The sequence below is a fragment of the Stegodyphus dumicola genome, chromosome 2 (genome assembly GCF_044657685.1).
Source record: "Stegodyphus dumicola isolate Sdum_Otavi_A_Nest chromosome 2, ASM4465768v1".
Taxonomy (NCBI): Eukaryota; Metazoa; Arthropoda; class Arachnida; order Araneae; family Eresidae; genus Stegodyphus; species Stegodyphus dumicola.
In genome coordinates, this window is record NC_140769.1 from 118,647,086 (window position 1) to 118,719,174 (window position 72,089).

Below are 72,089 nucleotides of genomic sequence, written 5' to 3' on the forward strand. Positions count from 1 at the left end.
AACATTATAAACGCACATGCGATGCTGCAGGAAACTGCGTTTATCAATCCACGGTACCCGTTGAAGAAATTCTTAAAAAGTTGTTTCCATGCCTCTGTTTGTGCTTAGCTGAAATACCTACAATGGCTTTTATTCTAGCAGCTACGTTAATGTCAATACCAGGACTGTAAGAACAACGTTCTTATATATAGTCAGTGAGAAGAGAAAGAATGACTCGAAGCTGGCTGAGAAAAAAAAAAAAAAAAAAAAAAAAAAAAACTTTTTTGTTAATTTTTATCATGTCTTTAGACATAATAAAAATTAACTCTACCCCCCTTTTTTCTTTTTGTTGTGAATGATGTCTCACCCTTTCTAAAACTAGATTTCTAAACAAAAGAATGAGTCATATCGTTCTTGGAAATTTATTTTAGAAACATGTTGACACCTGATTCAAACCAAAATAGGGGTGAGGGGTGGTAAAGTTAATTTTTATCATGTCTAAAGACATGATAAAAATTAACAAAAAGGTTTTTTTTTTTTTTTTTTTTTTTTTTTTAAATCTTTAGAATTTTTTCTCAGCTGTTAAGAAATTTTTCCAACCCGACTCGATCGACCGGACATCACCATGTTTTAAGAATGGACTCTCACTTATATATTTCAGCATTGCGAGTTTCACTTCACATGATTCTGTGTTTTTGAAGAAGAAACATCTTGAAATCTGGCTTTCTTCAGTCAACTTTTGTTTTTTCCAAGTCATTACACAATGAAATGTTGGGAACCTACCTCATGCATATGTAAAAAGGTTAGTAATTCTTGTCTTTTTTCAGATTTTTGATGATAACATTATCGTAATAAATAACTTGTCTTTTATGCTCAGGCAGATCAATGGGTTCATCGTCCACTTTTAAATGTTTCGTGGTTGAGTGTTCTCCCTCTTCGTCGTCATGCTTTCGTTTGAGAGACGAATTCAATTCGGCATTTTCAAACTGAAGGGGTTCTACTATATCCAAAGACGAGGAAATATTATTTTCGGCTGAAAAGGAACTGAAATCCATTTCGGTCCGTTTCAAATGTCCAAATTCATCATTGAAACGCATAATGAGTTCCGTTTCGTGGATGGAGGTGTCGCGCATCGTTTTCAAAAATTGTCGAATGGCCGATTTCAGTTCGTTAAAGGTCGTAACAGAACCGGGAATGATTTGTACATCGGCATACTGTTTGAATTGTGTAAAAATATCGGTCGAAGATAGAAATTCTTTTTTGAATTCTACTAATATTTCAGGTTCGGAACATTAACGGATCATGCCGTCCTCCATGTTAATATTGTGGGCCAGATGCAGATAAATCATTAAAAAGAAACCTTTATAGGAATCTTCGACGATAGAATCTTTGGTTTCGAGTAAATATTGATCCTGCATCACTTGTTCTGAGGTGAGGGATGGAGCATTTTTCGTAAACACGGCGTCAAAAGGAATTGCTACCACGCGATCATTAAATGCCTCTGTGGCCGTACACACTGGGAACGTATTGGTAGAAGCCATGAGTTTGGCACTGGGAATCGCTCCTACATTTTGCTCGTATAAATTCCGAAAACTGGTGGTCGAATTACCCGTGATTTCTTTCACGAGGTTTTCGTTTAATTTTCCCGACATTTCTTCAACAGTCACTACTCGACAACAAAATAACGAAGAGGCCAGTTCGGGTTGGGCTGATAGTCCTTGACCACTCGTCGTTTGTAAATTGACGGCTCGAATACCATGACTATAGCCTCCAAAGACCTTCGAAATCATTTGAAAGAATTTACTTTTTCCATTGCGTGTGTTGCCTTTCAAAATAAAAAATTTGCGACCGTAATTGGTCGCAAAGAGAAGACTGGCCAGGACATCTAAAAGGTACATGAACAGATCGTATTCGAAACGCGTATATTTACACATGTGCACATAAAAATGAAGCATGCTTTGAATGAGCGGGTTGGTTTCTAGTTTGTCATGAAACTCGCGCACTTTTTCCCGCAGCGTATCCAGTAAATCGTCTGTGAGGTCGAGAAAACAGCTTTTCAGGTATTGTAGAAAAAATTTCCGGTCGGTTAATAAACGATAGATGGCTATCAAATCCGGATCGTGACGAAATTGCATCAACTCGTGTCGACTAAAATTGATGCCCAGACGTCGATCCGATAGGTAAAATTCCGGAACCGTCCCTCCTACATGACCCGTCAAGAGATTCAGAACCCCATCGTGGGTTCGAATATGCCATTTATGTCGATCCATTTGAATGATTTTACGATCAATGTTGGTTCGACTCAGAATGGACGAGACCACATAATTAATGTTGACCTGTTTCATAATGTCTGTGAAAGGACACATGTTTTTAGTTTTATCGGCAAACTGATTCCGAGCATAGGCCTGAATGGAGGACCAGATGGCATTCATCAGGTTTAGAATTTCTATCTGGTGGGGCACTTCTTGCCAGTACTCGTGGATATTATTCCACATATAGCGTTGAGGTTTCTTGCAGGAATTGTGCATGGTAATGACGAGAATCGGAAAATATCGCTCTTGAATTCGATGAATTTGTTCCACGAGCTGATCTCCAGACACCGAATATAAAATAATGCCTTTCATGGTTTTGATAATAGCTTCCAGTTTATCTTTAAATTTGTAAATTTTAGGATTGAGATTCGAACCACAAAAGAGGATCGTGTCGAGAGTAAAATCTTGGGAAATGATATCTATAATTTTACTGTTGATTTTTTCTACAGAATCTATGAGTTCGTGAGATTCTAATATCGTACGCAAATGGGATGCGAGTGTATGGGAGGACATTCGTAAATGTTGACACAAGGCACAAAAGACAGGTAAAAAATAGTAACCTTGATTGTACTGCATAATCGTACGAAGGGGATTGGGATCGGAATGCAAACTAGGATTGTCTAACTTGAGAGCTTGATTCACCGTCTGGAATACATCGTTTTCGATGACGATAGAATTTTGACTTTCCCGGTACCATCGTTTTAGAGCCCGGTTATTTGATTCAAAGTCTGAAATCACAAACCCGTTAAACTTGATAAAGTAAAACGTTTTTAACCAATGATGACCTTCGGTTCCAAAATCCTTCCCTTTGTAAATATACATCGGGGTTTTTAGTTTATACACAAATGTAGCCACTTTTTCATCGTCGGGTCCAGCTTCCTCATCTTTGCTAATAAGCGTGGGATACGATACTCGATACAAAGGATCGTACAGTGTCACCACAGGCATCATATATTCATAAAGTTGTTTTTGAATATCCATTGGCTGGAGGTGGAGCAGTTTACGAAAAAAGGAATTGGTATTATCCTTGTACGTTTAAATTTTGATTGAATGCCTAACAATCGCATGCTGAAAGCATTGGGATTGGTCAAATCTAAACGCCAGGTGGTTTGTTCGTCTACATAAATAATCAGCATGGGTTCGTATTTATTCGTATAGGGCTTGGAGGAATTCACAAGCGTCGCATTCGCTAAAACGTCCAACTGGAAAATAAATTCAGATGTTTCGTGATAGAACCGGGGTTGAAGTTGGCTGCAGAATTGAATATAATCATCATGAGCGATCGAGATTTCCGGCAAATGGACATGAATACCACCTCCTGGACGAACAGCCACAATAAAAGTAAAATGCTTAAGGGATAAAAAGTAAAATTTTAAGGTTGAGAGAATAACAGAATCTACATAATCGTAGAGCATAGATGAAGGAAGGGATGCATCGCATTCGGTTTTAATATCAATATCTAGGATAAGGGAATGATGAGTCGTCGAGCAAAGATCCATCGTTAAAAAAAGATTTTCGGCAGACGTTCGAGTATAAAATCGAGAAAATTGTGCGTAGTCTTTTCGGTTACAGTAAAAGATTCCTCCCGACATCTGGTAGAAAATGTAAGCATCGTTGGGCGCATCTCCAACCGAATTAATCCTTGTTAAATAATGGAGGCTCTGCGACATGATTATATATCTTTAACTTGATTAATATTTCTTAAAAAAATACAAGCAATGCTTTGTAAGTAAATATCCTATAAAATCTCCACGTGCTCCTCTAAATAATAAATAAACTGAGCACTTTTACCTTCATAAAGTCTGTTCCTATATACTGTTGAATTCACGGCACAGAATGATTTAGAATGAAATTCGTTTCGCACATCTTAAATAGATAAACCAGAGTTCTTTCTAGCGAGAACTCAGAAAAAAATTCTAAAGTGGATATTAAAAAAAAAAAAAAAAAACTTTTTGTTAATTTTTATCATGTCTTTAGACATGATAAAAATTAACTACCTTCCCCTTTTGTCTGGGAATGTTGTCTCACACTTTTGGAAAATAGAACATGACTCATCCTTTCTAAAAATAGAACTCCAATAAAAGAATGGGTCAAGGTCTATTTTTTAGAGAGTGAGACATCCTTCCCTGACAAAAAGAGGGGACAGTTAATTTTTATCATGTCTAAAAGACATGATAAAAATTAACAAAAAGATTTTTTTTTTTTTTTTTTTTTTTTTTTAAATATACATTTCAGAGAGAAATTTTTCCCAGCCAGCTTTTACTTTTCTAGACATAAACGTCCATGTTTATGTCCTTGAATGACGTCATTTCTCATGTATATATAAAGCGTGTAAGTTGGCTCTGTAGACTTATTCCTTTCGAGGAAGAAGGCGAGATAAAGTAAGCTCTGTCATGGATAATGAAAAGTACTACAATGTTTCGGATCATGTGGAAGCGTATGGAAATGTTTATAGACAATATTATTTTATAACTGTTCGTTTCAAACTACCCATCTTCCATGTCGATACTTTGAAACATTTTAGCCCGGGTCTCGTTCGAGCACCTTGCATTCTCGTGGTCAGTGAAAATCGACTCATTTTCCAAGGAGAAAATTTAGACAAAGACTATCCGTTTCCTCATGGGTCTTTAGTCTTTTGCGTGCATGGAACAAAAGAGGATCCTCGTTGGATTAACGTCTCTAGAGATACGACCGATCAGTTTTTACAAAGTTTATTTCCCTCTCGAGATTTTATCAAGGTCTCCTATGAAAATAATACCTTATTTGTTTGTTCGACCACCAATCCGTTTTCCTTGTTCTGTAAAGTACTTCCTCGCAATATGGCTTTTCGCGCCTTAAGCGATCTGACGATGACCTACATAAAAAGAGAACCTTTCCAGTTAGAGCATTGCATGCGCCTCCGATTTTTCAAACGAAATACGCACGTCTGGGAATCGTGGTCCAACTGGTATCACTATTTACATCCCATGCTCATCCTCCACTTCATACATTTAACGGGACAAGCTGCGAGTGCTCAATTGGCTGCCAAACTTCATAAATTGTTTAAACGCTCCCTTCCACCTTACCTGCATACGGATTCTATTCCATCGGACTTTTATACTTGTGAAATTACTTTTGACGACACGAAATTAACCGGTGTTTGGTTTGTCGTTTTGAATAAGTCTTTAGTGATGTATGTTTCGCCCATGATTGCGTCATTCCATCATGAAACGTTCCTCGACGTGAATCGTGAACAATGTAATTATTGGCTACCGTTTTACCGAAATAATGAATTATGGACCCGAGAAGGATTTAAAATATACGTTTCCCACTTTAGAAAGAATCGTCGCTACTTGAAAGAATGCATGATTTGGTTATCGTCCCGCTCCGAAGAAAAATATCAATATATGTTGCTCGATTTGAACAAAGTAGCCTACCTTTTAATGATTTAAAAAAAAGCAAAAAGAAAAGAATGTTACGAGAACTGGTTCGATGTCTTATTCAATACCAGTCCGACCCCACTTTTATATCTTTAAATGTCGTTGATGGTCTCAAACAAAATCTTCGAGACGACGTGATCGATGCTTTTCTCCTGAGTCGACCTTTACTCCATCTCTATCCTCAACTGTATAAAAAGAGTTCGAGCATCATCGATTTCTTGTTTCGCATTTCGGGCTTGCATTTGGAAGAGATTATTCCGATGGAATCGCAGGACCTGGAAAACAAAATCGCTTCTTTGTAAACTCAATTGGAGGCAGATCGGAAAGCTTTTGAGAAACAAATCGAGACGCTCCAACAAGAGCACAGGAACGAAATGCGTTATTTTCTAGCGGAAAAAGAACAATATGTGAATACCGCTCGATTCGGAAAAGAGCATTCAGTCGTGGATTTGCAACGACAATGGAACGCCTTACATGGGAGAAAGAAACCCTGCAGACTGAGTTGGAGCAGCTGAAACGGAATCACGAAACCTTACAAACTCAGTGGGAGCAATTGAAACGAGATCACGAAACCTTACAGACACAAATTCGAACGCACGAGTCTGAAAAAATACAATGGCAGAGGCAAATAGTAGAACAACAACAACAACAACAACAACAACAATTGAATAATAATAATAATAATAATAATAATAATAATAATAATAATAATATCGAGTTTCCAAACCGTTTGATGAACGAATGGCAAATGCTCCACCAACGCTACGAAACGGGACTTGAAGAATGGATGCAACGAACGGAAAGTTTAATCCGCCCTTTGCAAATGGCTTTACAAGAAACGATCGAGCAACTGAAACTTCCTCCTTCTTCTACGACTACGGTCATTGAAACTTTACCGCTCGAATCGCCTCCTTCTCAGCAGCTCATGATCGAGTCGTCGCGATCTAAATTAGAGCAATTACAAGAAACCCTCGACCAGTTTTTAACATCGTATCAATCGGAACAAAAACAGCACGTCCAGCAATTGAACGAGGAACTGAAAGGACAATTGACCCTTTGTCAAAACGAAAAACGGATGTTGGAAAAGCAGTTGGAGCAGGGTCAGAAAGAACGAACCGACCTCCTGCAAAAATGGAAAATCGAGTCCGAAACACATTTCCAGGAAGGTATTCAACGCGTTCTTGACACGCTGCAAAAGAAAAATCCTCATATCGAGACGATTCTTCGAGACGAAATGGCTAAACAAATGAAGGAGTTCCACGAAACGCAGTTTATGACGTTTTTACAGACGATCCTTCCCCCCTCATTTTGGAAACCTTTAGGTGCGAACCAAGATTGGAAAACGTTTTTCTTCCAGCAAATTCAAACGTATATCCAGTATTTACAAAATTGGCAAACCCAGCTTTTGAACCAATTAACACTTCTCGGGAATGCTTTAAATCAATCGCTAACGCCCGACAATTTAGCTCATACCATTCTTCACAGTCTCCCTTCTTCCTCTAAAAGCATGATGGAAGACACGACCCTCTTGCAACGATTGCACGATCTTCAACAATCGATTGAGAACCAGAACGAAGCGAAGGAGGTCCTACAACAAATCCAAGCTCAACTCCATCGGGATCGTAGCCAAGAACATAAAAAATTACAGCAGAGTCTAGAACATGAAAAACGGCAACGCGTCGCTTTGGAAAAGAAACTGGAGGTCCTGAAAACGAATTTGGTAACTCTGATACGGACTAAATGGAATGCGTATTTTGGGGCCACGGATTACGATCAGATTCTCGCGGAACTCGAAAAAGTATTCCAATTCAAAGAAAATCTAGAGAGGACCCTCGAAACGCAATTGGCGCAACTGAAAGGTCATTTTCCCGAAATACCGGTCGTTCAATTCGATAATTTGGCGTCGAGCATGATCGAATGGGCTCGACAGGTCGAGAATCACAACGATTGTGAAGTCGAGCTCCGTAAAACCAAAGAACAACTTTTCGAATTGAAACAGAAACTCGATCAAGTCGAAAGTAATTATACGAAATGTAATGAGTACCTCCTCTACGCCAAAACGAAATTAACCACGTTCCTAAAAACGATCCTTCAGAATGACCCTAGTGATCAGAGGGAAGATTGGCCGCAAGCTGTTGTCCATCAACTCCAAAACGTGATTCACGAGCATCGACAATTTCAAGATCTCGTTTATAAACAAATTGTCACGCTTCGAGCCCAGTTTCCGAACATACCGGATCCCATTGAAGAATTGGCGAATTCGGTGATTTTATATTTCGAGCAGGAACGAGACCTATACCGACGGCAGTTAGAGGAACGTCCTCACATTACCGAAGTGAAAGAACCCACTACTGTACCGGCCATTACGTATCCTACGGATCAAGTGGAGGAATTACAGCGGGAAGTGAAAGATTTACAAAACCAACTGGAAGTGTCTCGGTCTCGAAACCAAACTTTAGAAAACCAACTGGCTAAAGCTCTCGTAGCTCCGCAGGATGTAGAAATGTCCGATACTTCGAAATATAAACGAAAGCACGTATCGACGGTCGACGAAGACTATGTAAGAGGTCTGTCATTGGATTTACAAGAGGCCAAACACGCTTTAGATCGATGTCTGGATGAAAAAGCCCACTTGCAAAAGGAATTGGAACACATTAAAACCGAACTAACCCCTTCTCCCTCCGTATCGTCCGATTTCAAAATGCTCAGAGACCTGTTTTATCAATTATATGTGTCCTATTTTCGATTACGATTTGATGTCGTGTACGGAAAAACCGTTTTTTCGTCGGAGGAATATATTAGATCCGTGCTGAATAAATTGGATTTCGTGGATCGAAGCATTCGATCCAATATGACTGTGAAAGAATGGACCGATGTTTTATTGCAATACATCAAATGGGACGTACAAACTCTGACAGGAGGGTTAGATTGGCAGGGGTCGCATACAGCCTACATTAAAGATGAATTCTTAACCTATTGCATGAATCAAACGATTGAAATCATTGACCGGTACGCGAAAGAATTGAGGAAACAGACCGAGATGTTTAGAAGTCCATAAAATAATAATAAAGGGGAACTATGGAATATTCAGAGTTAATCGATCGTATTCTTGCGCACCCGATTTTAAAAGCGGGGATTGACGAAATCGTTCAAAATAACCCGAGAACGTTAAACCTCGTGAGCCGAGAATGGAAAAATATATTAGCCAACAATCCTCAGTTTCAAGATTTTCAAGCTAAAGCGATCCCGTTCCAGCATCCCGTAGAAAAAGGTTATATTCAGATTGAAAATATTAAAGATTTCAATCATCATTATAATATTCTCGTAGCGGGGTATTGGGTTCTCTGCGCTACTAATTATAAGAGGAATCTGAATGCCCATTCTTTCATATGTAAACTCTGTCCTCCTCTGGTGGACATTACCAAAGCCGTGGCTGCCGATCATTCCCAAATGCTGATTTCAGAACAATGTCGGTTCTTCATTGAAAAATGTAGACCTTCTCTCTGTAAAGCGTGTCGGCAAATGAGTCAACGAAATGATCTGAATTCTCAGATGTCTCAAAATCAATGGTGTTTACGCAAAACCAAAGTGTTTGATGGAACGACCCTTTTAAACGTGTTTCAAGAAACCCTGGACCAAGAATTTGTGAATAACGATATGTTTATTGGTATTTTAAATATTAAAATTAATTCGCGGTACTTTTACGAAACGGACGCTTTGTATTGTAGAGTAGGAGGCATTTGTAGAGATATGATTCTCTTTCAAGAAGATGCTCTGAATATGATCGAAAAACCCGTGTTTCAGTTAAATATTTTAGAACCTTCTTCGAGAAATATTATTAACGAAACCATTTCCACTACCTTCGATAAAGAGAAAATCAAAACTGAAAAGGTGGATCCAGACCAGGTTCCCATCAAAAGCAAGATCAATCCAGATCTGTGCAAACCATTCAAGAAAGAGAAGAGAGAAAGAGAAGGAGGCTGAGGATGTAAAAGGCAATGAGGATCCAGTCTATTTAGGTGAGGTTTCTGCCAGTTCTATGAAGAACAAGTTTAGTAAATTTGCGTATAAACCGTACGCTCTCAGGTCTCGTCGTGATCTGGATGATCTGGATTAGAAGTTAAAAAAAAAAAAAAAAAAAAAAAAACTTTTTGTTAATTTTTATCATGTCTTTAGACATGATAAAAAATTAATTACCCTCCCCTTTTTCTCTGGGAATGTTGTCTCACTCTTTCGAAAAATAAACCGTGACTCATTCTTGGAATGATTGCCATTAGAAAGGATGAGTTATGGTCTATTTTTAGAAAGTGTGAGACAACATTCCCAGACAAAAAGGGAAGGGGGTTGTTAATTTTTATCATGTCTAAAGACATGATAAAAATTAACAAAAAGTTTTTTTTTTTTTTTTTTAGTCCAAAGGGGCATTGTCCCCGAAGGACTATTAGTTTCGTTTGGGCGTTTTGCGTCGGAAACCGTAAGAAGGCTGTATCACTTTTTAAAATAACGCACTTACCCTGAACCACTCTCACCTCCTCTTCGCTCTTTTATCTTTATACACTCTCTCCTCCTCCTCGCTCTCTTATCCTCCTCCTCTCTCTTATCCTCCTCGCTCTCCCATCCTCCTCCACTCTCTCATCCTCCTCGCTCTCCCATCCTCCTCGCTTTCCCATCCTCCTCCAATCTGTAATCCTCCTCCTCTCTCTACTCATCCACACTCTCTCATTCTCCTCTCTCTTGTCCTCCATTTCCATATAGTTACCATTTCCCGTTGTATGAAACAATAGAATAGTAATCATTCTCAATAAAACGGTAGTCAAGCAACCGCAGTAAGAGGAAACTATTGTAATAGACCTTAGTAAAAAAAAAAACTATTGTAAAAATCATTTGTATTGAAAAACAATTATCATATCATTAACGACAATCAAAGTCCTTCGGGGACAATGCCCCTTTGGACGTAATCTAAAATCTGAATCCTTTCAGATTTTTTTTTTTTCCAGCTGACTCGATCAACAAGACCATCATTTTTTTTCAAGAGTGTGTTCTCACTTATCTATTTAAGCCATTCAAGTTTCATTTCAGATCGTTTGATGCTGTGGCCTGTGTACAAGCTTCTACATGATGAAAACAGATTCTGTGTCAAGGTATATTACCATTTTTTTTTCCTTTTTACATAATAGAAATTTTTCTGTACTGACTTTTTAACCCCCCCTCCCAACCAAATCAATTTTTTTCTCCAAACCTTTTCGCATTTAGCAAGTTAGGAACCGCGTGTCAGAAAACTGCAGGGCATTTTTCATAATGAGATTATCGGGCAAATCCTTTCTCGTCAATTGTTTATTTAAAGCCGTTTCTTTGGGATACGTGATGCATTTGGATTGATAGAGATACGAAGATCCTGTTTCTTCTCCCATCACAACAATCGGTTCAGGGTGACAAATATCTTCTAACGTATAAAACCCAACCCCTTTCTTGTACGCGACATTCGAAATGACGGTTTCGGGAACGAGGTCTAAATTGGGTAGTTTATGAAAATCGAATAAACAATGCGCCAGCAGGAAATTGTAAAAAGGAGAGAATTCCGTTTTAGGGTCAACAAAGAGACCTCCATTCGCCATGTCGCATACCTTTATCTTGTCGAAAAGCGTCGCTACATTTGAATTATTAATATAGTGGTATAAACCGCAAAGACGTTGCTGAAGCGTGCTCTTGAAATGCACCATCATTTCTTCTTGCATCTTCGTGGTATTGTTCACGCCTAAACCAATTTCGTTCGTGTTGCCAACACTTAAATTCCGTAGCAGTTCATAATGGAAACGCCGATCAAACACATCCATGGCGTTATTGCGTTTCAAGTCGGTCGGGTCTTGAGAATACAGGTGGTTGATATAGTGCTCGATGCACGGGTTGAGTTTAAATGTGAGATCGTCCAACTGGATGTCGTGTAAATCGGGTCGGAAATGTTTATCCAGGAACTCGCGTGTCGGTAAAATGACAGTATTTTTCGGAAACGAGAAATTTTCCTTCACAATCAGGAAAGGTCCAACAACCTTGGTATGCGATTCCGATTCCATTCGATGATAATAAATTTGCAGTCCATAAGGATTTCGAAGATGGTTCAGGCAGAGAATATTCCGAAACGCCGAAATATTGTCCGACCCGCAAGGAATTTTTCGATTACTAAAAATACAATTGGATTCGTTCATTGTCTTGGTTTCTGAAAATCCGGCAAGGGTCAAGAGACATGCGATTTTTTAACAAGTCTGGAGGCAAAGTCGCTAAACAATTTAAACGATTCGACATTCCTGTCAAACGAGCATGGGAGGTCGCTAAAGTCGTCGCGAAGAATAAACCCCTTCAAAAAGCTTTTGATAAAGTGTTTAGTAAGAAAGCTCTTCTGACCGCAGGAGGGGTGACGGCCGTCGCGCTCGGTTCTCAATATGTCAACCAATACATTCGGGACAATTCGGGCTGTTTTCTCTACAACGGAGGGGACATGGTTTGTAAACTTAAAGAATTGAGTTGTTGTCAACCCGAACCTGTTCACGGGATCGAATCGTGCACGGGATTTCCTATTCAGCAATGGAATGCGTGTGAAGGGTACGACAACGAGAAAGAGGATACGTGTTGTCGATTATGTGATTGTCAATATCACGATTGTACACCGACGCAAGAATTGAAATGCCGTCGACCCACGATCGGAGAAGCTTTAACGCATTTCAGTCAAGACGTGACGGGTTCCATCACGAGTGGTATTTTAGATGTTTTGGGTAATATACCGTACCTAAAACCAATCTTGTTGGGAATCGTTCTTGTCATCATCGGCCTTATTATTTGGAAATTCGTATAAGAAAAGATGGATATCGTTACACTTCAATCCTTAAAAACTCCTATTGATCACCTTCTTCATCATAAATATCGTCCTCGACTGAATACCGTGGTACCTCAATATATCAAATTTCATAAATTTCCGCCCTTCACGAGCCTCGTCACGCTCGAACTGGTGCGCGATCCAGAAGTACGGGAAGCGGTGCGAGACTATATTCAAACGCTGTTTCGAGAAAAAGAGAAATACGGCTATTTGTATTTTTTGAGTGAACAAAACCTCGTACTTCCATTTACAATTCAATGGAATACAGAATTGGTCGTGGATCCATTGAACGTTTTTACTATCATTACGGAAATAGATCAGATAGCCGACCAGTTCGCTCAACGGGGAGATATGACGTACGAAATAACTCGCGTTGAAATACTCTATTTTTTAGTGTTGATTGTGAATATTCAACTCAATTGGATCACGGTCGATTATTTGCTACGATGTAATCAGATGTATGATTACTTGATTGCTGCTCCTAATCGAATCTTAACCAATTCCGAAATGGAAAAGAATACAATATGATCTCCAAGTTACGAAATGCTTCTTCTTCAACCCTCCTGAGCGATCTGAAGTAAAACTTGAAATGTTTAAATAGATAAGCGAGAGTTCATTCTAGAAAGAATTTTGAGATGTCTTGCCAATCGAGTCGGCTAGGAAAAATTTCTGAGAGCCCAGAAAAATTTCTGTAGATGAAAAAAAAAAAAAAACTTTTTGTTAATTTTTATCATGTCTTAAGACATGATAAAAATTAACTCTCTCTTCTTTTTGTCTGGGAAGGATGTCTCACCGTTTGAAAAAAACAAATCATAACTCATCCTTTCTCATGGCAATCATTGCAAGAATGAGTCACGGTTTGTTTTTCGAAACGGTGAGACATCCTTCCCAGCCAAAAAGAAGAGAGAGTTAATTTTTATCATGTCTTAAAGACATGATAAAAATTAACAAAAAGTTTTTTTTTTCCAGCCGACTCGATTCACAAGACATTTCAAGATGACGTCATCGTTTCAAGAATTGTGTATATCAGTGGATAACTTTCGAACTTTCGCACTTCTTGTGAGTTGAGTTCCTAGCTGAGCTAAGGGAATCACCATCTCTCAATCTACAGATATTTGCTTCGTTTTTTTTCTCTTTACAACAGAACACATGGAGAGGAAACTGGTCGTTCCATAAATTCAATTCTTAACCGGACAATATCGAGAAATTTTCGAGCTTCCCGACTTAGGCGAATGACGATCGGGGACGATGAATTTCTTGGTACAATGATACCTTCTTCTTCTTCGGTTTCGACCGTTTCGGCCGAAAAGCATATTTTATGTCGAGCCAAAGTTAGAGCCAATTGAAAGAGTTTCAGATTGCCGTACCTGATTTCTGGATCCGTGGAACGATTCTGATGATAAAACTCCAGCCATGATTGAACCAGGTAAGGTAGATGAGCATAGGGTTTAGCAAGTGGAACTGGTTTTTCTTCTTCGATTTTGGTCAGACACCATAAATCATGAGGAATGGAAGCATATCGAACTCGGTGAAGCGCATGCTGACAATCGTATTCGTAACTCTCGAGAAACGTCAATTCGCTCACATCTGTGACGGGATGGAACAGACACGCACGCCGTGTTTCTATTAGCAGGTTGTTTCGGATGAGATTCGAGCATGACATAACTTAAACATAAGAAAGCCTTTTTGTATTCAAACCCGATGATCGTCGAACAGAGTACGACCGGTTGAAGTGGATACGTGGTTTCTGGTTCGTAAAGAATAGGAATCCAGTGCACGGTCGTGGGGATGGCTTGATATTCCATGTACCGCTGATACGGTGATCGAACATATAAAATCGTTTCCGGTTCAGAACCGTTGACGACGAGTCCAATGCATTTCCCGTTAGGATTCGATCGAGTAGCATTTTCGAACCCGATTTGAAACGGGTATTCGATCAAGAGTCCGACCTTCTCAAGCGAATTTCTCTGATCGTACGTATTCAAAATATCTTGGACAATATATTGAGGATGGTGCTGATACGTCCATTGTTTTTGAATGAGCGCCGTACTCTTATTGTACTCAATGGGAAACGGGATGGGTTTCTCAGGATTCACGGACGGTAAAAATTCAATAAAGGAAGACGGAAAAGCCGTTCGCGTTTTCAGAGGATCGTAATAAACGTCCGGTCGATCTTTCCATTCGTTGATGAAATTATGGACGAGGTCATTCTCGTGATGGACCTGGTTGGACAAAAAACAAAGACGATACCTTTTCCCTCCGTCACCTTCTGGTAAATGTAATCTGGGCCCGTTATTGTCATCAAAGTAATGTCCTCCTGGATACGGTATATCCCATTCGTCTAAATATAGAATTGTATGATTATTTTGGGAGCGGTACACGTTTTCGAACACGGGATTTTGTAAATACCGTTCGATCGTTTTAGGATCTTTCACAAAAAATGGTGTAGCGAAAAGTTTGAAAAGATTGTGGGAGGATTCCGATGAATTCGGGATCGTGGGGAAAATGACCCGTTCGTTTTCTAAAAGAAGGGTCCATGATGCATTGCGTTGAAGAAAAACGGTACACGACAAGTCCGACATTTTACAATAGGCGGCTAGGGCGAGAACGAGTGGTTTCTGACTCGGGACGACTTTATCGAAATTAGCGAGTTTTCGAATCACAGAAGGTTGAAGCCGCGTATGGGCTAAGGGAAAAAAAATCGTATCTTGAATCACATTGAATCCTCCTAAATGCAAGCCATGAAATTGGCTGTAAAGTGTAGCGTATTTATGAATATTCATTTTCCTTTGTTTTTGAGAGGGTCGGATTAAAAAAAGAAGAAAATAGACATCTGAGAAAGTATCCGCAAGTGGAAAAGCTTACGATGAGCCGATTTTATAGTTGGCGTAGTATCCGAACTGACATTCGCTAAGGGGTCTAATAAAATCTAAAATCCATGGCTAGAGAATAGATGGGAAAATCTTTTATGCTTCTGATAAAAACCGCTCGTTGTAAATCCAGAATCCATTGGTTAGAACAGATGCGGGATATGTATTTGGAATTCTAATAAACAGACCAAACTGCCTTGAGTATCTGCAAGTAAAAAAATCTTACGATGAGTCAATTTTATAGTTGAAGTAGAATCTTGGATCCATTAAGGTGTAAGGATCTTAAGTTTTACTAACGTTTGTTTTATTTTAAATCTTTACTATCACTTCTTATTTTCTACTTCCGGCCAGAATTATAAGCGTGAAGGATTTTATGCAAAGTTGTCTGGCGAACGCCAAGTATTTAAGTGTGGCCTTTTTGCCAAGCAGGAGAGAGGAAGCAGTGAGTTCGAAGCAGGCCGCTTACCTTAGAAGTTACGCAGTTGCTATTTGCCTTCCAGGCCAGGGGTTTTAATCCTCTTGATAAATTAAACGTATTGTAGTGTTCACAGTCTCTGTGCTACATACGCTTCCTGTTATTATAAGGCCAATCTTATTCTAAAGTTAAATTAGAGTTTAGTTTTATTTTTATACCTTTTACGTTAGACCCCGAGTGGAGGGTCATTGTATTCCGAAGTACGGAAGTCATTGTATATAAAGAAAAATAAAGGGTCTTGTATACCCTTCGTCTGTATCCTGTCTACTTACTACAATTAGTGAACATAGCTTTAGTAAGCTCTCTGTTCCTAGTCAGGTCATTGTATGTTTCCGAAGAAGGTTAGAAGAAACATTGAACCTGATAGTGGCGCCCGACGAAGAATAACCATGGCCGAATTTCAAGAAGAACCTGTGCTGCCTGCAGAAACGGCTCAGAATCCAGAAATGCCAGCTGCCGCTCTGGAAGGATTTGGGTACATCGTCCAGACCATGCGCGCTTCGATGAAACCAGAAACAACGTTTAATTGAAACTCACAGGTAACCAGTTTTTTGGAAAAATTGGATGACCACTTCATGCTCTACCCCGTGCACGAGTTTCAAAAAGTTACCTTAGCTACCAGCGCTTTGAGGGGCCAAGCGCTTAACTGGTTCAAATGTATCGGCAGAAGTCTCTTGGGTCAAGCAGGAAGTCCCACCTATACTTACGAAAATTTCAAGACTGCCCTACTAAAAGCCTTCCCTGTTGTAAGGGATCGTGCGAAATTAGAAACAGAACTTTTCAGTATATATCAACAAAGAATGGAAAACCTCTCGAGCTTTATTTTAAGAAAAATTCACGTTTTCAAGCTCTTGTATGGAAACCGTCCGGATCCTGAAATAATTCAAGTGATTTTGCCGAGGTTACTACCCCAAGTGCAAGACTTTATTGAATTACGAAATCCGACTACACTGGAAAAGTTATTTGAGCTAGCAATGCAGTTTGAAAGTAGAAGAACGGCGGACGTCGAAAGAAGACGCCAATATCAACAGCGAAACCAATTTGGTACGCCAAGACTACAGCAAACTCAAGCACATGGCTACGGAGAAAAAGCGAATCAGTGGGCAAGGAAACCCGAGCATTCAAAAACAGCCGGCGAACGTCGACAGTTCAATAGCAACCCAGGAAAAAAGTCTCAAGGCCAGTGGAGAAAGAAGGAAAGCACCGAAAGGAAAAATAATTTAAACTAAAACGGATTTCTGCTGACGAGAGGGTGCGGAAATCCGAAGGCCACGAAAACCCCTCTTCCTACAAGTTAAATACAGTAATGGTGAAAAATTTAACTCTTCCGAAGATTGAAGTCTTGGTAAATAATATCCCGGCCACCGCACTCCTGGATACCGGCGCGCAGTGTTCCTGTGTGGCAGAAGTCTTTTTTAGAAAGTATTTTCGCAAATACCGCATATATAATGCGGATAATACAACAGTATTAGCGGCGCAAGGAGAACAATGTAAGTGCGTAGGTAAAGTACCTTCGTACATCCGTATCAAGGACGAACAAGTAAAGGTGATGTTTTTTATAGTAAAGAATTTGCAAGCAAATTTAATCCTAGGAATAGACTTTCTTTCAGACGCACAAGCTACACTGGATTTTAATGCAGCGTCCCTTAAGCTGACGATGAAACCAGTGCGTGTAGAAAAGGTTGAACCGCCAAGGTTAAATCTTGACCACCTGCCTAATGACGAGCAAGATAGAATCCGACAAGTGGTAAGTGAATTTGCTTCCTTATTTAGTGATATTCCAGGATTTACTTAGGTTACTAACCATAGTATTGACACCGGAGATTCATTGCCGGTTCGTCAAAAACCATACCGGTATGATAAGAATAAGGAAAAAATTATAGAATGGCATATTACCGATATGCTACGTAAAAAGATCATAACGCCTATCTCAAGTAGTTATGCTAGTCCGGTGGTTTTATGTAAGAAAAATAATGATTATCCTTTGGAGCATCCAAAAAGGTGGAGATTCGCTATTGATTACCGTAAATTAAATTCCATAACGAAATATCCGGTATATCCGTTACCGATCATAGAAGAAATTTTAAGGAACATAAAATCAACTAAATTTATGACGACTTTAGACTTAACGAATGGTCATTTTCAAATAGGGGTCAGGCCTGAGGACGTGCCTAAGACTGCTTTTATAACCAAGTCTGGCACTTATGCATTTTTGCGTATGCCGTTTGGCCTTTCAGGCGCCCCAGCAACATTTCAGCGATGCATGGACATTGTGTTAAGACCTGTTCTTGGAAAGTCCACATTTATCTATTTAGACGATATCATTATTACTAGTGATAATCTCGACCAACATATACAGGATTTAAGACAGGTGTTTTCTTTATTAAATGAGGCCGGTCTAAAAGTTAATGTCGAAAAGTGCAAATTTGCAGCCCCTGAATTAAAATATTTAGGTTACAAAATATCGCAAAAAGGGATCGAGACAGATGAATCAAAAATAATCCCTGTACAAAAGTATCCCACTCCAAACACGGCAAAGAAGCTCTCTTCTTTTCTAGGACTTTGTTCATATTATAGGTCCTTTGTAAAAGATTTTGCGGCTATCGCTGAGCCATTGTTAAAATTAAAAAGGAAAAAGGCAAGATTCTCGTGGACGGCTGAAGCCAATAGTGCTTTCGAAAAATTAAAACAAGCATTAACGCAAGCCCCTGTGTTGAAATTTCCTGAAAAGGATGAAAATTTAGAAATTTCAGCGGATGCTTCGGATTATGCGGTAGGAGCGGTACTTTCGCAAAATCAGCAGCCCGTGGCATTTTTTAGCCGAACTTTAAATCAAACACAAAGAAACTATTCCGCGACCGAGAGAGAGGCACTTGCAGTTCTGTTAGCTGTGCAAAAGTTCCGAGTCTATTTTGGAAAGGCGCCGATAACAGTATATTCTGATCATGCGGCGGTAACTAGATTGTACTCAGGGAAAAATTTATCCCCAAGGTTAATAAGATGGGCACTCAAGCTGCAAGAATATAATCTGGTAATCAAGCATACCCCCGGAAAGGAAAATATCGTAGCAGATGCCCTATCAAGAATTAAAATAGATGAACAAGGTAATACCGTAAAGGTGGCAATGCTCACAGCATGTACAATAAATTCCCGAGAAACTGTAATAACCGAACTGGTTAAGGATCCTGAGTTTGGAAGTATTTATGAGTATTTGAAGGATCCTGAAAATTTTAGCCACCAAGATATTGTGGCGATAAGAAATAGGGCGGCCCATTACGAACTAATAGATGGTCTATTATTCTACACAAAAACTACGAATTCCAACAACGAATTTCGACCTGTTATCCCAGCTAGTCTTAGATTAAATATCCTGCAAGAGCTCCATGACAGCCCTTTAGCTTCTCATGCTGGTATTCGAAAAACTATCCAACGCGTACGCGAGGCAGTCTACTTTCCTGAACTGCAAAAGTTAACAAGGGCGTATGTCCAGTCCTGCCCAACATGTCAAGCCGTTAATTATATTAATTTCCGCCCGGCCGGGTTTCTAAATAGTATTAAATCCGAATTTCCAAATGAAATAATCGGCATCGATTTATTGGGCCCTTTCCCAAAAAGTCAGTTAAACAAAAGTCGCTATCTCCTTCTTATGGTTGATCATTTTAGTAAATGGACCGAAATTGTTCCCTTAAAACGAGCCTCCGCGAAATTAGTTACTGATTCTATTTTAAATAAATATATTTTAAAATACGGGGCGCCCCTAAAAGTTATATCGGATAATGGTCCTCAATTTGTAAGTAATATATTTGAAGACATGTGCCAAAAACTCGGCATACGTCATTTAAAAATGGTCCCGTATCGGCCGCAATCAAATATAGCGGAACGGGTCAACAGAAATATAGTGAAAATTATCCGTAGTTATGTTAAAAATTTTCATAAAAGCTGAGATAACTATGTCAATGAATTTGCTTTCGCCCTTAGGACCGCAAAACATGATACAACGGGCAAAACTCTTGCTGAGTTATTTCTAGGCAGAAAGATTATAACACCGTTAGATAAACTATTTTATGTGCAACAAAGAGCCCCAGAATTTAAAATGGGTGATATAGAAAAACTAATAAAAGAAGCAAAGAAGAATACGGAAGTAGCACAAAGAAAACAGAAGTTATACTATGATCTGAAACGACGGGGAGTAACTTATAAAGTAGGGGATGAAGTTTTAAAAATCAAGCATTCACTTTCTTCAGCACCAGAAGATAAAACTGCCAAATTTTTTCCACGCTTTGAAGGACCATATGTTATAGAAAAAATAACTCACGCTGTTGTAGTGTTAAAGGCAAGAAATGGTGAAACCTGTTCCGCAAATATTGATCAAATTAAACCCTACTTCGATCGTAATAAAATGAAAATCTTTTCAGATCTTTTGCAGGATCCGTTACGGCAGACACCGCAGGTACAAGTTCCAGAGGTGGGAAAACGACAAGTACAAGGGCAAGCCAATGAGAGACAGAAGCAAGTGAAAAGAAAATTGCCCCGCGGAAAAACTGAAGATAAAAAGAAAAAGAAGCCGTTCCACCGTCCAGAAAACAGAGTGCACGAACACCCCCAGAATGAAGAAGGGAGAAGGACGACGTATGTGGAAAGGACCGGGAGAAAGGACGGCAACTACAACCCGGCTGTGAAACGGAAGATTGACTCATCCGACAGAACTCTCCGCAGCAAAAGTCGCCGAACTGCGTAAGGGCCATCAGTGGCGGAGGAAAAAGTACAAGAAAAATTTGAACGGCCAACAACGAGGTCCAAGCAGGATCACGACAGAAGTTTCCCGGTTCCACCAAGACCAGCTGCCTTCAAACGGCCAAGACCACAAGCAGGGGAGAAAAGGAAGGTGTTCAAGGGTGGCCGAACTGGTGAAAAACGGAAGCTTCCAGAGGAAAGCACTGAAGGGCGAGCCCGTACAAGAAGGAGGATCAACCAAGCTACTATCAGCTATACCTTTAAAGACTGGGCCCAGAAAAGGATGTCTGAATATTACAAAGATAAGTAAAATTTTATGTTACTTTACAAACTTAAGTTAATCTTTCATTCTTACTGCAAGTGGCAGATTTCAAGAAGTTTTACCTCATGCGAGGTCTACCTTTATCGCCAAAAGGGCGAGAAATGAGTTGTGACCGATTTTCTTATTATGTTTTTCAATTACTCGCGCGTAAAACTAAAGTTGATGTATAATAGCGTTGTGTAAAGACATAAATATTGTAAAAAGTTATTGTATAAATTTTATTTAAAACATTCTAGCAAGAAAGAAGTTTTAGTCTGAAAGACTTTTTGAAATGTAGTTTTATTTCAATGTAGAAAGAATTGGCACTTGCTTTGAAAAGAATAGAAGTTAACAATGTACTACTAATGTATGTTTTCAAATGTGTAAAATTAACGGCATGTTGATATGTTCTTGTATACATGTGAACTGTTATTTTGAATGTTAAGAAATACCGTGATATGGTAAAAGTGAAAGTAATGTTAAAAATTTGTTATTCGTGTGACTGTAAAGATTAAATCATGGTGAATATGTGTTAAAGGTTGAATGATGTAGTTAGGCTCTCTGACGCTACACTTTAGAGTTAGCCACTTTCAGAATAGTACCTCAGGGTTTAGAGTTGAAAGTAGGGTGTGTTAAGAGGTCTCGTATGTTGAATTTTAACACGTTAGTGTTTTGATTGTAGGAGGAAGTGTGGCACACGTAGACAGAAAAACATACGTGTTTAGTGTTCTTTTACAACACATGTCAGAGAGCACGGGGAGAGATAATTAAAATAGTCATGAATGAAATAAGAATGTTAAGAGAAGTATATTCTATATGTTAATTCCAATGTCATTCTGTAACATTTCATTAAACTAGTTTTCCTTCCAGATCTCTGGAAGGAACCAGAATTGAATAAAGCTCCTGTTTAGATGCAGTACAGATGAAAAAAAAAAAAGATTGTTGTATATCCCGGGAGCTACTATTGTAACAAATTTCTTTCTTTTAAATTTTCTAGTTTCTAGCTAAGTTATGATTGTAAAAGTTTGGCCTCGCGTTAGTTTTTAAAGCTAAAAGTTTTCAACAAGGTCGTTTTAGACCTCAGTTTCAAACAAATTAACTCTGGCGGGAAGTATGTAAGGATCTTAAGTTTTACTAACGTTTATTTTATTTTAAATCTTTACTATCACTTCTTATTTTCTACTTCCGGCCAGAATTATAAGCGTGAAGGATTTTATGCAAAGTTGTCTGGCGAACGCCAAGTATTTAAGTGTGGCCTTTTTGCCAAGCAGGAGAGAGGAAGCAGTGAGTTCGAAGCAGGCCGCTTACCTTAGAAGTTACGCAGTTGCTATTTGCCTTCCAGGCCAGAGGTTTTAATCCTCTTGATAAATTAAACGTATTGTAGTGTTCACAGTCTCTGTGCTACATACGCTTCCTGTTATTATAAGGCCAATCTTATTCTAAAGTTAAATTAGAGTTGAGTTTTATTTTTATACCTTTTACGTTAGACCCCGAGTGGAGGGTCATTGTATTCCGAAGTATGGAAGTCATTGTATATAAAGAAAAATAAAGGTTCTTGTATACCCTTCGTCTGTATCCTGTCTACTTAATACAATTAGTGAACATAGCTTTAGTAAGCTCTCTGTTCCTAGTCAGGTCATTGTATGTTTCCGAAGAAGGTTAGAAGATACATTGAACCTGATAAAGGATATTGATAGAACTTGTATGTAATTAGAGAGAAAGGAATGAACAAGATAAAATGAGTTATGAATCATTTCTCCGATCCGTTTTTGGATCTAATTATAAGACATTTATGCCTTTTATTCATACTATTCAGCTTTACTGTTTATTTGTCATTACATTAGTAATTTGTCTGACCATCTACATGATTTATGAAACACAGCAAGATAAATATTAGGAAAACTATGTTCCCCCTTCATGATATTTGTTTTTCAGACATATATATTATGGATTAAGTTATTTCTTTATCAATAGCGTCAGATCCTGGCACCCATTCAAAAAATCATTAATAATAATTTAATATCATTAATAAAATTTTGAAACCTTCTAGTATAAACCTTTTTATCAAATTTTTAGTAAAATAAAAAAGATCCTAAAATCCTTACCTTTTAAATCTAGTGTGTCCCATAGGACAAACCGGTTTGTCCTATGGGACACACTACATTTAAAAGGTAAGGATTTTAGGATCTTTGTTATTTTACGGTCAAGGAAAATTTAAAAGTTTTATGGAATCCTTATATTTTTTTTAATCAATTTACTTTTTAGGTACCAAAAAAGGATTAGATTAAAAAATATAAGACGAAGTGAAAAATAATAGATAATAATTAATAATGAAGGGTAGGAATCAAGATGGATACTGAGGAACCTACAACTTTATCTGAAAGGAAAAGAAAAAGAAAAGCATATTTGAAACATTATTGGTCACTGGAACGAGTAAAAGAAGCAAATCGATGGAGAAAACGAGAAAGGCGAAAAGATCCAAACGTTCGATTCAAAGAAAAAGAATACCAACGAATGAGACGATGGAAATGTTGGGATAACGCTCTTCCTAAACATAGACATAAGCCTGACAATACAGTATTCAAACAATGTCCGTCGATGGAGGAATGTCAAAATATTATTAAACGTATGAATATTTCGGAAGGAACACGAGCTACGTATGAATTTTATTTTAATGAATTCTATGATTGGTATCAAAAACATGGTGACGGTATAAAATATCATTATAAAAGAGCACTAGAGATATATGAAAAGTATCTGACTGAGGAAAAGAGGAAATCGTATAATAAAATAAAAAATAAAATCGTGTTTTTATACCGTTTGCTCGGTGAAAAAAGGGAGCGCTCGAACCAAATTCATATTAAAAGATGTCAAGGTCCTCTTCTTACATTAAATGATCTCAAAAAACTTAGAAAAATAGTTATAGATCGCTATGAATATGAAGAGATGGCTTTATTTATTCTTGTCATTCTTGAAACTGACTTAAAATAAAAAAGATCCTAAAATCCTTACCTTTTAAATCTAGTGTGTCCCATAGGACAAACCGGTTTGTCCTATGGGACACACTACATTTAAAAGGTAAGGATTTTATAAAACTTCTGAACGAAACAGATCTTCGACGACATTATGCAGAAAAGAAATTGGCATCGTCCAATATATGGGATCAACGTAATCGGTTTTTGTATGAATTTTTGGCTTGGGTTATTGCCGGCCCACTTTTCCCTCGATCATTAGATGGTTGCTTAAGAAAATTAAAACGATTCTTTCGAAAGTATTTTCCGTATCGACCCTTTAATCCTTCCTATACTATCATTAAACGTTCCATGAAAATTGCAAAATATCGTAAATATATACGAGAAGAAGCTAAAAAAGAGATGGAATCAGTAACACAAGAGTCTATTCTTTAAAAAACTTTCAAAAAATATAGGGATCATTGCTTTTATGGATTGAAAAAGATAACCAGATTGGATCTTCAAAAGCACTTCGTAATCTGAAGTAGAACTCAAAACACTTAGATAGGTTCAAAAAAATAGGATAATCATTTCTTTCTAGTAAAACGAAAAATAATTAAGAAGGAAAAATCTCTTACCTTTATTGAAGCATTTGTCGTAACGTAGAAGCTGCGTTGAAAGATGTTACCTCTTCAGCAGTACAGACTGATCTGTAGGGAATGTCGGATTGTTTAAATAGATAAGTGAGAGTCTGGATAATTAAAAAACCATAAGGATCAAATCGATTGAATTGGTAGAAAAAAAAAATTCTCTCTTTTCGTCCGAAATTGATGTCTTCAATTTTTCGAAATTGTGGTCTTCAATTTTTCGAAATTGTGAGACATCATTTTCAGACGAAAAGAGGGGTAATTTCTAATTGCACCCAATGTAAGATAGAGTCACGGTTTGTTTTTTCAAAAAATTTGAGACATTTTCAGACGTACATTTTTTAATGATCCGGTTCATTACGGATCCCGATAAAACCGAGCTATATTCCTATGCACACACTGAGGTTTTCCTTGAATCATAGCCTTTACTTGTGGAAATTGACACATGCATTCATGTTGATTGAACCCCCTATAGATAAATGTACCATTTTGACAAACATCTTTCGCCAATTCTCCACAATCCGGTCCATTGTAAAAAGCTGGATCCGTACAGTAACACGACCACTGATAGAATCCAATTTTTTTCGGTAAGAATAATCATACCCCCTTTTTCAGTTTGACACGGGTAAGGATTCAGTTTGGGCATACAGAGTCCTCGAACACATTGCATTTCTTCCCCGTTTGTGCAAAGAAAATCACATGTATCCACACACCAGACTTTTTCTCGTCGACAATCTTTAAGCGGTATAGATTCGTTCATGGGGATGGAATCCGATTCTATGACAGAAGTAGGAAAGAAAAATAGAAAGAGACCAAACATCATCAAGAATATATACATTTCAGCCATCTTTATTTTTTTATTTATTTTTTTTTGGGACAAAAAACAAAGGATAAGGATATGGAAAGACGAGTTGATCAACACGAAGAACGTCGATCTTGTCGTCAAACGGCTCTTCAGTCTAAAATTAATACTTGGCGAGATGCTTGTACGGCATGCTTTAAAATCATGGATGATCCACGATCGATTTTAAAAAATTCCATTTCATATTTGAACGATGGGTCTCGATTCTCAATCGTATCTTGGAAAATCCAATTCGTCGATTGGACCGTTACGAAATGTCCATGTATTATTGTGAAGAGCCAGGAGGACCCAAAGAGGTTATTCAGTTATATATTAATGAAACCGAAACCGAGGAAGGAAAAATTCCCGTCTACGTTATTTTTAATCTTTTCGAGTTTATTAAAATTCATCGCAATTACTGCTTAAACTATTCTACTTCGAACAAGATGCTGGTAGATCAAAACAGGGGCACGATCAATATGAACACCTATTATGCTAATCAGGTCAATGTAGATCAAACTCGATTTTATCGTAATGAAACGACATGGCAATTATTATTCATTTTTGCTTTACATGCCTTGGCTCATTTAGATGTGTTTGATTTATACGATCACGCTTACTATGATACACACCAGCACGTTCGAGATTCAGTTTTCTTCCGATTATATTTCTATGGACAAGTCATTTGGGGAATATAAAGCAAAAAAAAAAATGTCTTATCCTTCCAAAGTTCCTATTGAGTATGTTCAAAAAGTGTTAGAAGAGAAATTAAATCGAAACGTGTGTCGTTCTGAATTGACAGGGACATGTTCGTTGGGGCACGTTTTATTCGACTTGTCTCATTTACAAAAATTTTTTCCCCGCTATAGTCCAGAAGAGTTTATAAAGTTTCGAGACGATAAATTTATAATCATTCCGGGAAATTACTGGTATGACGCTATGAGTGAAGAACCTCGTGTCCAAGACTATGTAAAACGTTTCTTAAACCGTAATAAAGTAGAAATAAATCCAAATATGCGGCGTCGATCTCAACGTCAACGTTCTAGAAGTCGATCTCAAAGTCCAACGAGAGTCCGAACACGATCTCAAAGTCCAACAAGAGTCCGAAGTCGATCTCCAAGTCCAACAAGAGTCCGAAATCGATCCCGAAGTCGCTCTTCGAGTATAGATATACCCATTCGGCATTACTTGGCTCCTCTACCCAAAAAAAGAGGGAGAAAGAGAAAGTCTAAACTCAAAGCTCGTGTTGGCTACGATCAAAAGTTTATAAAAGCCCTCGAGACAAACGAATCAGGTCTGATTCTAAAACCGACTCGAGGAATGGATCGAGATTTAAATTTGCCGGGATCTATTTGTCGGGGTATTCGCCAAGTCTGTCGCTACAAGGATCCTCAAACGAAACGTTACATCAATTTTGTTCGTGACGGGAGTGAAGACGATGAGTACGTGCTGCAACTGGAATATTAACAAATGATGGGATTTTCTAACGGATTAAAAGCTAGCGGGACAAGAGCCTTCCAGTGATCCGAATAATATAAATTATAAGGATCGTAATCATATACATAAGACGGTAAAATGGCTTTATCGGTATGATTCTTCCAAGCATAATCATCTCGAAGGGACAATAATACTGATTTAGAAGTGCACGGTGACAATAAACCTTGAATCATGCGTGTTTCCAGTAAAAGAGATGAACGGGGTCCAAAATATTCGGGATCCATAATTTGATGAGTGATCTTGGCCGTTTTATAGTTATACACCCATAGTCGTATGGACTGGGGTAAATATCGAGTACTTTCGTCGTGAGTTAAGTTCAAAAATTCTCGAATGGCAGGAATGTTACTATTCAGATACATTATGAAATTATAAATTTGTTCTTCGAACTTCTTGTATTTAAACATATCAAATTCAGCAAGATGGTGACTGGACAGTTTAACACGAAAACATTTTTCCGGATATTGATTTATATTAAAATCTTTAGGATCGATTTGTCGTCGAATAACCAATTTACTACTCTCGTCCGAAGTGATAAATTCCAGTTTATATGGATTGGGTTCTTCTAAATATCTTTGATTCAACTCGAAATATGGGGAGTCAAATCGTTTTACTTTCCCGTCTGATTTATAAACCTCTTTGTAATAAATATCCACGACCACATAACCCAATAAAATGGGATATTTTTTCTGTTTCAATAAATCGAGGACGAGTTGTTTATAATCCATCTTCTTGTTTATCTCGCAGAAAGCCACGTTCGAATGAGTTGACGAATAGGCTCATGGGGCATGAGTTCTTGAAAAGTATCTAAAACATCGGCCAGACTGCGTTGTCGACATTTACAAATCAGTTGATGCGTTACATCGTTGAAGACGACTTTCTCGGAGAGAATGCATTGACCACGACATTTCTTCTTAAAATAATCCGGATGCATGAGTTTCACGTACCGAATAATGTCTCGAGTCGTTCGTCGTTTCAAGAACCTATGCCATTTCTTCTCGTTTAAAAATTCTCGATGACCGATGCGTTCTCTCTTTTCCACATTCAGAGCTCCAATATCCACGAGCACGGGATGATGGTCCGTGTACACAAAAGAACATAATTTTAAAACGGGAGCCGTTCCTCCGAGTCGATAACAAATACTACACAAGAAAACAATGAACGTGTAAAACGTTTCTGCTAAATATTCCGGTTGAAGAATGGGAGCACTATAAAGTCCAGGATTCATTTCAAAGAGACCTATTGTATATCCCGAACGTTCTCGGAAATGCGTTGCAAAAGGCAACACATACTCCGAACTCAATTGTCGATGAAGAAGGATCAAATCGAAAAAATGTTCGGGCAAGTCACAAGAGCTGCTGGCACTGTAAGATCTCCACTGCATCGAGTGGGAAGTAAACAGGCAGTGGAATCGTCTTTGATTGAAATTATTTAAAATGAGAAAACAGGCATAATCAAAATGCCAAGGACATTTGGAAGGAGCATAATAAACAATTTCTTTCACGTGTTCAATAATAGTATGAGTGGTGGATCGACTCATCTTCTTCTTTCTTTAAAAAAGAAAGATGGTGGTGGTCTGTGTCTTAGATATGGATGAGACGCTTGGATACTTTGAAGGAGAAACATTTCAAATTCGACCCAAAACCAATTTCCTGATCCAGTTTTTACGTCTTTGCAATATCGATATCATTTTGTGGAGTAAAGGTTCGGATGATTATCGAGCGAGTGATCAATAGTTCATTGCACGATATTGCATGATATGCGTATCGGATATTTGGCCGCACGCAATGTGAAAAGTCGTGCCGAAAGTACAATATTTCAAAATGTTCGGAACATATCAGAGTCTTGTACGATTACGACATTCTTTTAATTGGGGTCGATGATAACGTCAATGAAAATATGGACGAGCGCTATGATTTAAGAATTCACGTGAAGCCGTACAAGCAGATAGATCCCCGTGATCAAGAACTGTATAAAGTCGTGGAAAAAATTACCCAATTTTGTATAGATCATCAACGAGAGTTGTAGATGAAGCGAGATAGGGTTTTTGCTATGTCAGCTGGGAACTCCATTCCGTATAGAGAAGTGAATACGAGAAAGTTATGTGTATATAGTTCTTGAAGCAATGACGTCATTTTTAAACAAACCAATAGTGAGCCAGTTTTAAAAAATGATGATTTGGAAAAGGTCGGTTGAAAATCTGGCTGGAAAAAATATGTCAGAAAAATTTACAACCATTAAAAAAAAAAAAAAAAAAACTTTTTGTTAATTTTTATCATGTCTTCTAGACATGATAAAAATTAATGACCCCCTTTTTTGTTTTCAATGATGTCTCAGCACCATGTTTCTAAAATACAGCATGATTCACCATTTCTAAAAATAAAATTCCAAGAAAAGAATGAGTCATAGTTTATTTTTAGAAATGGTAAGACATCATTCAGAGACAAAAGGGTGGTAGTGTTAATTTTTATCATGTCATAAAAATTAACAAAAAGTTTTTTTTTTTTTTTTCCCTCCAGATATTTTTCTTCCAGCTCTCACAAATTTTTTTTTTCCACTCGACTTCATCAACCAAACAAGACATCGCAAAATTCTTTCTAGAATGAATTCTCGCTTATCTATTTAAGTCATCCCATTTTCGCTTCAAATCAGTTTGTGCTGCTGAAGAGGTAACATCTAAGGCCAGTAGTCTAATAACCAAGATACTACATTCTACTTTGTTCGAAAAGAAGAAATCTATTGAGTAAGAATGGATTATTCGTTGATTATCAAGAATATTCTTTCTTCTCCCATCCTTGAGAAAGCTATCGACGAATTAAAAGAACGTCAAGGTGCTCTCAACTTAATATGTCCCAACTGGGAAGATGTTTTAAATCACGATCCGCTGTACGAGACACATTGTCAACAAAAAGTTCAATTTTCCAAAGGAACTCGAAAAGATACTGTTCACATCCGAAACATTATTGGTTTACAAAATTGCTATAATGTTCTCGTGGCTGGTTATTGGTATTTGAAACCGGGGGAGAATAATAAAACAGGAACTTCGTTCATGACTCGACTGTGTGCTCCTTTAACTAAAATTGGCGAAAGCATGAAAGAGAATCCGCAACACAAATTTGCGGAGAATTGTCGTTTTTTCATGGACCGGTGCGATCCCGCGTTTTGCTCTGCTTGTAAAGGAGCCCAAGATAAATTTCAAATTCATAGAAATATGTGGTGTATACGAAAGAGTCGGATCTTTAATGGAGAGGTTTTAAAAAATACTTTTCAGTGTTCGATTGAAAATATGTTTGGTACGACGACTTCTTTTCTAGGTATTCTAAACCTTCAAATTTCTAACCGGTACACTTTCGGAGAAAATCCGTACAAGGTAGGAGGTTTAGTTCGCGAATTTATCTTATTTAAAGAATCTGTCCTGTTCTCGACCGATCTGGATATTGAAACTCCTCTTTCCCTCCCTGTAGTCGAAGAGATGGAAGAAGGGGAAGAGAAGTGTCCCGAAATTATCGGCATTCCCAATTACTTCAAACCCGTTACTCATTTTTAAATAAGAAGAAAGCATTTAGAAATGGATTTATGGAAAATCCATCGTCGACATTTATTATCCAAACGACGTTACCGATTTTTTGCCAAGATGGCTCAAAAAGAAATGGATCAACTTCCCTATCTCACCCCTCATAATATGTTTATTCATCGAGGTTTATCGGAATCGCTGTTGAGTAACAGTTTTGTGATTACCGATCATATGCTTTCCAGCATTATACACCGAAAAGATAATATTGATCCTCAGTACAGTCAATATTTGAACAAAATCGTTCCTTGCCGCAATTTTAATCAACCTCTCCTCCTTCAGTTAATAGCCACCTCGATCGCGGAAAAGGTGAAAACGGAACAGAAAGAATTACCGATGGACACAAGAGGACTTCCTAAAGACCCAATAGAGGATCCAAACGCTAGGAAAGTAAGTGTTATTAAGGGGGGTCCAGGAACCTCCACGGAGGATGCACTGAATCAAATGTTTGGCGTAAACAAGTAATTTAAAAAATAATGGACGACCCTGTCAAAATGGTGAAGGTTCAACGAAACGATATGGTCTACAGTGTTCGAAAGTATTTATTATCAATCCAGAATCTACAAACCAAATATAAATTTTTGCAATATTTTGAACAAATAGGGGCTCAACGAGATAATGCCGGTCTGGTGCATGAAGATCGAGGCGATAAAATAAAAGTTGTGAACCTCTATTGAAAAAAAGAAGATGACGCTTTGGATATTTCTTCTCGTCTTTTATCTTTACCTGATCATGATCTACCTGTTTCGAAACGAGTCACAAACGACTACAACCCATCCTTGGCAATCCATTTCCTACCACCCTCCTCAGCGGACGACGCTTTATTCGACTTGCATTCACGCAACCGATTGTGACGACGATCAAATATGTTTTCGGGGTGAATGTCTTCCCAAACTCCTTCCCCATGCTACTTGTTCTTCAGCTACGGGAGAGTGGGTTCTGGTGAATCAAAAAGGATTGAAATTCGTGACCTGTTTTTGTAAATATCCTCATCTCGTCACGCAAAAAGAACGCGGGGGGAATTGTGACGTAGACATTGCTTGCGGACCTCACGGCCGATTAGAAAGTTTAGACAAAGATCCTTTGAAAGAAGGTAAATGTGTTTGCGATTTTGGATACAAACCGCTTTTGCAAGGTTTCGGGTGTGAAGAAATGACCGCTCACGAACGATTAGCGTTTTCGAAGGAAGAAGAAAAAAACAACGTATGGGATCCGACCGTATTTTCCGAAAAGTATCTCGCGTCTTTCCAAAAACCCGGTTACTTCCAGCAGCCCTGTTCCTTCGATGCTTTTACAGGTCAGCCTTTAAAACATACTTTTTATCATGCAGAATTTGGAAGTTGTGTGTGTGATCCGAGGTATGGGAATATCGGGGTGCGACTCGATCATCCCTATTATTTGAAAAATAACGATAAGGGCTATAATGCTTGCGCGAATATTTTTAAAAGCGAACCCGATTCCCCGATCCATCATGTGAAACTGTTTGCCTATTTCTACATGTTTGATTATTCGCCGGTCGCGTTCATCGAATTTGAGAATTTAGACCCGACTCAATTATCCTATCCTTTCAATTATTACGTGGTCCAATCCAAGAAACACCATCTACAAATCGAAGAAACGTGGCCTTTTGACTACATGCAATATGTTTTTAAGTACCTTCCCTTTACGGTGCATACGCGTCACTGCCACGAAGATCCTATTTTTCATGTCAAAACGTGCTACGAAACCATTATTCGACAAAACCAGCTCACACGTTGCCAGTTGATCGAGCAAGAACTGGATGGAAAATTAAGTCAACACGCGAACGCCTACACGCTCCTGTATCGATATACCGTATGTCTTTTTTCAGAGGAGGATCGACGCGTTCCCGAAATTTATCAAGGCCATGTCGTTCTCAATCCTTTCCATTTACTGTTGAAAGCCCTCCCAAACCTTCTTCGATCGAACGGTATTCAGATGAAACCGAATGAGGAACGCATGTGGCATGTCACGTTTGCTCGAGCTCCTTATGTAGAAACATATGCGGCGACGTTAGATCCAGCCGTCTTTCCCGATATTAAAGGAGAACCCACGAAAGCGTTGGAAAAAGGTCATTTCTTTTAAAGAGAAAGAGAGAGAAAATCAAAATAAAAGAAAGGGAGACATATAATCAAAATAAAAATGAAACGCGCTCATGAAGAATCCGAAAAGGAAATGGACCATGAAGAGGGGGAGAAGGAGGAAGAAGAACCTACCCATAAACGAATTAAACAGTCGGACGTGTCTCTATTATTAGAGCTTCAAAATAAACACACGGATCCCGGTCAGCAAATGAATCGAGAATTGGAAACGGCTCGCGAAAAATATCTCGTTTCTTATCTACGGAAAGTCATTGAAAAACTGCCCATGAGTAAACACGTTCTAGATTCAACGACCGAAATTCCAGAAGGCTACGAAGGATTTTTAAAAATGTACAGTATCGCTAAAACATGCATCCATTCGGAAATTCAGTTAAAAAAATTGATGGCGTTTAATTCCATCTTTGACATGTTGAATGGCGTGATCGGAAAAGTCATTCACGATAAATATATCGCTCCATATTTAACGAAACTCGTCACCGATCACGATTTGAATCGGGCTTTTGCCGTATTCCAAGAAACTCTGCAAGCAGACGATACGAACGTATCCACGGAACTCCATTGCGTTTCGTTTTTGATTCAAGACGAATTGTCAAAGAAGGAACCTCTCAAAGTCCCCAACCCTTTGTATAATCGTTTCACGCAGCAAATGTATGCCGTCAGTAAATACGTGACAAGTATATTAATGGCGATCGCAGCGAATCATGCAACTGCATCTACGCCTGACTTTGAAATGATCGGAACACCTAGAAAAGGAGAAAAATAACCAATGAAAAAAAAAGCTTAGGAATACGAAAGTCCATTAGTAACAAAACATGACAATGTCAGTTGGAAAAATTTTCTAACAGCTGAAAAAAAAAAAAAAAAAAAAAAAAAAAAAAAAAAAAAAAAAACTTTTTGTTAATTTTTATCATGTCTTTAGACATGATAAAAATTAACTCTACCCCCCTTTTTCTTTTTTGTTGTGAATGATGTCTCACACTTTCTAAAACTAGATTTCTAAGCAAAAGAATAAGTCATATCGTTCTTGGAAATTTATTTTAGAAACATGTTAACACCTGATTCAAACCAAAATAGGGGTGAGGAGTGGTAAAGTTAATTTTTATGTCTAAAGACATGATAAAAATTAACAAAAAGTTTTTTTTTTTTTTTTTTTTTTTTTTTAATAGTCAATTCGATGTGGACAAGAAGTTACCCTTTTTTAACCAGAATAAACTTTCACTTAACTATTTAAATCGTCAGTCAGTGCTGTGGACTGGATCCAAGCTTATACTCCATCATAGGAAAAAGCCTTCTTATTTGGGTCCATATTCTTAAAAGAATTTCTTTTTTTGAATGTCTATTCTCCATTCGATAAACCACGCAACCAACACCAGAAACACGATCCATCGAAACTGAAATATATAGAAGAGTTTAGGAAAGAAATGAAATCCATGGAATATAGTTTCGGCCGCTTCATGGTACCGTAAACGCCGATCAAGGTTGACGAGCTGTTTAACCGGTTCAGGAGCGATTAATAATTGTCTGTCTTGATTCACCAGAATCACGGAATGAGCCCAATCTACCTCATTTAAAGAATCCACGTTGAATTTTTCTGCCGAGGGGTAATTGGGATAAACATGTTCCGTTACATATCGTAAATGCGCGTCTAAGAGTTGAGCTGTAAAAATAATATTTTTGGGATACGTCAATAACAACTGACTTCTTAGAAATTCTTCCTGATAAGGAATCCAAGCTGATGAACGATCAAGAATCGTTTCCATCATGATATTATTTCATGTACTCTGTTTTTTTCTTCTTTACCTATTCCAATGTTTCATGTACCGAAATTTACTCGTCTATTATTCGGGACAATCGATCCCTTTTCATTTCAATCTTCTTCAATGGTATCGACAAGTCCATCAAGAAATCACATAATAAAGGAATCATTAGTGGATAAAACAATGTTTGGTTTTAATCTTCGTTCGACTCTCGCCATAACCATTTTAATATGTCTGGTGACAACACTGGTCATCATGGCCCTCATCGTATATCGTCTCTAGTACGGCAGTGTGGCTTTCGTTTACGATGCTGCTGATCCGAATAAAGTCACGACCAAAGGAACGACAGCGAGCGATTTCTGGGCCAACAATAAAATGTTGCTCATTGCTCCAACGGTTGTCAATGTGATAAATATACTAATGGTCGGTTTATTACTTTACGTGTAACCGAAAAGAGAATAAAGACTAGATTCAAAAATACATCACGATGGATACAAAGGCTATCATGGTAATTATCTTATTAGGAATTATATTTGTCTCGTTACTCAATTTCGGCTACCTGGCAACAGCTATTTACAGTGATGCGACACCCAAAACAGGAGCCGAACATTTTAATCAACGCAACTGGATGTTTTACAGAAATATAATGCTACATATTATTGCTCTGATGCTAGGTGGAGGCATTTTTATGAAAACGTAATGATTTAATTAAAAAAAATATGACAAGACCTACCCAAGATGAATCCAAAATCTTTCAGAGAAATACTTTCATAGATAACGATGAGTCACTCGTATTCATAAACACGTTCAAGGTGATGGACGGGCGTAACTTCAATCCAAGAAGAAATATACCAACAACTGCTTTTATTGGCATCTTGCCCACTCAAGAAGGAAGAACAAGAATGATCAGAGTCAGCTAGAAAAATTTCCCAAGAGCTGAAAAAAAAAAAAAAAAAAAAAAAAAAAAAAAAAAAAAAAAAAACTTTTTGTTAATTTTTATCATGTTTCAAAAAGTATCATCAAAAGTTTGATTCATTCTTAGAGATCTATTTTTAGAAACATGTTGACATCATTCAAAACGAAAAGGAGGGTAGAGTTAATTTTTATCATGTCTAGAAGACATGATAAAAATTAACAAAAAGTTTTTTTTTTTTTTTACTAGAGAATATTTTTCTCAGCTCTCAGAAATTTTCCCAGCCAACTCGATTGACCAGACCACCATTTTTTTACAATAATGAACTTTCACTTATTTATTTAAACCATCCCAGTTTCACTTCAAATCAGTTTGTGCTTGAATACAAGCTTCTGTTCAGGTATGTTAATAATATATTTTTTGTTTCTTTGGCTTTTCGCGTTTAGTTTATGTGATTCGTCTTTCGCTATAGAGATCCAATATTTTATAATGGCAATTTTGATTTAAGATGGTCACCATTTTCGCCATTTTCCGTAGCGCTTGATCTGCTCGAGTGTCCATGTTGCGTCTATCTTCATAAGACATATCTAAATACAGCTCATTGGCGTTCGGTTCAATATTTAGGTGATACACTTCATGATTGCGTTCTTTGTCCATGAGAAACTTGAACACATCAAATTCATTTGGCCGGCGATCGGATTTGAACGGTTTCAGGACTCTCGGACTGTAAAGTCGTTTCCCCTTCGGATCAAAGACGAAACCCGGACAAGGTCCACCTTTTTGAGAACGAACTTACACCTCGTCCGGTTCGACATCTTCTTCGACCTGTCGGCCATTGTCGGAACGATACTGTAATTTAAACCGTCGCCAATTGTCAATAAACGCGTCGAGAGTATCCTCCGATTCTGGAAAATATTGTCGGTAAAGCGTTTCGGCTTGAGTTTGTTCTTCGGGTAATAAATTGGCATACTCCACATATTCAGTGAACAATTTCCGGAAAATAGGATCTTTCTCACTTAAATAAGTGGCCATTTCATCCAACGTCATTTCGTATAACTGTTCGACAAAATTCATGATGGAAGTGCTTTCTTCTTATTATTATTATTGAATTTTCAAAGCGGACATTATATCTTCCATTCTCTCACATTGATAGCGGTATTTTAAATATTTGAAAGATGTGATGGCCATGAGCGCTAGAAAAATGACGAGCGTTAAGACCGTGAAATGAAATTTAAAGTGAGTTTCTTCCTCATGCACAATCAACACGCAAATGGAATAGAGTAATCCGCCCGCTAAAGCAAAGATACCGAACGGTTCTAGCTTCGAAATATTCATGGGGATCCTAAAAGCGACTGGGCAACTCTCAAGTTAGTAAATACTTTATTCCAAAATTCTTCGTGAATAGCGAGCGAATTTTCTAAAGAGGCCTGGAACGTTTCGTACTGAGGCAGAGTTTGAGCAAACGATAAAATACAGTCTTTGGGATTCTGCATCGGCGTATGAACTAACCATTCGCGTAACCGGTTCCACGTCTCGGGCCAACATTGAATTTCTTGGTTGAACCGATCGGCAATCGAGGGACCGAACGTTTCATTCAAAAACCAAGAAATGCAAGCTACAGTTTGTTTCATAATCGTTTCTGAATTCATGGTTCCTTATTTTTAAATATTTTTTTTCATTTATTTCAGAAAAAGAAAAAGAAGAGCAAAGAATGAATCATTTAGACGAATTGTTTCAGTACCTTCTCCAACACAAGAAAACAATTGTGTTTGGGAACCTGAGTCGATTACCCTATGTGATCAACGATTACATTTCCAAACATTTATCCCACCTCACCATTTTTGTCATTTGTCCCTTTTATACGTACCCGTCTTCCCCTCATGTGCGTGTGATTAAACCGGAAGAATTGAGCACGAACACGTGCGATTTATTATTCTACATTGAACCTTTTCCGCATGCCGTTTTACACCACGACATTAAAACGGCTCAACACCTCGTCATTTTAACGAGCCACATGATTTTTATCGATCGATACCATACGTGTTCCTATTTATCCTATTTTCATTTCCCGGGAAGTTTAGAAAGGTATATGGAAAAAACCAAACAGCTGATGGATTTGGAACAGACGTTCCTTTACAAAACGGATCTACCCGAAGTTAAAGAGTCCAAGAAAGCTCTTTCGATCGGTCCTAGTCCTACCCTGGATCGATGGATCAGTCCCGAGAATCCCGATCCGACTCCCTTAGAAAACATGTCATGGATTTTAATCGATCTCACGTCCTTCCGGAATACGTCGTCACTGTTATTTCATTTTTGGACAGCTTTTGATTACATGCTGAATCATATTGATCGCATTGAAGGCTGGCAATTGTGTTTTAAAACGTCCGCGGAAGCTCGTGCTTATAAGAAACTCGTTCAGAAATGGATCGATTATCTCTGTTCTAGGGAATTCCAGCACGGGAACGTGTTACAATTGAATGAAATTCTCTCCCTCACGCCTTTTTATCGAGCAGGGACGGTCGATCTTCCCATTATTTTAGAAAAGAAACGATTCGGACCTTTGGAATATATTCTTTGCACATCGGTTCAAGATGCGTATCGAGCTTCTATGCGATATAACTTAGATCCTGTCGTCGGATCCGTGTTTCGATTGAAATAATGTCAGAATGAATGATCCTAACGAGGATGATGTTTCGAAGGAAATTCCACCTCTTGGAACACCCGAAGTTATTTATTATGACGATATTCTACCTTCACAAATTCAAAACCAAGTCGACCTTCCCGACGATTTCGAACTTCAATTTCCTCTCCACACGTATGCCAAATCCGATGTAACCACTAGCCCTTACATTATTCGACCGTCCGTTTCTCCTTCTTCTCGAAGTTCGAGTCCAAGTTCAAGAAGAAGTCCAAGAAAACGCAGTCCGAGTCCAAGAAGGAGCAGAAGTCCAAGTCTAAGCAGGAGCAGAAGTCCAAGAAGAAGAAAAAGTCAGAGAAATCGTAGTCGTAGTTTAGAAATACGTCATTCTAGAAGAAGAAGTCCTGTAAGAAGAAGTCGTTCGGCTTCCTTTTCATCGTCTGCATCTTCTTCTTCCTCTCCTTCCAATATCAATCGTAGAGGAACACAAAGACCCATTCGTAGAAGACCTATGAGAAAACGTCGAGGATACGTTCTTGGATCTCGAACCGTTCGTGTGGGTCCTAATCGATTGCTTCATAAATATGGTAACCATTCCATTACGTTTGTGACCGAAGGTGGGGCCCACATACGAAATAAGAAAATTCCCAATAAAGCTTGTCGATATCTATTAAGGCATTGCTCACGACGGCATCCAACAGCTCGAGATCGATTGCCACGACAAGCTCGTATTGTTTTGAGAAAGAAAAGAGCTTAAACACAACGAGTTGAAAAAGAAACAATATCCAAGCAATTCAACAAAATAATAAAGTTCACTTACCAAAATGTGTATATAATAGACTTAACTGAAGCTCTTTCGAGGCTGGTATCCAAAGCACAGACTGATCTGAAACCAAAACTCGAGTAATTTAAATAGTTAAGTGGAAATCCTTTTTCTGGTTTTATCGATCGAACCAACTGGGAAAAATTTCCAAAGCTGTATTAAAAAAAAAAAAAAAAAAAAAAAAAAAAAATTTTGTTAATTTTAATCATGTCTGAAGACATGATTAAAATTAACTATCCCCCCTTTTGTTCAAATGATGTTAATCTGTTGTCTCGATATGTTTCTAAAAATAGAACATGATTCATTTCTTTCTTGGAAATTTATTTTTAGAAATATGTTCGAAAAGATGAGACATCATTCCCAGACAAAAAGAAGAGAGAGTTAATTTTTATCATGTCTAAAAACATGATAAAAATTAACAAAAAGTTTTTTTTTTTTTTTTTTTTACTACCTAACTTTTGCTTCTCCTTTCTACCTCCCCCCCTTTCGTTTCACAGTATATAAACAGCTGGAGCTGAGACGATTTTCTCATTTCATACTGAGGACAAGATGGATCAGGAAAACACTGTAACCCTGGAGCCTTTGACATTACCCTTGAAGGATCGTCTCAAGTACGTGTTGGATGAAGTCGTGCTGGAAGAATTTAATCAATCTAATTTGTTTACGACTAAAACCACCGTTCAGTTGAGAATTTTAAAAAGAATAGCTAATATGATGATGTTTCCGTGGACCTTGATTCAAGATTTGAAACCTCTTGTACCCGTCCATCGATACTGTTTAAATACCCGTCCATCGATACTGTTTAAATACCATTTGGCGTTTATGGATGGATGTGCAACAGCAGTTGGTACAAAATAAAACCATCTCCACGCCAGATGAATGGAATATGATCGAGAAAGTTTTATCTAAAGACTATTCTAGATCGACCGATCTAATAAGACTTTCCAACATCTTATTCAAACGACAGGAAATACCTAAGATAGAAGTGTATAAATTATTTGCCGTAGACGGATTGCTGGGCGAGGATCTGCAAAAGTATGTTTTTAATCTACTGTACGGAGGAGATGAAAAAACAGCTTTAAACGAACAAGAAGCTCTAGATTTTAAAGCAGTTCATGCTCGAATCGTCCGTTGTTTATATCACGAAGTTTCCAAACGATCGGAATCTCTTCTCTACGTGGATGTGATTCGACGTACTATAGAAGAAATAATAAACACTACACCTTCTACCATTGATGAAGTAAGCGAATGGGGTGCATTGTATTTAAAGTATCTTGGAGAGGATCTATTTTCAAATATATTTTACGAAATTAAAGTCTGGAAGACGAAAGAATTGGAACAATACCAGGCGAAAAAGAATCAACAAGAAAATAATTCTCAAAAGAGAAAGAATGTGAGAGAGGATCCTAGAATCAAGAAGAAAAACAGAAATAATATGTCGGACCCTACTTTAGCTTCGAGTGATTATTTCGACCCTTCGATTGTCGATTTACAACCTGTTCGTTATCCTTCTCCCAAGAGTCCACCTCCATCGGAAAAGGGGGAAGAAGATCCTATTTCTCCCGAGAGTCCACCTCCATCGGAAAGGGGAGGAGAAGATCCTGTAGAAGCTTCCTTCGAAAGGCTAGAGTGTGAAGACGAAAATGTAGAAACTACAAGTAGTGAACAAGGCAAAATGAACCCCTAGAGACTCGGAACATTTTTTCCATGGCTCTTTAATGGAATATAAAGAGTGGACAGTCCAATAATACATTGAAGGTATGTGGGAGACTATATATATATTTTTTGGAATAGATTTAAATACTTTAGATGCACAAATATTAGACGAAATGAACTTGTTTTTGTCCTTTACAAGAAGAACTACTAACCATGATAAAATGTTTTTCGAATAGCATCCTTTCCAAAATATTTTTTCATCAGGTTCCATCCTCAACTGTAAAAACTGATTTTGACAAGATTTTATAGATAAGATAGTTCATTAAAAAATTTTTTTGAGAACTGGTTTTTATCGCTATTCCATACGCAACTGTAAAAACTAAAATTTATAGGATTTTATAGTTGAGACAATTTATTTTTTAATTAAAAAAAATTTTTTTTGGAACTGGTTTTTGTATATGTTCCATACGCAACTGTAAATACTGAATTGAATCTCATTTTATACTTGTTACTATATAAAAAAAAGAATCCTTTTATTTTTGTTGTTAAAAAAAAGCAACAACATCGAACATTTTTTCAATATATAGGAACAAAGCCCTCCTCTAAGATGAAATGGAATTCGTTTCAAAATAGAAATGAATATAATGTCACTTCTTACGATCTCGATCACGCTATTCGGTATGCTCAAGAAGCGACTCAACTCTATATTTACGAACAAGCTCTTCAAAGTCGGTACGCTTTTATTTTTAAACATACCACCTTCCAAATAAGAAAAGCCGACTCCAAACGGGATTACTACATACCTAAAACCCTCGATCCGGAACAATGTCACGTCGTCGAAAAATTTGTTTTTACGCAAACGGGATGTGACATGATTGCCTGCTTCCTTTTCCAAGAAAATTTAGAATCGTGTTCCCCGGAAGATGAACCGCGATGGATTCGACTCGGAACGGGTTTCAGTTTAGCTTGCCAACCCGCCTGCGATCGTTTATATTCCAACACGCAGCAGAGTATGGACACGGAATATCGAAATGGAAAATGTGCAGCCGTAAATCTCGCCAAGAAATTATTAGCTCTCTTGCCCGAACAAGTTTTCTTTCAATCAAATCATCCTTCTCTTCCTCGTCATCATGCCGGCCTCAATCTCGTCGAGGGTCATTTACGACTCAACCAGCCTTATTGTGAAGCGTACGGTCTTGTTTTCAACGGGTCTGATTGTGTGACGACGACGGGGCAAGATATTGGCGAATTGTTCTTGGGAAGCAGTATCTATCGATCTATTTCCACTCTGCAAAAAAATCATACGTTACCACCATATCCTCCTCATCTTCCCGACTTTGTACAAAACTGGCCCAAGAAACATGTGAAACGGTCCTTGGTTCATGAATTGGCGATTGATGTAGGGATCGATATCGGATTAGAAGCCGCGCAAAAAATCCTTGAAAAACGGATGCCTAAACTCTTAACCAAATTGAGTATGCAGTCTCTTCCCATTCAATCGGCCATCCTTCAAGCCGTCGTTCGGACCCAATTAAGTACGCTCGCAACACTTTCCAGAATCGCCGCGACAGGATTCTCGGTTACTTCCAATGTGCTAACGGGTATAAGTATTCTGTCCGCCGTACTCGATATATTGGATCCGTTTCATTTCAATAAAGTGCTGACCGCTCGAACTCTTTACGATATCGACTGGCGATTAGACGTTCAGTTTTATCAATCGGAAACGGACCATGTTCTAGAAATCACACCCGATCTTCTATGGGACGTGTTAGAAGAAGATGCGAGCGATCGATACCTCTTCTTTGCCGAGAAAGTGCAAGAATATTTAGATGCTATCCATAAAGTGCCCATGACCGATCGACCCCAAACGCGAATGTCATTTCTCCAAAAATCACGAACAGACGAAAGAGCCCCGAAAAATTGGATTTATTTCACGATAATTGTTTATTTGTTAACAGGATTCATCTTCCTATTTCAACCCTACATGCATTACTTATGCGTGACCATCTTTTTCCTATTTGTGTTTTATTTTTATCGTCATTCTAAATGAAAACTGAAGATTTTTGGAGGGGAAAAAAAACGAATGACTTGGAGGGAGAGTAACTAACCAGTGAATAAACTAAAAAATCAGTTAGTACTTACAAATTACAAGATGTTTCTTCTTTCACAGCACAGAGTGATCTGAAGTGAAACTTGGAGTTTAAATAGATAAGCAAGAATCCCTTCCAGAAACAATTTTGACATGTCTGGTTTTGTGGATCAAGTCGGCTGGGGAAAAACTGTAAGAGCTAAAAAAATTTCTAGATTAAAAAAAAAAAAAAAAAAAAACTTTTTGTTAATTTTTATCATGTCTTTAGACATGATAAAAATTAACTACCTCCCCCTTTTGTCTGGGAATGTTGTCTCACACTTTCTAAAAATAGACCATTACTCCTTTCTAAAGAATAGAATTCCAAGAATGAGTCCTGGTTTGTTTTTCGAATGGGTGAGACATCCTTCCCAGACAAACAGAGGGGACAGTTAATTTTTATCATGTCTATAAGACATAATAAAAATTAACAAAAAGTTTTTTTTTTTTTCCAGCTGTAAGAAATTTTTTCCCAGCCGACTCGATGGACAAGATACCATTTTTTAATAATGGACTCTCGTTTACCTATTTAAGCTTTCCAAGTTTCGTTTCAGATGAGTCCGTGCTGCGGATACTGTTCTCTAAGATCTTTCAATAATACTACTTTCTCGGATAAAATTCATCACCATTCGCTTTTTTAACATAACTTAGATAGATATAGAGAAATTCCTCGTTTTTATGATCTTTCGGGTAATACTCATTTCCATTTTCGTCTCGTGCATATCGGATGTAATTCGTCTCTGGCTTTTCCCGAATTCTATCCTGTATATAATATTCTTTTCCAATGCTGGATTTAGGATAAATCTCTCCTCCCCTCGCATTGACAGCATACGTTTTCACATTTACATCCAATGAATTTAACGGGTATTCTCCTCCATTGTTTAATTTAGGATAAAATTCGTCTCCGGAATTGGATTTGGCGTACCGACGAGGAAGCGCTATATATTCATGACCCCGATATTCCACAGCGTAATATTCATTTCCATGCTCGTCTTTGGCAAAAATAGGTCGATTGTCATTATCGAAATAATACAGCTCCTGTTTAGGTTTTTTAGGATCTTTTGGATATCGTTCTTTTCCAAATTCATCTATGGTGTAAACCGAAACCATGTTTTTTTCCTTTACCGATCTTGATATTTACATGAGTTACCTCCGATTATCCAGTTATCTTTTGATACATCTTTCGAATCCAGTCTTCAATCGATTGGCCCGTCGTTTTGAGATGTTCGGAATTATGAACGGTCAAATAAGCCATGTAAGCAGCTAGACCAAACGTGAGGACTAATAAAATAAAAAGATGAGCCGGTTCGTTAAGAGGGTGACTGCGACTAGGATGATGCTGATATAAACCGTAGAGTAAAACAATATGCCTTGACCTAAATAACGATCCATTTTTTTTCTACTTTATTCCATTTGAATCAACGAGTCGGCCGAGACCGGATAGTCATCGGTCGTGACGGGCTTTTCGGTCATTTCACCTGTGTACAACAACGTCATGTCAAAATCGGGGAGGGCTTTTAATTTTCGGTCTTCCCAGTAAGCTGAACGAGGATGCGTGACGAGAATTCTAAAAAACAATTTCATGTCGCGCTCGGTCCAAATTTCATAGACTGAGGTAAGGAGGGGAATACCTTCGGGATGCTGCGTCGCATCAAAAACAGCTTCTCGTCCATCTATTTTATATCGCGCTCCATGTTCCGGTATAATACGACTCAGCTCTTGAACTTCAAGTCGAAGGGTTAATCCAGCCGGTAAAATCCCTTCATAGGCTTCTTCTTTGGGTACGCATACGTGATACCCGTACGGAGTGGCTCGAATTCCTTCTGTGGAGGAAGAAGGACAAAAGACAAAAGGTTGACGCCAATTACAAGTGGCGTATAATACGGAATCGGGAATAAATCGTCCCGATCGTATGCGATGGCCTTCACGACACGTTTCGGGAACACTATAAGTCGAAGCCTGTTTCACGAATCGCTGCGACCAAAATTTCAAACCTTGCCGTCGAACGCGTTTCTTTCGAATTTTTCCCTTTTCGAAAAGACACATGTGAGGAGAAGTGGGTAAATAAATAGCTGTTTTCAATTGTTTGAGGAATGGGTACGGCGTGCAGTCGGGATGAGAACAAATATTATAGCCGGGAATATAAACTTCTTCGTTGGTTTCGTCACAAGAGGAACGAGGTTCATGATCAAGAGTCGTCCAGGGCCGAATCCAATTCGCAACGATCGATAAATGATCGAATTTAAACACATCGTGATGCCGATACTGAAACGCGCCGGGGATGCGCGGTCGACATTCATTTCCGTCAAAAAATGTTTGAGGAGGACACGTTTGAATTTCCCTCCGAACGCAATCAAAATATCGATCGCTCGTATCACCTATCGCGAGTTTCGACGACGATGACTTATCCTCACAAGCCCATTCAACCGTATATTGATCCGACACTCGATAGCCTGGTTCTAGAACCGTACGTTTTCGGGTTGGATCACACGTGTAAGCTACAGCTCGATCCAAGGATGTTGAAAATGGATAGGACGGGAGATGTTTCGTATACTCGTGAGCGGGAACGACAATTTCTTTTGAGCTCGGTTGAACATTTTCACAGAAAAGAGGCGGTTGACATGTTTGGGACGTTTCGTCATACACCATCGGTAAATGGAATAAGGCATCGCCGGTCCATGTATCCCAGGAAAGAGGACAGGATATAGTGTCGCGAACCATTCCGTTTTCACAAATCGCGTAACCCGGAGAGTACAGAAAAGATCCTTTTTGGACGATGGGGAGAGGTCGTTGCGTATTATCCGGAAATCCGTCGCAGAGATCAGACACGCATCGCCGATAATGTGTCGAATATTTTTCTCCGGGCGAACATCGAATCATTTTCGGTCGATGGCCACGACACTCGATATACGTCACCTCGTCAATCGGAAAATGTTGACCGTCTTCACAGTAAGATACGAAATGTTTTCGCGAAGTGCAAGCGTCGTAATAGAAAAATGTCTTGGGCGGACAGGCGATTCGAATCGGTTGTTCGTTCTGGCATTCGTAATAAAAACGTCGATTGGTTGGATCAGGTAAAACCGATCCGTCATGCTGATCGATGCAGGGATTGAGGGGAATGCAGGTAGAAGGAGAATGTTCTTCTTGACACATGAGCACGTCTAGAACACGACCGTGCCGACATCGATAATAATAATACATCATGGACTTTTCGCGGGGTACAAAACTCTGCGATCGTAATAAAAACAGGTAGAGGTTTTTCCCCGTTGCGGGGAGCTGAGTATCATCGGGCTGTCCAAAACATTCATCTTTTTTCCAAATCCGTCCTTCCGCGAAATAATATTCGGGTGGGAGAGGAAACGTCCATGTTTTTCCCGTGGAGGTGTGAAACGAAACCCCGTTGTCGTTTGAGGTCTCGATCTGATATTGGAAACGCGTCGTTGTCGTCGGAGGAGAAGAAGGAACTTTCGGGGACGGGACCGAAAAATTATAGAAATACAAGTAGCAGGAGTATAAACCCAAAACGAATAAAAGTATGGCGAGCATCCAGCCTTTATTCATAAACGAGATGTGCCAATTATGGAAAGAGCAAAAAATTCCGAAAAAGGACGCAGCAGCGTGTTGTTCCAAACCGAATTATCGACATTTTTTAAAACAAGATCGCGCGTTGGATGAAATGACGGCTCTGTATCGTGAATGTTTATCCTGTCAACAAAAAAGAAAGATCTTGGCGCGATAAAAAAGTAAGTCAGAATGGATTCGTATCGTCTAACCCGACGTTATTTTCGTCAATTGCAACGGCTTCACTTCCTCTCGCAAATGCGGCAACGCGATTGGTATCATCATATCGTCATCCAATACGTGATGGATCCCCAAAAAGGACGCCATTTCACACTTTTTCATCCGGCTATGGATACCCATACAGAAGAGTCGCTGGTTTTCTTTGGAAAACGTCGCTTGTTTCTTACGTTTATGTTGAAACGGATCGTTCACCAAGGTTTGAATGCCGAACAACGGTTACAACCGAACGCGTTATTACCTCTCAAATCGCTCGACGATCCCGTCTATGAAACACAACGCAAGGCTATTCAAAAATATTTGGGAGGTCGATGCTCATTGGTATACTACGGAGAATAAAAACGATATTGTCGTGAAGAATACGGCTCCTTTCATCAAAACCGAACCTCAAGCTCTGTAATTTAAAATATCCATCGGATGGGTGAGATGATTCGGATACGACACGATTTCAATCGTATGAGGCCATTTTAGCATGTATTTATAATGTAAAAGATCGTGCCGCTTCAGCGTATCGAGCCGGATAGCTGAAATATAGGTTTTTTCTTCGTTGGTTTTCTCATACAAATAACAAATACCTTGATCGACGAACACGTAAACGTCTTGAGGAAACAGTTGCAGAAGCGACTTGTCCTTGGAAAAGTGTCGAATCACAGTATAATGAGAACTCGTAGGGATCGGAACCGGTTCTAATTTATAAAGGAGGAAAGAAAGAAAAATGATACACCCGAGCGCGATCATTCTATGCATTGTATTTCTAGTGACTCTCTTGAATCTTTTTTATAAACCCAATCTCCGGATGCCTTCTATTCCTCCCTCATCATCATTAGCCTTACCAGAAATTTCAACCGAGACGTATTGCCCTTTCCAAATCTTTCAGTGTCCCGATAGCCATTGCGATTGTTCTCAGCTCTGTGAAACAAATCCCACGTTTTACGAGAAACTCACTCTTTCTGATAAAACATGGAATCATCTCGAACCGGGTACTTATTGTATTCCCCAAGGAATCCGGACCGCTTGTCTTTCTTCCTCGGAAATTCCTATTTTTTCGGCCTCGGGATGGCTCTGTGCTCCTCGTTCCTCTTTCACCCATCCCTGTCAACATCCAGAAGCCCGTGATCCTTCTCTCAATGTTTTAATAGATCATCGAACCCAACAACCCGCTCAAGAAGTAGCCGATTATTACGAAACGTTAGAAGATGGATCGTTCCGATACCAATGTCAATGCCATTCTTTAGATCGACGAGGTAATCGAATGATTCAAACATCTCCGTGGGTCTGTTCTGTCGATTACTGCGTTCGAGATTTGTGGAACGTGCCCGGACTAGGATGGGACGCCGAACGACACGTCTGTGAATGTGGACCCTACGTGCATCGAGTTCTGGGCGATCTATCTTCCCCCTGCGTTTTGGAATATACACACATAGACGAAAAGCATAGGTTAACGGGAAAACGAGAATGTATGACCGACCAATCTGTTGAATTCCGACCGATTTATTGTCCAGAGAATCAGTCGGTTTTACGGTTCACAAAACGGGTCTTGCGAGGCAACACAGCGTACGATTATGTCATTGTACATGGAACAAGTGTTCCTGAAATTTCGAGAGGTCAAGAATGACATCTCATTTCAAACGAATCGAGAAAAATTTTCAAACGGACCAAGAATTGAGTCGGTTTGAAAAGGAAGACGAAAGCCCCAAAGAGGAAGGATGGTCGAAGAGACAAACGTTCGCCATTCATTTACTACTGGTAACGGCAGGTCCTACGATTCTTTTCGCTTTACTGGGCAACGTATTGAAGATTCATTATTATGTCGTCTGTTTAATTCTATTATTTTACTTTGGAGCTCTGGCCTACTTGATACGATACCGATTTCAGTGGCTATTGCAAGCTTTTAAAGAAAGCCAGAAATATATTCGTTGAATATGGGACTTGAAGAGTGGATTATATAAAAAAAACTTTGAAAAAAATGAAGAGGGAGAAGAGGAATAAAAAAGGAAGAAGCAATAATTTAACCATGGCGATGGATCCTGTACTTATTCATCTATCTCCCAAAAATTCTGAAGGTAAAGAGTTATATTTGGAAATATGGATAAACCCCGATGATACGGATGACAAGATTATAGAAATACATCGTCATAATCGCAAAGACAAAACGAAAGAATTTGAACCCTGTTGTCAAAATCCTTTTTTAACTCCCGCTATCCTCCAACGTAGAGAAAATGAAAAGAATAAGACGATAGATAAAACATTAGAATTGACCAAAGAAGCCATCCACATGTTGAAAGAAGTCTTTTCGGGAAATGGAGAATTCAGTACAATGGAATTTGATGCATCGTCCACTGAGGTAAGAGCTGATTTTAGACAGCCGACCAAAAAACCTGAAGTTGAGAAAGCAACAAGTTGTCAAGGTCGTAAACATAAGAAAAGAGTTAATAAAAAGAAATAATACATTTAAAAAGACCTCCCCATCCTTCTATGAATTTCTTGAACAATGAACTGTTTTCACGAGACTCAATCCACATCTTTGCTGGATCTAAAGAGAATCTTGAGAGAAGACATGGCTTAAACTGTTTCCAGAAGAGTTGAAGTGCAGGCTTTTTCAACAGCACAGAGGGATCTGAATCAAAAATTGAAATGCTGAAATATATAGAAGAGAAATTCCATTCTTAAAAAAAAAACTGGGATTTCTTGTCAATCGAATCGGGTGAAAAAAAAAAAAAAAAAAAAAAAAAAACTTTTTGTTAATTTTTATCATGTCTTTAGACATGATAAAAATTAACTCTACCCTCCTTTTTGTTTTGAATGATGTCTCACCTTTCCTAAAAATAGATTTCTAAGAATGATCATGTTTTTCTTGGAAGTCTATTGTTTACAAACATGTGTAGACAACATGTTGACATCATTCAAAACGAAAAGGAGGGTAGAGTTAATTTTTATCATGTCTAAAAAACATGATAAAAATTAACAAAAAGTGGTTTTTTTTTTTTTTTTTTTTTTTTTTTTTTTTTTTACTGAAGAATTTTTTTTTTTCTAGTTCTTAAAAATATTTTTCAACGATATCTCGATACCTCTACCTATTTTATTCCCCCCTCTCTTAGTATATAAATGGTTGAAAAAGAAATCGGGGTTCATTCTGTTTCGTAAAAAGATAGCGAACACATGGCAACGGATAACTTAGTCATTTCATGTGAAGAAGATCCCTTTGAGGATATTCCAGATACGGAACCCACTTTTTATGGACCATTTTCACCCGTTTTTAGAGTACCGAAAAAGTCTTCTCCTTCTCCAACTCATTCTTTGGAAATACTGTCTTCTCCTCCCTCGTCATCCACTCATCAGTGCTCTAGAAAGAAGAAGTCCTCACAGACCAAGCTCCACCAAAAAATTTTTGGTGTGTTGGCTGTCACCTCTGATGGATATACTCTTACGAACTGCGTCCGGTTTATAGCCAGAGACCTGAAAACACATACGAAGGAATTTATTCAGCAATTGAATGCGGATCTGGAACGACTTCATATTGAAAAACTGTACGTGGCGAATGAACCCACTCGAGAAAAAATTCATCAAAAGGTACATCTCAAGTTTTTATGGACTGTTATTTACAAACCTCAACATCGTCAGCCACAGCAATGTCCATCTTGTCGATCGAAATCTTGTCATCGATTTATGGCCATGCTAGCGCTCCAACAATTAGTGAAATTTGCTGTTCATAAATTTATTCATTGAGTGGATAGGTAATCAAGGAATTTTTCTCTCTTTTTCCTTTTTTCAGATGATCCAGAGAAACAAATACTCTACTTCATATGGTTTAGTGGTAAAGACCTCATCAGGACAGGTGGTGATGATTCATCGAAAAATGCCATACTGTTTTCAAAATTATTTAATTCAGCTTTTAAAAAATAAACGTATCGAACCACCCTTCGATTTGGAAAAAATATCGGTGCTTCAAGATGAATTTGAAAACCATATTTATCCGACTCTCCATCCCAATTTACAAGACGATTATGATCGGTACAAGGCTAAATTAGCTTATGAAGATGAATGGGATTTCCCGCATGGACAAATGGATAAAAGACGCTTCAAGAAAGACGACGACCCTCGATTCAAATGGTTCAGAGTCGCGTATCAGGAATTTGAAGAAGAGTCCGGCTACCGATTCGCCTACCAACCCTCGGACGTGGCTCAGTATCCCTTAATCAAACTAGAATTTACGGGATTAGATCAATGCATTTATACACAATATTTTTTTATAGTCGAACATCCTAAACATTTACGCCGTAATACCTACTTTGATAATTATTCTCCTTTCCAATCTCAAGCTGCTTATAGAATGGCTCTCGAACGCAATATCGGGAGTATTGATGATCGGATGGTCTATCGGGTTTACTTAATTAAAATCGAAGAGGCTCTAAAGTATCTAACACATCAACAGGAAATGAAAAAGGACGGGAAGGATCAAGTGTTGCTATATTTTTTAGAAGGAGATAAATGGAATCCACCCGATTCTATTTGTTATTTAGAAAAGTAAAAAAAATGGAATAAGATCCCTTAGCCACCCCGCATTTCCCATTTGAAGGATCCATCCTATCTATTCTTTTTTAAATGTCTCGGGATGTCATCCGACGCATTCTCTCCACCAAAAAAAAAAACGAGTTTCTCCCACCTACCCCAAAAAGAAGAAGAAGAAGAAATTTCCCATGAGTCTTTTCGAGAACACTCCTTCCCCTCTCTCTTCCTATATATAAAAGAAGCCGAGAGAAAAGTTGTCTTTTCTTTTTTTTTTCATCTCGTCCTCAAGAGAGAGAAAACCAAACGCCATGGAGTGGTTACGGCGAGAGTCTTTTTCCCTCGCGATTCGTTTCCGTTTCGCCAAGACAATTCCCCTCACGTTTTACTTGGGGTCGGGCACGCTCTATTTTCGAGGATCGGAACTCGTGACTTGCCTTTCCCAGCAAGGGACTTGGATGAGTTCGAAAAGTCAACGGACTATTCAGCAATGGATCTCTCGAGCCCCTTTTCACCCTTACCGATCCTTAACGACGGATCTCTGGATCGATACGTCGGACCGCCCTAGCCGGATTCTCCGTTATACCCCTTTTACCACCTTCAATTCCCTGGAAAGACTCCTCAACGATTTGGGTCCAGACGCTCTCCTCTTTTCGACCTGCCTTCAGAGTGTGATGAGAGAACCTCTTCAAATCCAAGAAGATTCTCAGACCGGGGAAACTTATTTTAGTCCCGTGGAGAACAAGGTGATGGACTTTCAGTTTCAAAATTTATCGGAACTGTTTCAATGTGCTTTATGTTTTTATTCTTCTTAAAGAGGAGTGGGGGGAAAGAAAACCTAAAAATTGTAGAATAATCATAAAAAATAATTTAGTTTTTCTTTAAAAAAATATTGAGATAGTCCAATCTTGTGGAGAAGGTGGAAAATTCAAAACTATTATCTAAAACAGATGTGGCGGTCAGTCCATTTCGATCCACGGAGGAGGATATGTGTGAGATTCTCTGATCCATAGAGAGTTTCAGAAAAAAAAACTGCGAAAGTTTCCCCTCTATATCCAAAGAATGGGTATCCAGGTTGAATGCAGAGTACAGACTGATGGGAAGCCGAAACTCAAGTTCCTTAAATAGAAAAAAATGAGAGCTCCTTCTAGAAACAATTTTAGATGTCTTGTTTGGATGAGTGAGTCGACTGGGAAAAATTTCTCGGCGCTGTGGAAAAAAATTTTGAGTTAAAAAAAAAAAAAAAAAAAAAAAAAAAACTTTTTGTTAATTTTTATCATGTCTTATAGACATGATAAAAATTAACTCTCTCTTCTTTTTGTCTGGGAATGATGTCTCACCGTTTCGAAAAATAGAACATATCCCATTCTTGAAATTCTATTATTTTAGAAAGGATGATGAGTGACGGTCTATTTTTCGAAACGGTGAGACATCATTCCCAGACAAAAAGAAGAGAGAGTTAATTTTTATCATGTCTATAAGACATGATAAAAATTAACAAAAAGGTTTTTTTTTTTTTTTTTTTTTTTTTTTTTTTTTTTTTTTTCCAATTCAGGAAATTTTTCTCTGAGCTTTGCCAATTTTTTTTCCCAGCCAGCTCCATTCATAAAACAACACCTCTCAAAATCTTTTCTCACTTATCTATTTAAACCACTCCAATTTTTTTGCTTCCAATGAGTCCACGCATCTTGGCCTTTCTTCCACTCTGCTCTGAGAAAGATAAGGTAGATTGTTTTCGGTGGACCATCCTGTTGACGCTTCCGATTTATATAGAGAGTTATATATAGATAGGGTCCCTCCTAACTCCCTCTATTATGACTATTAGTCTTTTCTTCTTTTTTTTCCAAGAAATATACAAAGAATGATCCACAGTTTTTTTTTCCGTTAATGAAAAACAAATATGCTTCTACCTTCCGACTTCTTTTTTAGTACCTCTTTAGGTGTCTCCTCCTTCTGGATCTTTTCCTTCTCCTCTCTTCCTCGCGAGCAGGGAATTGGAAATGCTGTTCAGGATGCAACGCTCGTAAAGACTCCATTTTCTTCCTGGAGAGGGCGTCTACGGCAAACACCGTCTTGTCATGAAATTGGAGTTGGTAGTAAAGAGGTCCGTGAATAATGTACACGGAGCGAGCTCGCAGTCGATAGGGAATCATACGATACCCGTCGGCTTCTGATTCCATTTCCCATCCATAAAGACGGATAGAAGCTTCTCCGGTTTGAAGAATATGAACCCACTCTTGTGAAACGTAAAACAGTTTTAAAAAAGTTCCAGCATCGACGGCGATCACATTTTCCCATCGCAGATAAGCGTGTAAGCGAAAGGTTCCTGCCTCCATCATCGATTGGAAAGCAAAGTGCTTGAAAACTTCGATGGACGAAAAATAATGCAGGATTTTTCCATCGTAACAGGATAAATAGCACATGGTTTCTTGGACTATTTGTTCCATACGCTCCGGGTCCCGAAACCATTCTTCGAAACGGGAGAGAGGTTCCCATTGATCAGCTACTTCGAGATGACAGACGGGCGTGATTTCCACCAGGGTAGATAGAACTGCAACAGCATCGGTCGACATTTTAGTTTTGCTCGGTTGAGAAGGAAGAACGAGAATGAACCCTGTAGGCAGAAAAACTCGGATCTATATAAACACTAGAGGAAAAAAGGCGGGGAGGGAAGGGAAGTTCTTCCTTCCTCCCAAAGAATAAGAAAAGTGGGTGGAAAGAAAAAAATCATTTCACTCTCAGGAAAAGAAAAAGAGTTTTTTTCTTGTCAACATGTTGTCTAGACATGTTTCTAAAAATAGATTTCCAAAAAAGGTTCATTCTTTTCTTAGAAATCTATTTTTAGAAAAGAATTGACATATCCTTCAAAACAAATTTCTTTTTTTTTCCCTCCCTCTAGCAGCCAACTGGATGGGCAAGCGTTTCGGGTCAGATCAGTCCGTGCTGACATTATTTTTTTAAATACAATGGAATTAGTATAGGAATGTACTAGAAACTGACCCAAGGTTGGAAAGAAAATATCAAAATCAATACTCACTTCTTGACGATTTCTTTTTTCCAAAAACCTGTTGAAGAATTCTTGATGGGTTATCCAATCTCTAGACCTGTCTGAAGGGAATTCAATCTAAGGTGAGCGCGCATTTACCTGACGCGAAACTCGGAATATCTGCATAAATAACAAAACGTCCATTCTTAAAAACTCATCGTCTAGTCCATTGAGTTGGTTGGAGGGGGAGAAAAAATTTCTGAGCAATAAAAAAAAAAAACTTTTTGTTAATTTTTATCATGTCTTATAGACATGATAAAAATTAACTGTCACCTCTTTTTGTCAAGGAAGGATGTCTCACCGTTTCGAAAACGAAACCAAAACTCATCCTTCTCATGGCAATTATTCCAAGAATGAGTCACGGTTTGTTTTTCGAAACGGTGAGACATCCTCCCCAGACAAAAAGAAGAGAGAGTTAATTTTTATCATGTCTAGAAGACATGATAAAAATTAACTAAAAGTTTTTTTTTTTTTTTTTTTTTATCACTCAGAAATTTTTTCCAAAGCTCTGAGAATTTTTTCCCAGCCGACTCGATGATCCAAACAAGACAGATCCAAATTGTTTCTAGAAGGAACTCTCCCTTCTCTATTTAAACCACTCGTGTTTCCAACTTTCTGTGCTGTGAATTCGACCTGGATACACACTTCTCCCTCCTGGAAAGAATTTCTGTGAAGGTATGCGAACATTGTTCTCAGCTCTTAGAAAAATTTTACCAGCTGACTTGATCGACGAGAGACATCTCGAACATTCTGTTATCTGCGGAAGTCCTTTCATTTTCGTGCAGTCCATGTTGTGGACTCACCTGAATATCCATTGCTCCCTCCCCCTTCTGGAAAGAGTCGTAGCTTTTTTAGATCCTCGTCGCTCTTTTTACGTTTCGTTGGATATCTAGGACGAACTTTTTTACCTTATTCCTTTCAAACTCTAATATTGAGGTTGGAGAGCCGTCATGGAAAATCAGCCATGATCCTGACGAATCTAAACCGACTCCTTGAAAGCAGAGCTATGTCATGTTTTTTTTGATGACAGATTTCCAAGCTCCGAGTGATGAGAAATTTAGAAATTTTGCAGTGTTAACGGAAAGGAGGAGACAGAAACCTGGAGAATGGAAATGAAGCTGAGAAAAAATGCTAAGAGCTCAGGAAAAAAAAGGCTCTTTCCAGGAAGGAGGAGAAGCGCAATTCTAGGTTGAGTGCACAGCACACACGGATCTGAAGTTGGAAACGCGAGGGGTTTAAATAGAGAAGCGAGAGTTTCTTCTAGAAACAATTTTGGATATCTTGTTGTTTGGATCATCGAGTCGACTGGAAAAAAAATTCTCAGAGCTCTGAAAAAAATTTTCTGAGTGATAGAAAAAAAAAAAAACTTTTGGTTAATTTTTATCATGTCTTCTAGACATGATAAAAATTAACTGTCCCTCCTTTTTGTCTAGGAAGGTTGTCTCACCGTTTCTAAAAATAGATCATGACTCATTCTTGGAATAATTGACTTGAAAAAGGGTGAGTGATGGTCTATTTTTAGAAAGGGTGAGACATCCTTCCCAGACAAAAAAGAAGAGAGAGTTAATTTTTATCATGTCTGTAAGACATGAAAAAAATTAACCAAAAGTTTTTTTTTTTTTTTCAATCTCATCTAGAGAATTTTTTCTAGCCGACTCGATCGACAAGACATGACATGACCATTGTTTCTTTTTTTTTAATAATGGACTTTCACCTATCCCTTTCAACCCTCCGAATTTGGCTTTGGATCCGTGTCCTTGCTTCCACATTCAGAGCTCTTTTCTTCAACATTTCGTTGCAGGGGAAGAATCAATTCTCTCACGACGTTTAGATATTCTTTCAGAATGCTAGAAAACTCATTCAAAGAAGAAGTATCTAAGGGTGGAGTTGCCGGTTGAGGAAAATTCACGAGTCTTGGAATCGGATTATGCGAATCCGTCTGTATGCCAAACTGTAAAGGTGAACCACCCGCTTTAGGAGAGCATATAATAGTAAGATCCATCTTTTTCCAATTTTTGATTTGAATATACTTGTTTCTTCTTACTCGGAACATTTTCCTTTTTCTTCCTCCTCATCCAGGAACTGAATTCCAGGTGGAACGGAAGCATTTGTAATAAACTGTTGTTTCTTGGTTCCACACGCCTGACATTTTCCCGTGACCATCGGCCGTCGATTTTTCGACATGCGATAGTGGACGTCGACTGTATCGGTCTTGGTTCGGCATTTCACAAACCAAATGGAATACGAAACAGGTTCCGCGTCAGAATGCTCCATTGCAGTAACACACTCTTTATTATTTTCTTCTCTTTTGATAGAGAGAGAGAGATCTTAACCAGAAGTGTAGATATAAAATTTAGGATACGTTTCGGATCCGTCCGCTCTTTTCGCATACCCCACTTCTTCACAGAGGTATTCCGTTTGCTGATCCGCTCTTCGAGGATAAAACTCGTTTCCCCAAGCATCGCGAGCATAACGAATTCGATCGCCGGCCGTTAAAGAATATTCGACTCCATCCGCCTTTTTAGGATACATTTCATGCCCCGATTCGTCTTTGGCATAAGGGAATAAAACAGACGTATAAAGCGAATACTCGTCCCCATTTTGAAATTTCGGGTAGTATTCTCGTCCAAAAGCCGTTCGGGCATACCGTCGAGGAGCTAAAATGTATTGGTTTCCGTTTAAATCTACCGCGTAATACTCATGACCATTTTCGTCTCGAGCCAAGATAGGATTTCCTTCAGGATCCGTAACGTATAATTCGTAATGAGGATGTTGGGGGTCGGTCGGGTATCGTTCTTTCCCCGATGCGTCTACTCCATAAACAGACATGCTTAGTTCTCGTCGCCTGCTCCTTCCTTCCTCCCACTCGAGACCCGTTGAGATGAGGGTATGAGGTTGATATCTATAAAATGGGTTGACCCTTTCAAACTATTCTATTGTTTAAAGACGGGTGGGTTAGGAAAAAAAATATTAATAAAAGCAAATTTCTGAACGATTTAACACAATGGGTGAATGGAAAAAGGAATAGTTCTTTCTCTCCACTCACAGGATGGTTTCTTCTTCTTGAACGGCTCACACTCAACTGAAGCGAAACTCGGAACTCGAAATGTTTAAATAGATCATAGAGTCCATTCCAGAAAGAATCCGGAGATGTCTTGTCCAGCCAAGTTGACTGGGAAAAAAATTCTCAGAGCTCTGAAAAAAATTCTCAGAGTTTAAAAAAAAAAAAAAAAAAAAAAAAAAAAACTTTTGGTTAATTTTTATCATGTCTTATAGACATGATAAAAATTAACTGTCCCCTCTTTTTGTCTGGGAAGGATGTCTCACCCATTCGAAAAAACAAACCATGACTCATTCTTGGAATTGTTGCTATTAGAAAGGGTGAGTGATGGTCTATTTTTAGAAAGAGTGAGACATCCTTCCCAGACAAAAAGGGGGGTTCATTAATTTTTATCATGTCTAGAAGACATGATAAAAATTAACCAAAAGTTTTTTTTTTTTTTTTTTTTTTTTGAGTAACAGAAATTTTTTCCAGCCGACTCGATCGATAAGACGTCCCCATTTTTTATTTAAGAATGGATTCTTGTTTATTTGTGTAAGCATTCCGAGTTTCGTTTTAGATGAGTCTATGTTGTTGAAGAGGAAACATGGGTACCCTCATTTTTTTGTCCTATCAGATTTCTAAGATGAATTCAGTGAGTTCACCTTGACCTTTTCAAATTTTGTTTATTTACTTTTAGCCCAGAGGTCGACGGATAAATCATTCTGATTTTTTATACATTTCTTTTGTGTCCCTCTCTCTCTTTCTAAGAAACCTATCTCGTTCCAAGTCTTCTCGAAGTGCTATTGGTTCGTTTCGAGACGAGGTCATTTCACATCCCCCCCTCCTCAAAAAGTATATGTATATAAATTAAAGGAAGTGATTTTCTATACACACACGTCACCTTTTTTGAGTGGTGTCACGATGAGCCTATCCAGTAGAGAACGTCTTAGGGAAAGAATGCGTGAACAGAAACGACGCTGGCGAAGCAATTCAGCTAATCGAGAGCGAGAACGAATACTTCAAAGGGAACGTTATGCTGTTCTTAAAAAGAACTCCCGACCGCGAAAGAAACATCTTCCTCCCAAGCAGTGGGAAAGCTATACGAATTTGCAGTATAAGGATATGTGGTCCGAAGAAGCCTATCAAAAATGTATTCGACAATGTAATAAAGAGCAATACAATTTCCTGATCTACGTTCTCGTCCGTTTGTACACCTATTACGCGTTACCTGAATCGAAACGTCCCCCTCCTCTGGATATTATTGTGCAAGGATCTGCCGGAACGGGTAAATCTTTCCTGATCCAAGTTTTATACCAAACTCTGATTCGAACGCCTCTTTTTAGCGAAGCGTGCTCGGTTCTCAAACTCGCACTTAGTGCTCAAGGAGCGGTCTACATTACGGGAGATACTTTGCATCATGCCCTGCGTCTTCAAATGAACGGGACTTTTGTTCGACCTCTGACCCAAGAGACTTTAGACTATTACAGACCCCTGTATGCTCCTTTACGGATGGTGATTTTGGATGACGTTTCCACGATCGGATCCAATTTATTTTCGCGCCTCGACCAGCAACTTCGACAATTGTGTCATGTGCCGGATAAACCGTTTGGGAATGTGCATATGATTAAATTCGGAGATTTGCAGCAGCTCCAACCGATTCGCGACACGCCCATTTTTTATTCTGAAGGGTGGTGGACGCCTCAATCCACGCTCTACTATGAACTAGTCGAATGTATGCGATTCTCTCTGGATTACGAGGAGAGACTCGATCGTTTAACGAGAAATCCCTTTTTAGAACCGGACGATGTGGCATTTTTCCAGTCCCGCGTTCGCAGTTTCGACGAAATTCCTCGCGAAGCTATTATTCTCTGTTTTTCGAGCAAGGATACAGAGAAATATAATATGAAACGTCTCCAATCCCGAGGGACGTACTGTTCGTGTCTGGCTCGAGACGTGATTTATTCCGAGAGCGAAAAATTGCGGAAGAGGATGATGAAACGGAGTCAACATTTACATCGATCTCAGATGGCGAATCTCGAATCCGTCCTCCATTTACAAAGAGGAGCGCGATATCAATTGACTAAAACGCTCGACAGATCCAAAGGATGGATGAATGGAGCGATTGGAACACTACACCAAATAGACCAGGATGAAGACGGAGTTGTGACGCGAGTCTGGCTGCAATTTTCGAATAGTCTAGCTCCTATCGATCGCGTCTCCATTCGTATTGACACCTGTTCGACGAAAACACTCGCATTTTATCGCGAACAGTTTCCTTTGATGTTAGCCGAAGCGATTACGGCTCATAAAGCCCAAGGAGCCACCTTTCCGTCGATCGCAATTTACATGCACGGACCTTTTAATCGATTTCAGCAATATGTCGCTTTTTCTCGAGTGACTCAACCCCAGGGATTGTATATTCTGGACCAGTTTCGTCCCCGCATGAAATTGGCGAGCAAGCAAAAATACGAGGAGGAACTGGAGCGATTGCAAAACATGTCCCGGATTCCGTATGATATATCGGCTCGAGAAGAGAACCTAGATCCGTACGAGTTTCTCATGAACCTTCTTCAATGTGAGAATCGTCTTTCCTTCCATCTTTCCAATAGAAACATCTCCCAAGAAAAAGAAGTCGTCAAACTAGAAGAAAAACATTCTTTCCATGTAAAACCTGTTATAAAATGTGAATCTTAAATCTTTTTTTAAAAATTCAATAAAAAGAAATATTCTCCATCAAAACCCCTCCATTCTTTCAAAGCTTCACAAAACGCTCAACAATGTCCACACAACGGGAAGAGAAAAATCGATCTCAACGGTCCACACAACATGTTGACTCCTCAAAATATGTCTCTCCCAAGTGACAGGATGCTTCTTCTTCAACGGCTGACACTCATCTAAAGCAAAACTGGGAATGCTTAAATAGATAAGCGAGAGTTTATTCTTAAAAAAAATGGCGCTGCCTTGTCAATGGAGAATCGAGTCGGCTGGGAAAAAATTTTGAGAGCCGGGAAAAAAAAATTCTCTAACTCAAAAAAAAAAAAAAAAAAAACTTTTGGTTAATTTTTATCATGTCTTATAGACATGATAAAAATTAACTCTACCCTCCTTTTGTCTGGGAATGTTGTCTCTCCGTTTCTAAAAATAGACCAGAACCCATTCTTGGAATTTTATTCTCTTTAGAAAGGATGAGTGATGGTCTATTTTTAGAAACGGTGAGACAACATTCCCAGACAAAAGGGGAAGGTAGTTAATTTTTATCATGTCTAAAGACATGATAAAAATTAACAAAAAGTTTTTTTTTTTTTTTTTTTTTTTTTCAGAGTTAGAAAATTTTTTTTCCTGCTCTCAAAAATATTTTCCCAGCCGACTCGATTCTCCAATTGACGACACAGCGTCATTTTTTTAAGAATGGATTCTCGTTTATCTTTTTAAGCATTTCGAGTGTCACTTCAGATGAATGTCAGCCGTTGAGGAAGAAAAACACAGATTCCCATTTTCTCATTTCCTTCAGAGAGAGAGTGGCCTAGATTTTCGAGACTCGATGACATTTCAAGCATTTTTTGTTTAAGATATTCGACTTCATATTTGTCTGACGTTCAAGAGTATGATCTCTCGTGGATGGATCTCTTCCACCTCATTCTCTTTCCAGTCGATTTAGAAGGGGAAGGGGAGATTTTTTTCCCTCATGGAGGATGTCTCCTGAATACCGTTCAAAGATTCTATGGAAAAATTATATGGTCAGAGTTACGGATTCCCAGGGCAATCTGCTTCTCAGCTAAAAAAAAGGATCTCTCTTTCCCAGTCTGTCTTCGATTGCCTCGTTAACTGTGAAACCCATAGCTTTTCCGATTTTATGGTTCTCCCAGTATAATCAGACAGTCGGTGACAAAAGTATTCGAACACCGGTACCCTATCAGAAAATGACAAGATGGCGTTTTTTTTTCTCTTTCTCTCTGTGTGTCGTGTTATTCCATCCTAGGTTTTCTTCTCCCCCCCATCTTGGAAAAAACTGGAAAAAAATTGGTTACGATCTCTTTTTGAATGGGGAGATGCCATTTTGAGAAAAAGCTGGAGACCCTATCTTGGAGAATGAACATGACCGCTCTACACACCCTTTTACTCTCTCTCTCTCTCTCTTTGAATTGGGAAGCCATTTTGGGAAAAAGCAGACGACCCTATCTTGGAGAATGGAAATGAACGCCTCTCCCTCTCTCTTTGAAATGGGAAGCCATTTTGGGACCCTCTATTCTTGGGGAGGAAGAAAAACTGAAGTCTGCATTTCGCTGTCTCTGAATACGGAAAGCCCTTTTGGGAAAAGCGGACCCTCTTCTTTTGATCTTGGAGAACTGGAAATGAACGCTCTACACGATCTCTCTTTGAATTCAGAAGGTATTTTGGGACCTTCTAATGTTGGAAAACTGAAATGAACGCTCTACACCTTCTCTCTCTCTCTTTCTCTGAAATGGGTAGCCATTTGAAAACTCCCTAACTTTGGAAAAAAACAGAAATGAACGCTGTACACCATCTCTCTTTGAAAATGGGGGGGTGTCATTTTGAGACCTCTCTCCCCTAAACTTGGAAAAAAAAACTGAAATGAACGCTCTACACTTTCTCTCTTTGGACATGGGTAGCCCTTTGGTGACCCTCTCCTCTTGGTAGAAAAAAAACAGAACTGAAGTGAAGGCTCTACACAATCTCTCTTGGAATGGGATCCATATTTCGGGAAACGTGGATCACCTCATGCTGGAAAACTGAAGTGAACCACCAAGATTGGACTCTATATAATATTTTTTTTTAAATTGACATCATGACCCTCCTCCCATTTGTTATTAAAAAAATTGTTTTTTTTTTTGTTTTGGTTTTTATCCCATTTCCGATGTGATTTCAGAAATGCAATTCCATAACAGTTCAATTTCATTCGAGGTTAAATGATCTAAACGGTCTTTGACCCACCCATCCGTATGATTATTTTCTTCTCCTTCCTGTTGCACCAAATTTTGTAAGTCCATATAATCATTCCATACGGGAAGGGCTGGATCCTCACAAGGCTGTCTTGAAACACTTGGAGTCTCTTTGGGATGAGTGGAGGGATCTAGGATGTCTGGACCCGGCTGCGATTCTATCTCCATGATTTCTGGACCCGTTGGAACTTGTTTACCCGGCTGAAATTCTACCTCCATGATTTCTGGACCCGTTGGAACTTGTGAACCCGGCTGTGATTCTGCCTCCATGATTTCTGGACCTGTTGGAACTTGTGGACCCGGCTGACATTCTACCTCTACGATGTCGGGACTTTTTGAAGCTTGTGGACCCGTCTGACATTCTACCTCTACGATGTCGGGACAGGTTGGAGAAGAAGAAGAAGAAGAGGATACTGGAAGAGGTTCTGTCTGTGAGGAGTCCGAAAGAGGTTGCCTGTTTGAACAAGTCGGGGAAGAAGAAGAAGAAGAAGAAGCTTCTGGATTCTGAAGCGGATCTTGCACGCCAGGTAGGTTCGGGTAAGTCGACCGTTTTTTAAGAGGTAATTTTTTTTCTTCCTCCTCATCTTCAATTGTGATGACTTCAATTTCATTCCGTTGCCGGGTCGATTTTGTTTCGGGAAATAACGGTTTGGTCCAGCTCCTCTTATCATCTAAGGAAGGGATGGGTAAAGGTGGCGGAGGGTTTTCTTCTTCTTTTTCTTGAAACATCATCGGCGATTGGAAAGAAATCTCCTCTTTCAATTGTTTCCAAAGCGAGTACGAGCACCGATCGACGAGAAAGAGACTCTTCTGGGTCGTGACGATGAGATATTGCGTTTTCGGGGGAACGACATAGTTTTGAAAAGGTCTTAGAATATATTTCTTATATTTCATCCTGTCGCTGACTTTAAAACTTCTTTCCTTCAGATTGGGGGACGATGATTCGTAATAGGCGAGAGGAGCGGCTGTGGTTTGAACAATATGAACTTCGTCCTCAGCCGTCGTTCTAACTCCAAACGTAAAATATCGTTTCGTGAGAAAAATATTCTTCCATCGAAAACTCGTGCGCGGATCTGTATATCGCCGGTCTGTTTGAATGGGCCGTCTCAAAGCTCGATCCATCCGATTCCAAGAGAAGGGAGATTCCTCTTTCGTTTGATGCGATTCGAATAAATTTCTGTATATATTCTGAACGAGCAGGTTGGAGGATTCGACATCTTGGTTGAAAGAAACGATCGCTTGATGAGGTGGTAAATGCGGAATAAATGTCGCACAATGACACGCCAAAAAAATTTTCAAGTTGGAGATTTGCTTTAGCGTCTTCAAATCCTCCCCGTTCGAAATCCGTTGAGTTGGAAAAACGTCTAATAGCGACATGGCTCCCAATGGAAAAGAAATGATCTCGCCCAGTACTCTTGTCTTTTTCTATATCTATATAGACACACACAGACACACATAGAGGCTCTATGACGTCCGTTTTATTTGTTTTTTTTTGTTTCTCTCTCTCTTCTTTCCAAGAAATCTTATCTCCATGACCTCTTTTTCATTTCTTAAAAAGATGAAAGTGTGTGGGAATGAGGAAGTGAAAGTACTAATTTAATAAACAAAAAATTATCCAACCATGACCTTCTTTTTTTTTTTCAAAGTCAACCTTTCCAATTCAAGGACGTCCAGAGATAGAGGAAGCAGGGAGAGAGGAGGAGGAGGGAAGGGAAGGTCACACTCTCTTTCTCTCTATAAATAAAAGGGGAGAGCCCCAAAGTCGTATTTTTGTCCAAGTGGATCATGAGGAGGCATCCCCAGCTCACTACGTGTATTCCTTTCCATAAATATGTTGATCTTTCCTTTTATATCATCCAAGGAGTCGTTTACCTGAAAGCCTCCGATTTTTCAAAATGTGCGGGTTATTATACCGTGGGGAGTTATCAAAAGATGCGGGACGAATTTTTATCCGACGAAAACGTGTTGATGGCTCGTGACATTCCACCTTTGGATGCACAAATTTTGTTAATGAAACGAGCCAAATATTTTTACACGTCCCACTTTCTAACCGTCTCGCAAATGAATAGGATTATGGATCGTCTTGAGAAGACAAAAGGGATTCTCGTTCATTTTAGTGAATGGTTGCACAAATGTTTGCACGAACCTCTCTCGATCGAGAAGACTGGGAAGAATACCTATTATATTTTTCTCGAGGACTCTCCTCCTTCGTCTCATCATAGAGAGGCCACGACTTTTGAAAAAATCCTCGAGCAAGAAAAAATAGAATGGTGGAACAACTACCCCATCCCTCTCCCCGAGCATCAAGAGGAGCCTGTTCAGAAGAAAAAGAAAAAACCTTTCCAAAAGCCTATCCTCATCCTCCTCGATAATGATGGGGATGAGGAGAAGCCTGTTCAGATTCCTCTCAGTTTGTCAAAACCCGTCGAGGATGAAAAACCTCTCCCTTCCTCAAAACCCCTTGAGGAAGAGAGACCCCTCGAGAAGGAGAGATCTCTCCCATTGTCAAACATCCTCGAAGATGAAAAACCTCTCCCTTTCTCAAGACCCATCGAAGATGAAAAACCTCTCCATTTATCAAGACCCCTCGAAAATGAGGGACCTCTCGATTTGTCAAAACCCCTCGAGGATAAGGGAACCAAAACTTCTCTCTCTTTCGAAGAGGAGGGACCTCTCAATTTGTCAAGACCCCTCAAGAATAAGGGAACCGAAAATCCTCTCCCTTTCTCAAGACTTCTCGAGGAGGAGGAGGAGGAGAGACCGCTTCATGTCTCAACACAGGACCCCCCTCTATCTCTTGAGGATCCGAGGGAAACGATTCCTATTGAAAAACCATCTATCGACGATCCCCAGAAAAGGTCTTCGGAAGAGATTAAACTTCCATGTAGAAAACGAATCTGCCACAATCATCATCATCATCATCATCATAATAATAATAATAATAATATACCCCCTTCTCAACAACAGAATCCTACAACATTTGCAGATAAATGCATTCAAACCAATCCCTTTATAGTAACCCTTTTGATTGGAGAACCCGTGCATTAGCCTCGAAAAATAAAATGAGATTCTAGACTGTTTCTATGACCAGAATGTTAAGCCAATAGACAGGTCTAGCTCAGAATTTTTCTTTTAAAAGAAAATAAATAAATAATCCAAAGACTATTCGTAAATATAAATGGTAAAGTCTTGAGTCGGCTGGAAAAAAATTTTCAGAGCTGAGAAAAATTCTACAACTCAAAAAAAAAAAAAACTTTTTGTTAATTTTTATCATGTCTTAGACATGATAAAAATTAACGACCCTCTTCCCTTTTCGTCTGGGAATGTTGTCTCACTCTTTTGAAAAACAAATCGTGATTCATTCATGGAATGATTGCCATTAGAGAAAGGATGAGTCATGATCTATTTTTAGAAAGGGTGAGACATCCTTCCCAGACAAAAAGGGAGGGTCATTAATTTTTATCATGTGTAAAGACATGATAAAAATTAACCAAAAGTTTTTTTTTTTTTTTTTTTTCAGCTCTGAGAAATTTTTTTCTCCCAGCCCATTCGAGACTTTACCATTTTTTTTAAGAATGATTTCTCCCTGATCTATTATTTCAAAATTCCAAGTTTCGCTTCAGAACCATCTATGCTGTTGAAGAAGTAACGTGATATATGTATTTTTTTTAATGAGTTCTGTCAAGATTGAATTGTGCAGGATCGACCTTGCGAATTTCTTCTCTGTGTCTTTAATGATACCGAACTGCTTTTTGTAGAGCGCAATGGAAAAAACCTTTTGTATGGTTAGGACAATTCATGTGTTCGATCCCATTGTATTTGAGATTCTCTTGCGTCGATCCCGAAATGCAATAAATGGATCTTTGCAACCATTTCTCTAAAAACCGCCGTTTCATTTCTCCTCGCACCCAAATCATGGAAAAAGGTTCCGTCAACATCGTTAACACCCATGGAAAATAACTGTACGGAATTTCTCCTTCGTACCACGACAAGCCGTGATAATAATCACTTGCCCACAGAGCGGTTCGTTTTTCTTTCTCGGTGAGCATTTGCCATGGAAACGGGGGTTTAAAAACAAATACCTCTCGAGAAGTACCGTCCAATGTGACGTAAGCCAATTCTTTCACAATAAAGGCTCCTTGAGAATCGTAGAAACCTTCAAAGTCGAGCACGAGTTCCATGTTTTTTATTTCTTTTTCTTTCCAAGGTGACCTTTATTATTATGATGATGGATGTGTATTGAGATACGCACGATATTATTCAAAAAACAAATATATATACGAATGTGACCTTTCCCAGAATTCATACGACCTGTCACGTGCAACCTTCTCTCTCTATATATATAAAAGAGGAGACGGCGAGAGAACGCTATCCATTTTTTCCTTCAGGACACACAGCGAGAGAGAGAGAGAGAATTTTGTTTTCTTTTTTTCCTCAATTGAAGAAGATGGACATTTTGAGTACCAAACCTCTCAAAGATTCCTACATTGTTCTGGACATGGAATACTTTCACTGTTATGATCCAAAGACGGGAGATATATGTTTCATCTTGAAAGAACTGGGCTACATCACTTGCGATTTAACCTAATGCGGATCCATGATTTTTCTCCCTCCTGTCCATTACGATGACTTATCGTCTCGCAATCAAGCTGTGGTCAACCAGACTACAAATAATCGACACGGCCTGCAATGGACCGAGGGTCGTCTTTCCTACGAGCATCTTCCTACAATCCTGAAAATGCTGACCGAAAATGTGGAGGTGATCTACGTCAATGGATACGATAAAGCCGAATTTTTCAGCAAGCTCTGCCAGCGATCCGTTTACGAGTTTTACATCCCAGGGAAAACCGAGTGGCGGAACAAGTCGAAATGCACGCGATACCAATATTTCCAAAAGATGATTCATTGTGCCGAGAACAAGGTGAGAAATTTTCGATACCATTTGATGGAGGGTAGTTACGTTTTCCGGAAATTACATTGTTAACCCTCCGAGAGCAAAGCTGTCGAAGACGAAGAGGAGGCGGAAGAATCTCCCCAGGAGAACTCGTGCGACGATGATGAGGAGGAGGACGAGGAGGAACTTTCTAATAATAATAATAATAATAAATGTCTAAGTTGGGATGCTTTAGAGACCCAAGAATATTGGTTTCAACCCTTATCTCACCTAGACCAGAAAGAGGATCCTCAAGTGTACTCTTTGTGGTCCTCTTCTAAAATTTGGTCTTGGAGAGAACCCTTGAATGTTCATGAATGAAATGGTATGTAAATCCCTAGAGAAAAAAAAATAGAAAAAAAAAGTTCTTTTTTTTGTAATATGTTGATTTCTTTCCAATCCCATTTCTTTTCCATAACTCCAGCCCAATCGACGAGAAGAAGAAGAATTTTCCAAGTTACACAAGACGAATCTTCCAAGTTACACAAGACGTAGAAAGATTTCACAAGGACTTATAAATCACACGCTCCCACATGATATATGTATAGAGAGAAAAAGACCCTCTGTTCTCTAGCCAATACGTCAAGACTTCCCTAAACTAAGAGAGACCATGAGTACCGAGGAAACCTTAGCAGAGCAAGTGGAAAGACTTTCAAAGAGATTAGAAGAGTTAAGACAGGATAGATTTACAGTTCCGCCGACTAAAGAGGAAACTATCATCGATTTCAACAAACCGCTGTACTTTCATCCTCTACCCCAAAGAATGAGACGAATGGACTCGCCGTTGAACAGTTCCAATGAGAAACAAAATGTCACTTATTTGAATAGTCAATTTCAACACATGAATATTTCATAAGTATTTTTTTGTTTTTTTTCCCTAAAGCGTAGGGAGATCGGATCAGTAGTTTTTCCCTTTTCATCGTCGAAAAAGATTGGGAGGAAAAATCTTTCTCAGCTCTCTCAGAAAAATTTTTAGCCTTAAAAAAAAAAAAAAAAAAAAAAAAAAAAAAAACTTTTTGTTAATTTTTATCATGTCTTAGACATGATAAAAATTAACTCTACCCCCTTTTTGTCTGGGAATGTTGTCTCACACTTTCTAAAAATAGACCATCACTCCTCCTTTCCTAAAGAATAGAATTCCAAGAATGGGATCTGGTCTATTTTTAGAAACGGTGAGACCCTATTCCCAGACAAAAGGCGGGTAGAGTTAATTTTTATCATGTCTAAAGTTCAGGGTCCATCCATCTTCTTATGTGAAACGGTGACCCTGACGAGATCGAGATAAACAAGTCCTGTGAGTTGTTTTGTAATCTTGACGCGATCCAAGAAAGACTTTTTATTTTTTTTTTTGAAATAGGCGGGGGGTGGGGAGAGAAAATATTCTCACGACCCTCAGATATCTTTTCATAAATATATTTTTTATCAAAGTGTTTCTTTCATTCCGATCCTTTTAAGAGGTTGGAATGACCCTGACATTTAGATGGGGTCGCGATCCCGACAGATGTCGCGCGAGTATAAAAGTGTGTGTCCTCCACGAGATTTCTTCAGAGAACAGAAGAAGACGTGAACTGAGCTGGTAAGTCCCTTTGATCCTATGAATATGGTTATCTATAAACTCGATTTGATTCTTTGTTTCTTTTTTTAATAATTATAATAATCATAACTTCATTTAAAAAGAACTCTCTTCTTAACCCTTTGAAAAGAAAAATGTCTCTTTCAAGACGACGACTCTAAAACGTTTTATTGTTTTTTTTCCCTTTCTAGATCTTCCCTGTTATACATATATACCTTTTCGATTCTTTTTTTTGCTCCTGTTTGTGGAAGACATCACCGTATTCATCGCCATGGCGTGTTCAGAAAACTTTATCGTGCTCGATCTAGAGGGTTTCCAGTCCTACAACCACAAGAAGGGTGAATTTACCTACGTTTTAAAAGAATTGGGCTATGCGACAAAAGATTTTTTGACCGTGGGATCGTTGACGTTTGCTCCTCCTCACCCCTTCAACCAACTGAATGAAAAAAACCAAAAGACGAATGCCTGGCTGACGAGAAACCGGCACGGACTTCGTTGGAACGAGGGTCATATTCCCTACAACCATTTAGGACGCATTCTCCAATCGCTCACTCACAGCTTCTCCACGATTTATGTGGTGGGATGTCAGAAAGCTAAATTCTTTGCTAAAGCCTTGGATTATCAAAAACCCGTGACGGAAATTTATGTGCCAGATGGAATCATTTGGAAGTATCGGGAAAAATGTGCCCGACATCATCAAAGGATGAAATATTTCCATTGTGCCGAAAACAAAGTGCGCAACTATCGATGGAATATTACGGAAGGAGATTTTCATATCAATCACGTCTATCCAGACGGAACGGAGAAAGAGGAGAGGATTCAGGAGGAAGCAGACAATCCTCTGCAAGCTTTTGATAAGGGCTACGATCAGTTAGAGAAGGATCCGTCCCCAAAAGCGTACGATAACCTCATCCAGAAATGGGATAATCTGTCCTGTTTCCAAGTGATGGAACATCCGAATGGGCATACGCCTTTAAACTTGATGGGCTCTTCTTCTTTGTCGTCAACTTCCTCCAATAACTCGAGGAAGACGGAGGGTTGGGGAGACATACCTGAAAATATTCCCCATTACGATCCAGCAGCCTGTTGGGACGAACCTTCCAAAGAATCTCATGAGACCCCCAAAATATCTTCAGAGTATCCAAAGACAAAATCCACTGAGTGTTGGGACAATGAACGGACGACTCATGCTCTAAAATCCACTAAGACTATGTCCACTGAGTGTTGGGACAATGAACAGACGACTCATGCTCCAAAATCTATTGAGACTATGTCCACTGAATGTTGGGACAATGAACGGACGACCCATGCTCCAAAATCGACTGATACTATGTCCACTGAGTGTTGGGACGATGAAACCGAAAAGACGACAGAGAATTGGGATGACCGTTCTCAAAAGTATTTGAATTGATATATACATAAACTCAGGAGAAAAAAAAATAAAGAAAAGATTTTTAGAAATAAGTAGGGAAAGGTTCTCCGCTTTCCCTATATTTATGGAAATGGACTGAGAAGAGAGAGAGAGAGAGACGAATCAGGAGACCAAAAAAATGGGTCTTGGAAGGAATGAGTGCAAATGCATTCGATTCCTTCCAAGACCCATTTTTTTTGGGTCCCTCTCTCATCCAATCTTGGAAAAGAACTTTGTCCTATTTTTCTAGGTCCATTCAAAAGAAATGAATCTATCCATAAATTTTCTTAAAAGAAAAAAAACAAAAAGATCCTTTACCTCTTGACGGTCCAAAGTCGAGAATCTTGGAAAAAGTTATCCACTCTCTCCATCCAGTCAAGCTTCTCTGTAGAAAATCTAGTAGGTGCATCTGCATTCTTGAACACCTGGCAGTTATTATTGGACGCGAAACGTCGAATGCTGAAATAGTTAACAGTGAGCCCATTCTTAAAGAAACGGGGATGTTTTATTCATCCAGTCGAGTGCGGAAAAATTTCTGAGAGCCGGAGAAAAATTTCTCTAACTGGAAAAAAAAAAAAAAAAAAAAAAAAAAAAATACCTCCCTTTTAGTCTGAAAATTGATGTCTTCAATTTTTCAAAAATTGAAGACATCAATTTTCAAATTTTCAGACTAAAAAGGGGGGTAATTTATTTTTCAGAAACTTTTCCCAGCCGATTCGATGTGAATAAAACTTTACTGTTTGTTAAGAATGTTATTTAATGGATCGATTTCAACCTATCGAGTTTCGCTTGAGTTCCGGCCGTGCTGTGGGCCCACCTGGACACAAGTTTTCCCCTTTTGGAATAGAATAAAACTTTACTGTTTTTTAAGAATGTTATTTAATGGATCGATTTCAACCTATCGAGGTTCGCTTGAGTTCCGGCCGTGCTGTGGGCAAACCTGGATACAAGTTTTCCCCTTTTGGCATAGAATTTCCGTCAAGGTAGGCTACTTTTCCTCTTTTTGCATTTTTCATGTCATTTCATTTGTATTACAATATACTAAAAACGGGCGTTCGAACTGATTTCTAGGCTATTTCTATACAAATGGAGCTCCATCCAAGAACGAAATGATGTCTTTTTTTTATTTTGTGGACTGCCAATTTGTATTGGAATATACTGAAAACGGGTGTTTGAGTCGATTTTCAGTATATTTCAATACAAATAGAGCTCGGTTCAAGAAAGAAATAATGTCTTTTTTTTTATTTTGTGAACTGCCAACTTGTATTGGAATATACTGAAAACGGGTGTTTGAGTCGGTTTTCAGTATATTTCAATACAAATAGAGCTCGATCCAAGAAAGAAATGATGTCTTTTTTTTTATTTTGTGGACTGCCAATTTGTATTGGAATATACTGAAAACGGGTGTTTGAGTCGGTTTTCAGTATATTTCAATACAAATAGAGCTCGATACAAGAAAAAAATGATGTCCTTTTTTTATTTTGAGGACTGCTAATTTGTATTGGAATATACTGAAAACGGGTGTTTGAGTCGGTTTTCAGTATATTTCAATACAAATAGAGCTCGATCCAACAAAGAAATGATGTCTTTTTTTATTTTGTGGACTGCCAATTTGTATTGGAATATACTGAAAACGGGTGTTTGAGTCGGTTTTCAGTACATTTCAATACAAGTGGAGCTCGATCCAAGAAAAAAATGATGTCTTTTTTTTTATTTTGTGGACTGCCAATTTTGTATTGGAATATACTGAAAACGGGCGTTCACGTCGGTTTTCAGTATATTTCAATACAAATGGAGCTGGATCCAAGAAAAAAATGATGTCTTTTTTTTATGTTGTGGACAGCCAATTTTGTATTGGAATATACTGAAAACGGGCATTCACGTCGGTTTTCAGTATATTTCAATACAAATGGAGCTGGATCCAAGAAAAAAATGATGTCTTTTTTTTATGTTGTGGACATCCAATTTTGTATTGGAATATACTGAAAACGGGCGTTCACGTTGGTTTTCAGTATATTACAATACAAGTGGAGCTGGATCCAAGAAAAAAATGTCTTTTTTTTATGTTGTGGACAGCCAATTTTGTATTGGAATATACTGAAAACGGGCGTTCACGTTGGTTTTCAGTATCTTACAATACAAGTGGAGCTGGATCCAAGAAAAAAATGATGTCTTTTTTTTTATTTTTTGTGGACAGCCAATTTTGTATTGGAATATACTGAAAACGGGCATTCACGTTGTTTTCAGTATATTTCAATACAAGTGGAGCTCGATCCAAGAAAAAAATGATGTCTTTTTTTTATTTTGTGGACAGCGAATTT